Below are 72,089 nucleotides of genomic sequence, written 5' to 3'. Positions count from 1 at the left end.
AAAAATCACTACAACTCCCAAACCGCTTAGCTATCATAGTGTATAGAATGTGCTACATAATTATGAATATAAGCTACTCCTTCAACGGATAGACATATTGTGGTTATATGTTGAAGGCTACTAAATGACACTTAACAATTCTACTTAATGTGTTTTGGTGAGTTATCATCAAGACTACAACATATTTCTAACAAAATAGATATAGTTTTTAAAGCGGACAAACATGACCAAAGTTGAACAGATGACTAGATGATTTTAAAATATAAGTTCGAGTAAGTTATTTTCAGTACCTTGGAGGATAAGGTAGGAAATACAAAAATCTTAACATGTATAAATATCAAATTATTTGTACTTACATATGTAAAGTATATATGTATGTATGTCTGTATGTATATATATATAGGGTTGCTGTAACACCCCCAAATCCGGGGTCAAGGGATTTGGTCGTCACAATGAAACCTCAATCCAAATTAACCTGTTAAATCAAAATGCAAATGCCAGTGGAAGATATTTATCATATATGACCCCAAACTAATCCAAGATCTTTTAAGGTTACAGTTCTAGAAACAAGATATCCAAATTCCACAAATAAATTTTTCACTTTCTTTTGAAACTCTTTTCAACAATTCTCAATCTCAAAGCTAAACCCCCTAGTATAACTTCGAAAAGAAGTATACTAGGCCCAATTAAAATATACAACTATAATATAATATAATAAAAACAACTTTACACAATAAAACTTACACTAGTTCGCAAACCCTAGACCAACCATCTTCCAAAAGCTTCTTCTTTGTTTCCTCAAATTACGCAGCTAAACAGCGCAAGTTAATCCTCACTGGAGGTTAAATTTGAAAACAGGCAAGTATGAGCGAAAGAAATGCTCAGCAAGATCATTATAGCGAATATAGAGTCGTTTTGATATAAAACCGACATCTGCATTAGAGCAGAACATTTAAAATTATAATTGCTGAATCATAAAATTTTAGTTGAGGAATCCCAGAATTGATTCCTTAATTGTATTCAAAACCGTTTTGATATTTTTGAGCGAAATGCTTCAGCAATACTTTGAATCTTGACGAGAATCAAACTCGTAAAACAGTGTTTACGGAAATATCGTAAACAATAATAACAAGAAACAATGATTATGGATTGAATCATAAACTTTACTCAAAACCGAACTCTTGAAATTAATACTTATTTTGCTGTCATATCAAATTAGATATCAATACGAATTTGATGCTCACAACATCCCATACTGAAGTTAACACCAATCATCTATACTAATACCACCTTTGATATTTAACAACAACGTAAGTATCAGCATAAATCAGAATCTAAATCAAAACTCCATTTTACCATTATTCCAAAACAGAAACAGTTGATAAATCATTTATTCTATGATTATCAAAACAATAAAGAAATTTAAGATATCAATTTAGATTGGAACCAATTATATTTCATGCTGTTTCCGATGATCAGTCGCGAAACAACACCGGTATCCCGCAGCCATACCGTAAGTATAGGTACTACCCGTATCCCGCAGCCATACGGTACCTATAGGGCACCAGAAAAGGCATAACAAGCCTTGAAAGATATTACAGCTGGACCGATATCTCGATCACCTACGCTGTAACCAGTAACTAGTAACCATTCCAATCTTAAAAACCTTTTTATTGAAAAAGGAGCTGAATCAATCGACATCCTAAATAATTTTATTCCCTCATTCACTTGGGCAGGAATACTCGCAGCAAATCATCTTTCCCAAAATCCAAAACATTTATAAATCCAGTAATTTGATAAGTAAAATCACTTAGCTATTCTGAACATAGAATAGTAGAAGAATACTTGCATAAACAGAATCATTTAATTCCGCGATATGTAAAACATTTATTTATTCCGAACTGAGAATAGGGAAAGTAATACTTGCATAAGAAGATTTAAAATAAATATCACTTGAACGATAAGTGATGATAGGGATACTTGTATAATTGATTCGAAATAAACATCACTTGAACGATAAGTGAAGTCAGGGGTACTTGCCTTTTAGATTTAGTAGTTAGTCACACTCGCAAACACGCATCTATTCTGACATTCTGTCTCAAGTCATCACCGTCTTTACTTTCAACACCTTACTGATATGCTGCTCCCGCGATTGCCAGAAGCCAGATATCCAATATTCCATCTCATTCCTTATCCAACGTCTTGTCTTGATCAACTCGAACGATCCGCATCTATAATTAAAAGATATATCTTTAATCATCTAAACGATAATTACTCAATGAACTGCGCTTCAACAGCCTATCGTCTACCCATACGATAGCCCACACATAATTATAACAAACAAACGCAGGACTCTTGACCCACATACACACGTAATTCACATAGCACATAAGCACACAACTCACGTATCACATAATTCATATCACATATGACTCGGTTCGTCAAAAGGTTCGACCCAATACGTTTAAAACTGAAATCGGGTCAAAATACGTCTTTTTGATAAATACCCAACTCCAAATGACTTGCAAATCAAGCGACCTTTCGAAATAAAAGGATTAGGATTTCAAAAGTATTTTTAATGGAAGCGAAATATTTTTCTGAGTCTAGAGGCGTTCGTTTCCTATTAAACGGACGAACGGTTTATTTATTACGAATTTTTGAATATTTTTTCAGAATAAAAACGGGTGTCCGAATCATTTAATAATTAAATAATAGGGCTCGAACACCCGAAAATAATTTTAAAAGAATTATCGAGCCTGGAAAATAATTGAAAATAATATTTTAAAGCTCAAAACTATTTTTTGAAATTTTTAAATCAATTTTAAATAATTAAATTTAATTATTAAATCAATTAAAATTAATTAATAACTAATTAAATTAATTAATCAATTAATATTTAAATTAATTGACTAATTAAATAATTAATTATCAACTAAAATTAATTAATTAAATAATTAAGATTTATTTTTGAATTAAAAATAAATTTTCAGAACTAAAATAATAATTTTTAAAATAGAATTTTTGAATTATTTAAAAAAAAAACTCGAAACATGATTTAAATTAGGGGTTAGGGTTTGGATGGATCAAACCCGGGTCAAATGACCGGGTCGAAGTCGGGTTGGGGGAAAAAATGGGTAGGTAAGCATGACCAAGAAGAGGCCGGAGCTTTCCCAGAATCCGGCGAAGAGTCTGATTCCGGTGGAGCTCCGACGAGGGCTGTTAAGGCTTCGTGTTTATGAATTTTTGCTCCCATTTTGATTACAAGCAACTCTGAATCAATATTTTATCAACCAGAATAACAACCGAACCATCACTTGATCTTTCCGGCAAAATCGCCATTTTTATCGGCTAACGGAGCTTTTTCCGACCAGCTTCGAAAATCATGATTTCTCAACCAAACTCAAGGCTATATACACGAAACTGTAGCTAAAGATACATATAATCTAACAGTGTATCCAAAATCAATCCAGAATCCACAAAAAGCAAAACCCCAAATTTTAATCAAGAACATTCAAAGTATTAAAACCCTAATTTCATAATCTGAAAATCAAACTCAAATTTAACCATGTTATTGAACTCCAAATTCATCATGTAATATACCAAAATGACCCGAAAGTAATTATTTACATGATTCTAGCATCAAATTACATCAACAACATCAAAAACAAAAATTCATATTTTAATCCCTATTTAATTCAAATTAAAATAATTGAATTAGAAAAATACCTTGATTTCTGGGTAAAAACTGATGATTGATTCAGAAAGAATATTTCGAGAGTTTTGTTTTGATATGCTGCAAGGCCGAATCGGAGTTCGATAACGCCTTCGTTCGTACGATTGATTCTCAGGAACGTATCGTTTTCAAGGATTTTTCTCTATATTTACTGTATTTTTACTGGTTGCAAATGAATAAATGAAATAAATGAAATAAGAAATAGGCTATTTATATTTACGGAATATTGGTTCGTTCTGGATCATTTTCGATCGATAAATTAGTTGCTTAGCTGCTAAGTAACTGCAAATTGATCCAAAAATAGATTACTTAGCCTCTAAGTAACTATAAAAACGATACAATTTAATACCAGAATTGGATAATTATCAAAACCGAGCTTTTCATAAAATACCATATACGAAAATAATGTAAAATATCCCGTCTCTCGAGAATACGGGTTTTGTTGATTTATCAAAATGGTTATCGTACCGAAAATCTTGCGCCGGGCCGCGCACGGGTCAAACTGTAATCCGGATCAAAAAAGTCAAAACACGGAAAATGTCCGGAATTACCAAATTTGGTTAGGAATGAGTTTTCGGAAGAGTTTCGGGTTGTAAAAACGCAAAAACGGTTGAAGTTGGACGATTCCCGGCTTTATAAAATTAGTTTTATAATTACTCAGAAAATAATTATTAAATCTATAAATCATTATAACATCATATAATAGCCCAAAAATTACCAGAAAAATATCACAATTATCTATATTTTATTCTGGACATATAAAAATTAGAATACTCAAAGAATATCATATATAAACACCCAAACATCAATTCCAATTATCATATAATTCACTAAAATTCACATAAAGTCATATAAACAATTCCAAATAATAGTAATACTAAGATTTGAAAATATAGGATATTAGAATCTACCCCCCTTATAAGGATTCCGTCCTCGGAATCAGCAGAAGAAAGCACTACGGGCCTTCTAACCAACTTCCCAATCTTGCATAAGTAACTTTTCTCAAAATTTCCATTAACATTGCAATTCCTTATACCACGCAGTCATCATGAAAGCTTCACTCTGCACCTTGTTCCATCCACTTCCTTTGACCAACTCTTCAATAGAATCACTTTTACTGATCGCGAGAAAGAAGAATAAAGAAAAAGATAGAGAGAAGAAAAGAAAGAGAGATAGAGAGAGAAATAAAGAAATAGATTGACTTCGTTGTACGCCATTGATATTTTAATCGCATTGCAATCCACTGTCGTCCTTGGTAACTCCATCACACCGCCTTACTTTAATTTGACCAAGATAACTCAGCTTAACTTGATTGGCATACCTTTGAATAATTCAGATGATAAAATCATGGAATTCCAAAAAGAAATGAATCCCATATCATAACAGGACCAAAATCTGAATTTGTGAAAAAGTATTGTGGAAATAAAAGAATAACTGAGAGATCAATATGATCAAATGAACTTGGTATTGCGTGTCCAAATTAAGACACTGCTAAAGGTTGTTAACCTTCATGTATTCACAACACACACAAGTGATGGCATCCCATCCAACTCCTATCACACAGACATGTATACCTTGCGTCCCCTATAGTTAGGGTTGTTCATCTCAGTCAAAATAAAAGAATATGAAAGGAATTTAAAATCAAATGAATAAAACTGAAAAGATTTCAAAGCTGATATTTCTGGAGAAAAATGAAATCCAGAAAATAAGATTCTAGAACAAAATGATTAAACGAGTGTTAGGAAATATATCCTCTAACAGATACCTCTTTTGAGAGAGGTCAAAAGAAATTATAGAAAGAGAAGGTATTTCCAAGGTCTTAATACTTATCTTCAATTTGAACTCTTTTGTTGACTCGTCACCCACTTCTAGACACTTCTTTACATTCCAAGGATATCGATAATCTCCATCGTCGTCGAATCGTAGTCTCGGAAGATTCCACAATAGATGTTTGTGGCTTCCCGGAGTTCCATCCAGCCCAACACAATCATCTCAAATGAATGCGTCAATCTTAACTTACTCGTTGGTACTATATCCAATAGCCCAACAGGAACTCGATATGAGCTCAAGCGACCTCACATAGCTATAAACACTCCTACTCACTCTCGTTTCTAGTTTACTATAACCTTAGCTTTGATACCAACCTGTAACGCCCCAAATCCGGGGTCAAGGGATTTCGTCATCACAATGAAACCTCAATCCAAATTAACTTGTTAAATCAAAATGCAAATGCCAGCGGAAGATATTTATCATATATGACCCCAAACTAATTCAAGATCTTTTAAGGTTACAGTTCTAAAAACAAGATAGCCAAATTCCACAAATAAATTTTTCACTTTCTTTTGAAACTCTTTTCAACAATTCTCAATCTCAGAGCTAAACCCCCTAGTATAACTTCGAAAAGAAGTATACTAGGCCCAATTAAGATATACAACTATAATATAATATAATAAAAACAACTTTACACAATAAAACTTACACGACTTCGCAAACCCTGGACCAACCACCTTCCAAAAGCTTCTTCTTTGTTTCCTCAAATTACGCAGCTAAACAGCGCAAGTTAATCCTCACTGGAGGTTAAATTTGAAAACAGACAAGTATAAGCGAAAGAAATGCTCAGCAAGATCATTATAGCGAATATAGGGTCGTTTTGATATAAAACCGACATCTGCATTAGAGCAGAACATTTAAAATTATAATTGCTGAATCATAAAATTTTAGTTGAGGAATCTCAGAATTGATTCCTTAATTGTATTCAAAACTGTTTTGATATTTTTGAGCGAAATGCTTCAGCAATACTTTGAATCTTGACGAGAATCAAACTCGTAAAACAGTATTTACGGAAATATCGTAAACAATAATAACAAGAAACAATGATTATGGATTAAATCATAAACTTTACTCAAAACCGAACTCTTAAAATTAATACTTATTTTGTTATCATATCAAATTAGATATCAATACGAACTTTGATGCTCACAACATCCCATACTGAAGTCAACATCAATCATCTATATTAATACCACCTTTGACATTTAACAACAACGTAAGTATCAGCATAAATCAGAATCTGAATCAAAACTGCATTTTACCATTATTCCAAAACAGAAACAGTTGATAAATCATTTCTTCTATGATTATCAAAACAATAAAGAAATTTTAGATATCAATTTAGATTGGAACCAATTATATTTCATGTTGTTTCCGATGATCAGTCGTGAAACAACACCGGTATCCCGCAGCCATACCGTAAGTATAGGTACTACCCGTATCCCGCAGCCATATGGTACCTATAGGGCGCCAGAAAAGGCATAACAAGCCTTGAAAGATATTACAGCTGGACCGATATCTCGATCACCTACGCTATAACCAGTAATCAGTAACCATTCCAATCTTAAAAACCTTTTTATTGAAAAAGGAGCCGAATCAATCGACATCCTAAATAATTTTATTCCCCCATTCACTTAGGCAGGAATACTCGCAACAAATCATCTTTCCCAAAATCCAAAACATTTATAAATCCAGTAATTTGATAAGTAAAATCACTTAGCTATTCTGAACATAGAATAGTAGAAGAATACTTGCATAAACAGAATCATTTAATTCCGCGATATGTAAAACATTTATTTATTCCGAACTGAGAATAGGGAAAGTAATACTTGCATAAGAAGATTTAAAATAAATATCACTTGAACGATAAGTGATGATATGGATACTTGTATAATTGATTCGAAATAAACATCACTTGAACGATAAGTGAAGTCAGGGGTACTTGCCTTTTAGATTTAGTAGTTAGTCACACTCGCAAACACGCATCTATTCTGACATTCTGTCTCAAGTCATCACCGTCTTTACTTTCAACACCTTACTGATATGCTGCTCCCGCGATTGCCAGAAGCCAGATATCCAATATTCCATCTCATTCCTTATCCAACGTCTTGTCTTGATCAACTCGAATGATCCGCATCTATAATTAAAAGATATAGCTTTAATCGTCTAAATGATAATTACTCAATGAACTCCGCTTCAACAGCCTATCGTCTACCCATACGATAGCCCACACATAATTATAACAAACAAACGCAGGACTCTTGACCCATATACACACGTAATTTACATAGCACATAAGCACAAAACTCACGTATCACATAATTCATATCACATATGACACGGTTCGTCAAAAGGTTCGACCCAATACGTTTAAAACTGAAATCGGGTCAAAATACGTCTTTTTGGTAAATACGCGACTCAGACCGACTTACAAATCAAGCGACCTTTCGAAACAAAAGAATTTGTGTTTCAAAAGTATTTTAAATGGAAGCGAAATATTTTTCTGAGTCTAGAGGCGTTCGTTTCGTATTAAACGGACGAACGGTTTATTTATTACGAATTTTTGAACATTTTTTTCGGAATTAAAACGGGACTTCGAATCATTTATAATTAAATAATAGGGCTCGAACACCCGAAAATAATTTTATAAGAATTATCGAGCCTGGAAAAAAATTGAAAATAATATTTTAAAGCTCAAAACTATTTTTTGAAATTTTTAAATCTATTTTAAATAATTAAATCTAATTATTAAATCAATTAAAATTAATTAATAACTAATTAAATTAATTAATCAATTAATATTTAAATGGATTGACTAATTAAATAATTAATTATCAACTAAAATTAATTAATTAAATAATTAAGATTTATTTTTGAATTAAAAATAAATTTTCAGAATTAAAATAATGGTTTTCAAAATAAAAATGAATTTTTAGAAATTAAAAATAGAATTTTTGAATTATTTAAAAAAAAACTAGAAACAGGATTTAAATTAGGGGTTAGGGTTTGGATGGATCAAACCCGGGTCAAATGATCGGGTCGAAGTCGGGTTGGGGGGAAAAAACGGGTCGGTAAGCATGACCAAGAAGAGGCCGGAGCTTTCCCAGAATCCGGCGAAGAGTCTGATTCCGGTGGAGCTCCGACGAGGCTTCGTGTTTATGAATTTTTGCTCCCATTTCGATTACAAGCAGCTCCGAATCAATATTTTATCAACCAGAATAACAACCGAACCATCACTTGATCTTTCTGGAAAAATCGCCATTTTTGCTGGCTAACCGAGCTTTTTCCGGCCAGCTTCGAAAATCATGATTTCTCAACCAAACTCAAGGCTATATACACGAAACTGTAGCTAAAGATACATATAATCTAACAGCGTATCAAAATCAATCCAGAATCCACAAAAAGCAAAACCCCAAATTTTAATCAAGAACATTCAAAGTATTAAAACCCTTAATTTAATATTCCGAAAATCAAACTCAAATTTAACCATGTTATGGAACTCCAAATTCATCATATAATATACCAAAATGACCAGGAAGAAATTATCTACATGATTCTAGCATCAAATTACATCAACAACATCAAGAACAAAAATTCATATTTTAATCCCTATTTAATTCGAATTAAAATAATTAAATTAGAAAAATACCTTGATTTCTGGGTAAAAACTGATGATTGATTCAGAAAGAAGATTTCAAGAGCTTCGTTTTGATATGCTGCACTCTCGAATCAGAGTTCGATAACGCCTTCGTTCGTACGATTGATTCTCAGGAACGTATCGTTTTTTAGGGTTTTTCTCTGTATTTACTGTATTTTTACTGGTTGCAAATGAATAAATGAAATAAATGAAATAAGAAATAGGCTATTTATATCTACGGAATATTGGTTCGTTCTGGATCATTTTGGATCGATAAATTAGTTGCTTAGCCGCTAAGTAACTGCAAAACGATCCAAAAATAGATTACTTAGCCACAAAGTAACTATAAAAACGACACAATTTAATACCAGAATTGGATAATTATCAAAACCGAGCTTTTCATAAAATACCATATACGAAAATAATGTAAAATATCCTGTCTCTCGAGAATACGGGTTTTGTTGATTTATCAAAATGGTTATCGTACCGAAAATCTTGCGCCAGGCCGCGCACGGGTCAAACCGTAATCCGGATCGAAAAAGTCAAAACACGGAAAATATCTGGAATTACCAGATTAGGTTAGGAAGGAGTTTTCGGAAGAGTTTCGGGTTGTAAAAACGCAAAAACGGTTGAAGTTGGACGATTCCCGGCTTTATAAAATTAGTTTTATAATTACTTAGAAAATAATTATTAAATCTATAAATCATTATAACATCATATAATAGCCCAAAAATTACCAGAAAAATATCATAATTATCTATATTTTATTCTGGACATATAAAAATTAGAATACTCAAAGAATATCATATATAAACACCCAAACATCAATTCCAATTATCATATAATTCACTAAAATTCACATTAAGTCATATAAACAATTCCAAATAATAATAATAATAATAATAAGATTTGAAAATATAGGATATTACAGTTGCGCTCAACTTAGAACCAACTCATAAAATAGAACCTTAGAACCATTACAAAATAAGGCAAATTCTGGTGCAGAACTCTAAATTTTAAATTAACTATCATGATCTAAACTTATATACATATTTTTTGCTTCATTGTGTATGCTCAAATTGTAATTAAGATATATTTTGTTCTTCTCAATACAAACTATGATATGTGGGGAATTGACAAGATGCTTTATATTCTCCAAAACAACTATAAGCAAGTACATTGTCACCTTCAAAATTCTACATCAATCCCGAATATAAAGCAGTGTATGATCTACATTAAAGGTTAGTAATTTACCAAAATGCATGTTAAGAGGTTTGCTTAACCGAGTTTCGTTTCGTTCCATCATCAATTACTTTAAACACCCACTTCAAACTTACGATATATTGTCAATAAAGTGTGTTCTCCTATCAAATATGTATGTGTTAGTGTTAGCTCATGCATCCGCACTAGCCTATGGGCTTTTATGCTCATACATCATGATATTTCATTACATATGTAGGCTAAATGAAATAAATATCCCGAATAATGCAACTTCGCCCCCAAGTTTCGCGGCCAAGAAAATGTCAGTCTATAATCTAAAACAAATTACGGATCTCAGAAGCTCGAAGTTTAAAGAGGTGATATTTCATGTATTCATTTGTGATGTCGAGGAAAAATCTAAGTGGTGGTTTTACATCTGCGAAACTTGTCTAAATAAAGTCAATGTGATCGACAATACCTATAAATGCGATTGTGGCAAAATCGGCTCATATCCAGATGAGAGTTATTATGTCCAATGAATCAAAAATTCTACAATTATAATTTTTGCAGACTTAAGGTCCCGATCTACGTAATCGATCCAAGAGAAATAATCCAAGTATTTATGTTCGATTGCGAAGTGAGAATGTTAATATTAACAAATAAAATAGACTCATTGGTCAACATATACAGGCCATGATTAACATTAAAAGTAAAAGTAGCTATAAAATACTGAAAATATTATATGTCAATTTTAAGATTAGAATTTATTCTAAAAAATAATAACACCCAATACAGGATTTGGCGCTCACTATATCTTTGACTGAAAAGAACTTAATCCATGACAATACCGTCTACTTTGCTTCTGATGTGATCGAGGAAGATCCAATGCCATCACAAAATCCGAGATCACGTCACATGGTGTTGATTCTGTAGCGGTAAGCAAATAATTTTTAATTTTAATAAGTGATTGTTATATTTGTTCACCCCTAAATATAACTTCCACACCAATGAGATTTCGCATATTTTATATTGTTTTTTTAAATGGATGTCTGACTCTTCTAAGAATGACACGGGTGACGTTGCGGAGACAATACCTGATACAAGTAAACGCATCCACATGTGCGATAATGGAGTTAATAAGAAGAATAAATCTTAAATGGTGTAGGGCATACAATTTTTAATTCGTGTGAACATTGATGTTAAGTTTAAAACAATTTATACAACCTAAGTTATATTGTTGTTATGGTACAATTACATTTATCCTTTCGATTATTATTTTATTCTTTGGCTGCCATCACTATCATTACATTACCATATATATATAATTAAAGTTCTATGGAGACAACCTTTTTGTTGGAGACCTTGGAGATCACTTATGTTCTGCAAGTAAATCTTGCATAAAAATATTGCAAAACATATTATTTTACGAATTATGTTCTACAAAGATTATTATTTTGTTCAAAATCTTGAATATGATATATGTACTGCATGTAAAACATTACAAAATATTTTATTCAACGAAATATGTTTAGTTTGCAGAACATTTGTTCAGTTTGCAGAACATAAACATTTTACATATTAAACTTAAAGAATATTCGACAATATTAAAGAATTTGTAATATTCGTAGAACATACTTCATAAAATAATATAGTTTATAGTGTTTTGATTGCAGAACATAGGTGGTCTTCGGGATTTTCGATCAAATAGTGGTCTCCATAGAATTTTTACTCTCTCTCTCTCTCTCTCTCTATATATATATATATATATATAATTCATGAAGGGCCTTTTATATAGAGGTCCATAGAGAACCATTATTTAAAAAAAAATTAATACATAATTTATTCCATTTGTCATCATATATAGTTACAAATTTTAATTGCCAAATTAAAAACGAAATTGCACAATTATTTTTATAATATAAAAAATCAATGAAATTTAATGAAATAGTTTAAAGCAATTCTGTAGTAGAATCACAGTAAAATCACATTTATCCAAAATTATTCCATATTATAATCTAATTTTAATTTATATTTTTCAGATTTCAATCGTTAAACTCTTTATTATATTTAAATATATTTATTATTCGACATTAGCAACGAATTTGATTATAAAAAATATTTAGATTCTAATTTTTATTCTAAAATTGGTTTATATTAGATAGCCTATATATATATATACTATTATATTAAAGACGAAATAATGAAAGTTTGGTTGGTTGTCGGTTTTGTCACCGTAATTATAGTAATATTTAAAATAAAACACACGCATAAATAGATTAATATTTACAATAGAATTATTCAAATAAAAATAAAATTATAATAAGTCTTATGGTCTTGGTTTAAATAAAAAAACCTATACTATTCATCTTGGTTGGGCTAAATAGAATTATATCCAATCTTAAATAAAATATTAAAACAAGTTTAGCTGATATAATGTCATCAGGTTAAAAAAATTATATATATTATTCATTCGGTTTAAAACAAAATTATATTCACCCCATGCTACAGTAAAATTAAAAAAAAAACTAAATATAATTATCTGGATTTGGGTTGATATAACGGGACTGAGGATAAAATAAAATTTGTTACCTCATGCTAAAAATAAATAATAAATTCTACCAATCTGGCTAAAAAAATTATTGAACCGTGCTAAAAATTAAAATTTGAAACGTAATGCATTTGTCTATATAATATCATCACAGTAAAATAAATTATATAATATATTCGATTTATAATAAAATAATAATCACCCAGAGTAGAAGTAAAATTGAAAACAAACTAAAATATATTAGCTGATGGGTTTGAGACTAAAATAAAATAGTATTTATTATTGATCTATGTTAAAATTAAAATTAAATTTAAATTAAGATAATTTTTATATTATTGATATGTGTTAAAGTAAAATTAAAGTCTGACTAATTCTTGTGTACGTATAATGTAGGTTTAGAAGAGTGATAACTAGATCCAACCCTACTAAATGTAATATTAAAAATTTGGTAGTAGATCTGTGTGTACAAAAATAGATCAAAAATAAATCTGAATATAATTAGTTAGATTTGGTCGGTATACCAAACTAAAAATAATTCGCATACTACTGATGTGATCTAAAACTTACCTTTTAATTAAAAGATAATTATCTTTCATCAACACACCTATAAATATCAATAAAACTATATATTTTAATTAATGATATTTATTTTTAAACTAAAATATCTGTTATTCCCTAACAATCTATCAACAGAATTACAGAAGGGGGGTTGAATGGAATTCTGGTTATTTTTTTGAAACTTTAAGAACTTCTTAAAAAAATATTAAATTGTGTTTGAATATGCTTGAGTGCGGATAAACAATTATAGTATATAAGAACACAAAGTAAATAAACAGGTGTTTAAAAACTTTCTGGTTTCCACGAGAGATATATATTGAGAAGATTACTCTGTGATGCCAATAACACACAACTGCTTACAAGTGTTTTCAAACTTAGAACTCTAGAAAATCAAGATACAACTTTCTTGTTCTGTTATTATAAATCAAAAAATAATAATTAATTCTTAAATACTTGCTACTCTTGGTTTATATATCACTAAAATACATGTGAAATAAGACAAAATGTAAACCTATCAGCTAGGTCCAATCACATGTTTCTTCATTTCTCTAGCCAAAGCAATCCAGTTAGATACAATATCTTTGAACGTCCCTGTTTTGCATGGAAATGAAAATGCTTCATTTTCTTCTAAAACCTGAATCCAGGATGCCATATTTCTTTTGCATACAATCAACTCACGTGATTGTCAAGTCCATTTCAACTGCTATTTTGATTGATCATTCGTTGAGGCTTCATAGGAGTTATCCGTTGAAACTTCATCTATTATCAGTTGAGACTTGACAGGATTATCCGTTGAAACTTGACTAGCTCATCCGTTGAAGCTTTGTAGATTAGCAGTTGAAGTTGTTTCCATAGTAGTTGACACTCTTTCACTTATACAAAATTACAAGGAATTTTATATTTATAATTAACCCTCCTATTTTGTATATCTTGCTAGTAGTCAACATGACTTATAAATAATTAAAACTCCCAAATCCCCCAGCTAATCTAGTATATAGAATGTGTTACAAACTTTTCCAAATAAGCTACTCTTTCAACGGATACATAATATGGTCATCTGTTGAAAGCTACAAAATCATTTAACTTATCTACTTAGAGTGTTTTGGTAAGTTATCATCAAGCCTACAACATATTTCTAACAATTTCCCCCAATTTATGTCTAATAGAATTATAGGAATAAATTCAGGTTAACATGATGATAACAAAATACCCTATGAAAACTAATACATTAAAAAGTAGATAAACTGCAAAATGCTTCTATTGAAAAATTGAACTAAGAAAGTAAGAAATATTTACATTTCATTTTTAAGGTGCTCCTCTAGACTGAGCTGATCATTTTTTTTTCTTGAATCCCTCGTCCACTTTCCCAACTTCTCATTGTTCTCCTCAATCTGGTGTTGGAATTGTATATAAAATTCAGCTTCATGTTCATTGTTGATATCCAACATCTCCTGCATTTATTTGAGAGTATCATTCCTTGATATTTACAGCTGATCTTCACGCCTGGAAAATCTTCTGACAAATTTTTTATCTCTAAACTCCATCATCCAGTAGGGTCTCAAATGCACTCTATGTTGGAACAATAGAATCTTGGCCCTGCTTTTTATGATATATCTAAAAGAGTACGAATAGAATATTAACCTTAATCGCTATGGCGCAAGCGATTCAAGTCCATATCTTCTACTGTATTCCCTGATTCTCCTTGGACGAAGTGTGGGCTTCAATCTCCTAAGGTGTGCATCTCCTTAAAGCTCCTTGAGAAAAACAGCCGCCTCTCTCAAACCCTAAGATCTGATTTCGTTTTTGTGTGTCTTGCCCTAGCTTTGGGAGAATGAGAATATTTATAGGCTATAGTAGGTATCATGGACCATTATGTCGGGTCTTACAATGACAATCTAGGCCAAGCCTCATTAAATATTAATTTAATCCACTAAAGAATTAATATTTGCACTACCTTTCCAAATTCCGTAAATTAATCATTCAATTCGAATCCCATATTAATTGCTTATTAAATTCCCCATGTATAAGATATCGCATGTCCATTAATTAAATTAATTTATGACAATTAATTTAATCAATATCTTTTATCCTTGATCATCCACTAAACCTTATAATTATGCAAGAAAAAATCTGCCTGCAGGAATAAAGCATAATTATCTTTATGAGCTTTCAAGAGGACATCAACACCCGAATATATTTTTTGGACACGGTTTCCTTTTATAGCTAATATCCCACTCTGTATATAATGTCATTGCCTAATATATAAATTCGCAATTTAAAATAAATTACTTAATGTATGAATCAAGGCATGTGAATCAAATACAAGTGTCAATCACTATATCCGGATTAAGAACCTAAGCAATAATAATATCATAGAATCTTAGTTCTTCTTTATTGTCAGAATAAAGGAAACAATTATTCTACTATTTTGATCTCATTCAATATACACAAAGTATACAAGTATTATTCAATAGTCAAGATATACTATTTCTAAATAATACTTCAGCCGTTCCAGTGGTTTGTCTAACATCACTTAGACTGTGAACCTTTATTCTATTATATGAGGAGTTTGACAATCTAATCTTTTGCTATCATATTTGATACTAGATTGTCTATAATATATAATATAAAGACAATGTGAAAACATGCATTCAAGATTCTCAAATGATTATTATAATAGTATATACTTCAAACGAATAGTTTAGTATAAAACCTAACAATCTCCCACTTATACTCAAGCTTTCATGGTTGAGTCTACAATGCATTTCTGCTTCACACTCCTCCATATTACGGCTCCACATCCAAAAGTAAAAACATATCCCAAGGTGGACTTTCTCTTTTCCTTATCTGTCTAGAAATCTGAATCGGTATATCCCAGAGGCAAAAAATCTGAGGACTTGTAAACTAACATATACTCCTTAGTCCTACGCAGGTACTTGCGTATTGTTTTTACTGCACTCCAATGTTCTTATCCTGGGTTTGATTGGTATCGGCTAACCATTCCCATGGAAAAACATATATCAGTCCTCGTACATAACATAACATACATTAGGCTTCCACATGCTGAAGCATAAGGAACTGCCTTCATGTTCTCTATCTCCTTAGGTGTCGAAGGGCACTGACTCTTTGATAGAGAAACTCCATGTCTGAAAGGTAAATTACCCTTCTAAGAGTCCTGCATGTTAAAATGAGCTAATACGTCATCTATTTAGGGATCCTGAGATAAGGCAACATCCTTTTCTTGCGATCCCTTATAACTTTGATCCCAAGGATGTATGCTCCTTCACCTAAGTCCTTCATTTCAAATTGTTTGAACAACTGTTCATACAAAAACACGCAAGCATACACGGTCACAAGTAGTATAAGATTAAGTTTAGTTCGTTCCCACAGAGATTGGTTTAATTCAGAATGTGCACTTATGCAACAATGTATGATTATTATTCACTGCTAAGATAAGTATAAAATTGAGTTTAATTATCTAAAGTAATTATGCTATAATGAATTAAATAAGAGATTAAAAATCAGGTTACTTATATAAAATAAAACACGGGATTTTAACTTCATTAAATACTTCGTTCAAAGTTTATGCTTTTAATCATAGTATGTAACGGTTATGATAACTAATCAGACAACACGAAACTAGTACACGCTATCTTTCAATATACGTGTACCCTACTACTCAACATTGACAATTAAGATAGAAGTGGGGCAGACACCAATTATGTTTAGACCCTATATGTCTATAAGATTTGAAAACATAATGGTTTAAGAGCAAGTTATCTTTTGAGATCACATAGGGCAGCGTATGATGGTTAAAATTACACTACGAATCATTCATGTTATAACAACCATAAACCTATGCTAGCATGGAAAATTCTAAACCCCTATATCCACTTTCGCATTCAATAAAAAGTAACAGATAACTTAGATGTTAGCTACGCATCCAAGAAGATTAAGCACAACCATACTAGGAAATCAATAATTTATCACACACTGAAAACTTTAGGCAATCAACTACTAAACTCTATAAATAAATCCATTAGAATCCCACGATAACGATTAGTTCATAATCGAACGGCTCGTCATTATGGGTTCCAATAAAAACATGATAGTAAAAAGGTTCTAAATACTACAACAGAATATTAAAGTATTAAGGTTTAGAAAACAAATCCGAAACAAGCATCCAAAGTATCGCCTAATTAGAAGAATACAAAAGAACGGTATAGAACTAAATCTTCTTCTTCTTAGTCGTCTTGTGTGCTTTAGTTTTCCAGAGTTCTCCCCTTGTTCCTTGTTCTTGGCTGCTTAGAATATCCAAAACGTACTAGAAACAGGATTCTGCCTTCCTGACCTAGCGCGGGTGCGCCTGTATGGAGCACGGGCGCCCTCTGCTATTGGAAACTAGGGCGTGGGCACGCTTGGCTTCTGGAAAATTTCTGCAGATTCTTGTTTTTCGCTCTGATCTTCTCGCAAGTGCTCACACTTCAATTCCTGATCTCTTATCAACATAAAAGTAAATTGAAGTCCATTATTGCCTCCAACTAAAGGCCTGCACATACTCAACAGAAAATGCATTAAAAATACCACATACTTGAGGTCAAATCACCAACTTAAGCTGATATGAAGCGTTCTAAATGGATATAAAATCCACTTATCACACCCCCAAACTTAAATCGATACTTGTCCTCAAGCATAAACAGACTCGATAACTAATACTATTAATGCATGAATGCAACTAAATGAATGAATGCAAATATATGACAATGCAAAGATCCCCTCGGAATAACCATAATCAAGTCAATAAGCCAATATCTCTAAGAATGCAATAACTCTAAACAGAGCTTGACTAAATCCAGTGCACTAACTTACAAGCATAGAAGCGTGAGTGTGCTTTGCTTATCAGATATACTCACAACACTAGATCAAAACCATATCTTATTCTTCGCCAAAATAATCACAAGTTTATAAGTAGAATGAACGCTAAACACATCATGACTCCTAAAACACCTCCATCATCATTGGAGTTAGACAAGGATTCATGCTACAATACTGAACACATCAACACAAATGCTTATTTGACCGTGCAATGGATGAGGTCCCGAAAGACTTATGCAATAATACCCATGTAGCGAGCGTTAGGTTAGCGGATCCCAGACTGAACAAGCCTTAGGTCACTAGGCACAAAGTCCCCTAGAACTTAATTGCTCGAGTATTAAAGAGCTCACCCGCTGCATAATCATATACTACACAATTTTTTTCTCTTTTTTTCTCTTTTCTTTTTTTTCCTTTTTTTTTCTTCTTTTTTATTTTTCTTCTCTGGAATGAGTGTGTTTCGCTCCATCTCATCCAACCCTAGACTACTCATAAATATGAGCGGCTACTAGTCTTTTGACGCCTAACTTTTATTAACAACTAGCAATGAAATCCCTGGTTTCCCCCAATTTATATTTTAGTGCTCCTTCGTCATCAAGGGAATAGCAAACATTTTAAATGTAAACAAGTGATTAAATTTCAACAACCAAACAAGTATGGCCCTGATCTAGCCCAAAAGCACCAGATGAGATTTGTGAAAAAACTTTGCTTCTGGACATGCAAGACAATTCTTAAGAACTTAATCATCCCTCTATTAATCATCACTACACCCAAATCAACACCGACCTACCAACCAAAAATAGCTCATTCTACGGGATCATGCTATATGCTATGTAAATGCAACTAAATGGACTCACATAATAAGCATGAACAATTATGCAAACAATTATGGCCTATATGAACAATTATGCAAAATTATGAATGAACTACCACCACACATGTAATATGATTCCCATATGAACACGACTCTACTACTACTAATCCTTAAATTACCACCCCCAAACTTAAATATTCAATGACCTCATTGAAGGCAATAATAAGGATAGCAAGAGCATACCTGGCTGTCGGCAGGATCACCCTCTTCGGGTGGAGAATCAGGAACATTACTCACAAGATCGTTTACAATATCTGCAAACCATAGTTTTTCTTCTTATACCCCAAAAAGTTGATCATCAAGGAAAGTTTCATTGATTAACGTGTTGTCTTGTGAAGCTTTACCTTGATCTTCCAAACGTGATAGATGATCCGCTACCGGGTTTTCTGTACCTTTCCTGTCTTTGATTTCCAACTCGAATTCCTGAAGTAAGAGAATCCATCGAATCAATCGAGATTCTGAATCTTTCTTCGAGACCAGATATCTAATGGCAGCATGATCAGTGTAAACCATCACTTTTGTCCCAAGCAAGTAAGATCTAAATTTCCCGAACCCATAGACAATTGCCAAAAGCTCCTTCTCCATAGTAGTGTAATTCAGCTGAGCACCTAAGGGTTTTACTAGCATAGTAAACCACATGGAAAATGTTCTTCTTCCTCTGACCAAGAATAGCTCCAACTGCAAAGTCTCTAGCATCACACATCATCTCGAAGGGCTCATCCCAATCAGGTGCAGTAATAACAGGTGTTGTAGTCAAAATATTTTTCAAACTCTCGAAAGCAACTAAACATTCTTCATCAAATTTGAAGTGAACATCCTTCTCCAACAAATTGCACAAGGGTTTAAAGATTTTGGAGAAGTCTTTAATGAATCTCCAATAAAAACCCGCATGGCTAAGAAAACTGCTGATTCCTTTAACTGATATTGGTGGAGGAAGATTTTCAATAACCCTCACCTTCGCCTTATCCACTTCAAGCCCTTTGCTAGATACCTTATGCCCAAGAATGATACCCTGTTGTACCATGAAGTGATATTTTTCCCAGTTAAGCACTGGATTAGTCTCAATACACCTTTTCAACACCAAACCCAGATTATGCAAACACCCATCAAAAGAAGACCCGAAAACAGTAAAGTCATCCATGAACACCTCCACATTAATACCAATCATGTCAGAGAATATGGCCATCATGCATCCCTGAAAAGTAGCAGGTGCTCCACAGAGCCCGAAAGAAACTCGACGAAAAGCTAAAATGCCAAAAGGACAAGTAAAAATGGTCTTCTCCTGATCTTTTGGAGCAATGCAAATGTAATTATAGCATGAGTACGCATCTAGAAGGCAATATTACTCATGACCAGCCAACTTGTCAAGCATTTGATCGATGAATGGAAGCGGAAAATGATCCTTCCTGGTGGCTTTGTTCAGCTTCCGATAATCCATGCATACTCTCCATCCTGTGACTGTCTGAGTAGGGATGAGCTCATTCTTCTCATTAGCCACAACTGTAATGCCTCCTTTCTTGGGCACACACTGCACCGGGCTCACCCACGAACTGTCTGAAATAGGATAAATGATCTCCACGTCCAGCCATTTAAGAATTTCTTTCTTCACCACCTCTTTCATAATAGGATTGAGTCTTCTCTGATGTTCAACGGTAGGTTTACTTCTTTCATCAAACAGAATTTTATGCATATAATAAGAAGGGCTGATTCCCTTGATATCTGTTATAGTCCACCCGACTGCTGATTTAAACTCTCTCAGAATTCGCAAGAGCTTGTCTTCATCACTACCTGAAAGGTCAGATGCAATAATAACAGGTAAAGTAGATGCATCACCTAAAAAAGCATACCTCAAGTGATCAGGCAGTGGTTTGAGCTCAAGTGTGGGAGCTTCTACAATAGATGGTTTAAGACGCTCCTGAGAATTTTTCAGCTCTGCTAATCCAAGAGACTCGAATGGAAAATCCAACTTCCTCTTCCACGGAGATGCATTCAAAAACTGAAGTTGCTCTGCCCCTTCTTCGTCTTTACTATCAGATTCCCCTGTTAAGGCTTTCTCTAAGGTATTTGACCTTAGCAATTGATCAAGCTCTGAATTCACTACAGAGTCGACCAGATCTACTTTATAGCACTCCTCTTCATCTGTGGGGAATTTCATTGCTTTGAAGACATTAAAAGTGACATCCTGATCTTGAACCCTCATTGTAAGTTCTCCCTTTTGCACATTGATCAAAGTTCGGCCTGTAGCTAAGAATGGTCTTCCTAAGATAATAGGAATCTTCTTATCCTCCTCAAAGACTAGGATGATAAAATTAGCGGAGAAGATGAGTTTATCCTCCTTAACCAAGACATCCTCCACTAATACCTCGCGAATAAGTGATGAACCGATCAGCCAGTTGTAAGGACATGTTTGTAGGTTTTGGATCAGGAAGAACAAGTTTCCTGAAGACAGATAATGACATCAGATTGAAGCTAGCTCCCAAGTCGCACAAACATTTGTCGAAAGATAACTCTCCAATGGTGCATGGTATCGTGAAGCTTCCTGAATCTTTAAGTTTAGGAGGCAGTTTCTATTACAACACCGTATTGCACTCTTCCGTTAGAGCAATGGTTTCCAACTCCTCAAGCTTCAACATCCGAGATTGAATACCCTTCATGAACTTAGCATAACTCGGCATCTGGTTTAGAGCTTCCGCAAAAGGTTTGTTAATATGTAATTTCTTGAAAACCTCCAGAAACTTGGCAAATTACTTATCGAACTTCTGCTTCTGAAGTCTCTTAGGATATGGAGGAAGCGGATAGACCTGTTTATCTCCTGTATTCTGCTCAGGAATAGTGTGTTCAACAGAATTTTTCTTCGTTTCCGCTTCGCTATCCTTCTGATCAGCTGTATCATCAACATTTACAATTTCTGGTACAGGGGCAGGCACGGGCGCGCCAGTATGGAGGACGGGCATGCTTGGCTTCTACCGAAAATTTTCAGATTCTGATTTTTGATGGTTAGCGACCTTTTTAGACCTCAAAAAACTATTCTTTAACTTCCCTCTTGCCTGGGTTAGCTTCCGTATCACTAGGAAGAGTTCATTGTGGCCGATTCAGCAGCGCATTGGCAATTTGTCCTATTTGATTCTCCAAAGTTTTGATCGAAACCGCATGGCTTTTAAACATTAGCCTCAATTCCTCCAATTCAGATTTTTCAGTAGCAGATTAACCAGCACCTCCATGAGATTGTTGTTGCATTACCAGTGGTTGAAATTATTACCTTGGTGCATACTGTTGTTTGAAAACTAGGAGGGTTGAATGGCTTGGTTCCAAACTGCTGATAAGGCTATTGTGGATGTTGCATACCCCTCTGATTATTGCTCCAACTGAAATTAGGATGGTTTCGGTTGTTAGGATGATAAGAGGCAGGAACTGGTAGCTGAGGTCTCTAAAAATTGCTCACAAACTGTACCGACTCACTAGATATAGCACATTGCTCCGTCGCATATGCCACTGCACAAAGCTCAAAAACACGTGTTTTCTGATGAACTCCATAGTTAGCTAGAGAATCCACTTTCATAGTCAACTCCTTTAGCTGAGCCGCTATAGTCGTAGTTGTATCCACCTCCAGAATTCCTGCTACCTTGCCTTGTGGCAGTCTCTGAGTTGGGTTTTGATATTCATTAGCAGCCATCATTTCAATTAGCTCTTAAGCTTCCTCATAGCTCTTAGCCCATAAGGATCCACCTGATGCTGCATCTAGAATGGGTCTCGACTATGCTCCCAACCCGTTATAGAAACAATTTTTTACCATCCAGTCAGGCATTCCGTGATGAGGACACCTTCTAAGCATCTCCTTGTAGCGCTCCAAAGCTTCACATAAAGATTCTCCCGACTCCTGTGCAAATTGAGTAAGAGCATTCCTGATTGCAGCTGTTTTAAGAATTTAGTAAGAAATTTCTGAGCAAGATCCTCCCATGTCGCAATAGATACTGGTGGTAGAGAGTACAAACAGCTCTTAGCTTTATCCCTCAGAGAAAAGGGGAAAAGTCTCAGTTTCACAGCATCTTCCGAAACACCGTTGAACTTGAAGGTGTCGCAAATCTCGATGAAATCCCTAATGTGCATATTGGGATCTTTCGTTGGAGCACCCCAAACTGGACTGAATTTTGTACCATTTGAATCGTGTCAGGCTTGATTTTAAAGGTATTAGCTGCAATGGCTGGTCTGACAATAATAGACTGAATGTTATTGAATTTCGGTTGAGAATAATCATTCAATGTTTTCATTTCTGTTGTTGGTTCTCCCATTGGAATGATCACTTATGTTTCTACTTCTTTTAGTGTGTCCTTACTAGATTGAGAACGTGTTCCATACACGCTCGATCGAATACCTGAAATACATAAGCAAAGTAAAATTGGTAAGAGAAATAATCCGAGTCAGTGAACTTTAACGACCACTGATGACAAACACATAAACTAAATTTAACACCGATCCCCGGGCAGCGGCGCCAAAAACTTGTTCGCACAAAAACACGCAAACGTACGCGGTCACAAGTAGTATAAGATTAAGTTTAGTTTTTTCCCACAGAGATTGGTTTAATTCAAAATGTGCACTTATGCAACAATATATGATTATTATTCACTGCTAAGACAAGTATCAAATTGAGTTTGATTATCTAAAGTAATTATGCTATAATGAATTAACTAAGAGATTTAAAATCAGGCTACTTATATGAAATAAAACATGGGATTCTAACTTCATTAAATACTGCGTTCAGAGTTTATGCCTTTAATCATAATATGTGATGGTTATGATAACTAATGCGATAACACGAAATTAATACTCGCTATTTTTCAATATACGTGTACCCTACTACTCATCATCCATAATTAAGATAGAAGCAGGGCAGACACCAATTATATTTAGACCCTATATGTCTATAAGATTTGAAAACATAACGGTTTAAGAGCAAGTTATCTATTGAGATCACATAGGGCAGCGTAAAATGGTTAAAATTACACTACAAATCATGCATGTTAAAACAACCATAAACCTATGCTAGCACGGCAAGTTCTAAACCCCTATATCCATTTTTGCATTCAATAGAAATTAACAAACAACTTAGATGTTAGCTACGCATCCAAGAAGATTAAGCACAACCATACTAGGAAATCAATAATTCATCACACACTGAAAACTTTAGGCAAACAACTACTAAACTCCATAAATAAATCCGTTAGAATCCCACGATAATGATTAGTTCATAATCGAACTGGCTCGTCATCATGGGTTCCAATGAAAACATGATAGTAAAAAGGTTCTTAATACTACAAGATAATATTGAAGTATTAAGGTTTAGAAAACAAATCTGAAACAAGCATCCAAAGTATCGCCTATTTAGAAGAATATAAAAGAACGATGTAGAACTAAATTTTCTTCTTCTTAGCCGTCTTGTGTGCTTTAGTTTTCCAGAGTTCTCCCCTTGTTCCTTGTTCTTTAATTCATCTCCTTTTCTTTATTTATATGCTCCAGGTTGACTTGGGCGCTAAGAATATCCAAAACGTACTAGAAACAAGATTCTGCCTTCCCGACCTAGCGAGAGCGCGATTGTATGGAGCGCGGGCGCGCTCTGCTACTGGAAACTAGGGTGCACCTAAGTCAAGGGCGGACGCGCTTGGCTTCTGAAAAATTTCTACAGATTCTTGTTTCTTGCTCTGATCTTCTCGCAAGCGCTCGTACTTCAATTCCTGATCTCTTATCAACATAAAGGCATATAAAAGTCCATTCATGCCTCCAACCAAAGCCCTGCACATACTCAACATAAAATGCATTAAAAGCACCACATACTTGAGGTTAAATCACCAATTTAAGCCGATATGAAGTGTTCTAAATGGATATAAAATCCACTTATCAACAACTTTGCCTTTTTTGAAGACAACATCTTAACATTGTTTCCAATGAGTAAAATGTCATCAATATATAGCACTAGAAAAGCCACTGTATTTCCCTCGCATCTTTTATACACGCATGCTTCGCTTGGACTTTGATCAAATCCATACGACGGGACTTCCTGATGAAAATGAATGTTTCAATACCTAGAAGCTTGTTTAAGTCCATAAATAGACCTCTTAAGCTTACATACAAGATGTTCTTGGCCTTCCTTAATGAATCCCTCTAGTTGCTGCATATAGATGGTTAATTCAAGACTTCCATTAAGGGAAACTGTCTTGACATCCATTTGCCAATTTCATAATAGAAATGAGCTGTTATAGATAAAAGAATACGGATTGATTTAAGCACGACCATTGGCGAAAAGGTTTCCTCATAATCGATACCTTCTTTCTGAGTATAACTTTTCACAACAAGTCTTGCTTTCCAGGCTTTCACCTTTTTATCTGATCCCCTATTTTTCTTGTAGATCCACTTACATCCAGTAGGTTTTATACCTTTGGGTGGTTCCACGAGCTCCCAGACCTGATTAGAATACATTAATTTCATCTCAGATTCCATTATCTTTTGCCAAAGATCTGCATCTTTGTCTTGTAGTGCATCTTCGTATGTCCGGGGATCATCATCATGTTCACCAGAGAGCAAGTCCGAAGACTCTCCCAAAACATGAATCTATCAGGATGTTGAACAACCCTCCCACTACGACGAGGTGCTGGTGCGGTATTAGTGATAGGTTGTGCATTTTGTTGTGGTTGTTCTACTTGTACTATAGGTTTCTGGGTATTATCTGTCCCTCCCACTAGTGAAATGAATATGTCCTAAGTCCAATCATGTATGAGGATTTAGGAATAAATTTTATGTAATCTGTTTTGATTTCATTGATATTAATAAAAGACTTGTTTTGTTTTTATTACGGGCTTTATCTATTTAAGTGTTTAAATAAGATATACCATAGTTTAGAGTAAAGCTTTTTATGGATTATGATGAGATCATAATAGTGAGACCTAAAAGATGATAACTCTAAACTTAAATAGTTCCTGGTCGTAGGATTACTAACTGGTAATTAATAATCCGCAGAGATCGGTACATACAATGCTTGCTTCATTATGAAGGATGTCTGTTCTCATAGACATTTGTGTGGTGACACTATAGCTAGTATGTAGGTGCTTATTATAGAATAAGTTCACTAAACATGACTCGCCTAGCCGAACAACTGATGGAGTTCACTCACGTGTCAGCAGTTGTTCATATAGTGATAGTTGTACAAGTATCCTTAGACTTGAGGTCATCATAGTCATCTTGTGTACACTGGACTATGCTTTGGTTTAGTTCTTAGTCTCCAGGGACAATTATTAGGGCTCTACTGGGTATAGGAATTTGTACACGAAGATAGTGTATGATCAATAAAGGATCTGCCCCTTCCAGTGAAGGAAGCGAATGTTCAAGGCTGATCCACTTATGCTAGTTCAGGAATCTCTGGCCAGAGTGAATGAAATTAGAAAGGAGTTTCTAATTTGCATAGAACTACGCATAGTAAATGGTAAGCAAGTGATTAAATTAGATAGGCTTGACACGAGATCCATGCCTTGTATTTAATCGGGACATTGTAGGGTAGAAGGAGTTTATTGTACGGTAACTATTCACTGAATAGGTTCTTGGTATTCTAAGTAGTGAATTCATATTATTCGGATAGTCGCGATATACTGAGAAGTATCCCTCACGATGTAGAATAAATGTGATTAATTAATTAATCATATTTAATAAATTAGAGAATTTATATAAATAATGATAAAATAGTTTTATTATTATTTATTTCTACTACCGGCTTAATATTGAACCTACAGGATCACACCATAAAAAGAGAATGATTTAATGGTGGAGGAATTAATTAATAATGGCTGATAATTATTTATTTATGAAATAAATAATTAATTGGCAAATTTAATAATTGATTAAATGAGATTTAATTGATTATAAATTAATTAAGAAAAGTTCTTAATATTATTAATTAAGGATTTAATTTTTGGAAATTAAATCAAGAGAGAGAATTATTTCTAAAGTGTTTAGAAAAAGGATTAATAATTAAAAGGTGTTTTAATTATTAATGAGAATAATAAATGGGATAATAATAATAATATTTATGGGAAAATTTCAGCTGAAAATTTTGCCTATAAATATACTATTATAGACCCTATTTTTATTCGAACCCCAAAAACCCAAAAAGTTTGGAAAACCCAATTCTCTCCACCTCCTTCCTCCTTCTTAACATCGTTTTTTTGGTGGATACCGGTGGAGTGCTTCACACTTGAGGAGCAACTGCTAAGGATCTCTGATCATTGTCTCCGAATTATTTTAAAGGTTAGATTCGATCCCTATATTTTTACCACGATTTATATGCTTTTATTTGGATTTTATATGTGCGAAAGTGTTTTGCCATGCCCCACTGCGTTTAAAAATCCATCAACTAGTTCCTCTAAAATGACACTACTCATGAGTTTGTGATTCATTATATAGTCTTACTCTAAGAATCTAGCATTGGTGCTAACAATGACATCTCGATTCTTCGGACAATAAAATAAATAACCTTTCGTTCCCATGGGGTATCCTACAAACAACCTTACATCTGCACGAGAGTCTAACTTAGTCGCATTCTTGTTCAGTACATATGTTGGACAAACCCATATCCGAATATGTCTTAGACTCGGTTTGTCCCCAGTCCACAATTCTAAGGGGTTTTAGGAACCTATTTAGAAGGTACTAGGTTCAGAAGATAAGCTGATGTTTCTAAGGCATGTCCCCAAAATAACTTGGGTAAATTCGAATAACTCATCATCGATCTAACACTCTCTAAAAGAGTTTGGTTCCTTCTCTCCGCTACACCGTTTTGTTGGGGTGTGTCTGGTGCAGTTAACTGGATTCTATCCCATTTTCTGATAAATATTGCCAAATTCTCCAAGCAAGTATTCGCCACCACGATCTGATCGTAGTGACTTGATACTTTTATTAAGTCGCTTATCTGTTTTAGCTTTGTACTCTTTGAACTTCTCAAAGCACTAAAACTTACGGCACAACAAATAAACGTACCCATGTCTAGAATAATCGTCAATGAATGTTACGAAATACTCATAACCACCTCTCGCTTGGATATTCATGGGTCCACATAAATCAGTGTGAACCAATTCTAACACTTCTTTGGCTCTATTCCCCTTTGCCTTGAAAGGCCTATTAGTCATTTTACCTTCCAAGCAGGATTTACAAACTGGAAATGGATCCACTCCTAATGAGCTTAAAGGCCCGTCTACTACCAGTCTTTGAATCCTTCTCACGTTAATATGACCCAATCTCAAGTGCCAAAGTTATGTTTGGTTCAAACTAGAAGGTTCCTTTCTTTTAGTAGAGGTAGAAGACGTGTTGTTCAATTCCCTATATTGTAGTTATAGTGCAGGTTCACTAGGATTAATTATATACAAATTGTCTTACAATGTACCAGAAGATATAATTCGTTTATTCATCATAATAGAAATATTACGATCCAAACAAACATTATAACCATCCATAGCAAGCTTAGAAACCGAAATTAGATTCCTTCTAAAAAGAAGGTACATAAAGACAATTGTTCAAAACCAAAATCCTATCAGAACCAAAAGATAAATGAATAACTCCTACTGCAACTACTGCTACTTTCGTAGCATCTCCCATGAACACGTATATCTCACCATCTCTAAGCATTCTAGATAGCTGAAACCCCTTCATAGAATTATAAACATGATCAGTGGCTCATGTATCTACACACCAAGTGCTCGTAGATATAGCTGCTATATATGTATCTGTAACTAGAGAAGGAGACATACCAGTATTGTTTGTCTTCTTAGGAAGAGGAAAATCTTATTTCCAGTGACCTGACTGCTTACACCTGAAGCACTTTCCCTTAGGCTTTTTTACACCACCTTGAACTCGCACTACCTCATAGCTTTCTGTGTCTGAGCCTTTTTTTTCTTCTTCATACCTTTCAGCTTAGAGGAAGAACCTTTCTCAACCACATTCACTTGAACACTCTGCCGAAATAATCCTTCAGCTGCCTGAAGTTCTGTCATAAGTTCCGCAAGACTATACAACCTCTTGTTCATGTTGTAATTCAAGTGAAACTGCTCAAAACTCTTAGACAAGCTCATAAGGATAACGTCAATCTGGGTTTCCCCGTCAAGTTCAGCACCAAAGATCTATATCTCATTCAGATGTGACATCATCTTGAGAACATGATCCCTTACAGGCGTTCCTTCAGCCATCTGAGTGTTCATTAAAGCCTTCATGGCTACTTGCCTAGCAGCCCTATTCTGATCTCCAAAAAGTTCCTTGAGATTAAAGAGCATATCCGTAGCAGTGGTCATAGACGGATGTTGATGCTGCAAAACACCCGACATTACTGCCAGAATGTAACATCGCGACATTTCATCAGCCTTAATCCACCACTTATAATACTCTTTCTCAACTTCAGGAGCATCAATAGTAGGCTGATTTGGCCTGGATTCATAAGTACAAAACTTGTACTCTCAGCAGTCAACATAATGTCCAAATTTCATTTCCATTCAATATAGTTAGGTCCGGTAAGTTTGTTATCCTTAAGTATGGTGAACAATGGATTAAAGCCCATTGTATCCTGAGAATCATGCATAAAAAAACATCACATAACACATAAATAAAGGGTGCATTAAATATTAAGACCTATGTTCCTCTAACAATTATTAAAAATAATGCACTAACATTTAAACACCATAAGTTTCTGGTACGCCACGATGTGTGATATGATACCACCTAAATTTGTTTAAATGTTACTTCGGTCCTACTACTAAACAATACACCACGTTGGGGTGGCCTATATTATTTTTCATAGCTAAGTGTATACCATCATTAAATCTTAAATTAATCATAATTATACCAGATGCCACCATTTGATATCTTAAATATGGTTAATTCGCAGGTCTCGAAGAATTCACAACTACCCAACTCCTAGCCAGAATGCGCTATATTTAATATCAAAAGGGTATGCTATAATCATTCGAAATCTATGAAACTTGGTATGCCACGATGGGTGGCATGTATACCTTCCAATATTCGTTATTAATTTAAGAAGTTTGTTGTAGCAATTTCTTTAACATTCTAGACACCATAAATTACATGCCACGATGGGTGACGTATATATATTTATATTTGTCTTTATGTTAAATTACACACAAACAATAATGGAGACCATGGGATTTAATTTCATATTAATTCCCTCTCCCACTTAGTATTTACTTTGAGGATTTTAATCTAGATGCATCCTCCTATGTTATTTCTTCGAATTCCACATGTATTTTGTCAACAACAAATAATACATAACATAGTAGCATACTCTCATGATTAAAGCATTAATTAAAATATTCATATCTCCATGTCATTCTAGCATGCTAAGGGTTAGTATCACATGGCATAACAACACATACAAGAAACACACGGTAGCAATAATCAAGATAAGAAGAAATTATGTAAAACATAATAAAACACATCCACTATTATGGCCCCTGAAAAGTAGCTTCGAATTCATCTTCAAAAAATTCTCGAAATCTTCGAGAGCCCGGTTGAAGGCTAAACATCTTCAAAACTACTTGAAAACTGGGGCAATAGATCTTTAGATGTATCACAACATGTTCGTCTCGTTCTTCCATTTCCGAAAGGTATTGTAAGCCCAAATCGGACATTGTATGCAAAATTTGCAGCCAAAACAGCGAAGCTCCCCGAAAATAGAATGCATTAGAGGAAAATCTATGTTTCTCGCAGCTTCGTTGATCAAATAGTTCTATACAACTTAATACAGTAGAACAAGCATATTCTATTACATCAGTTCATAACCTAAAATAATTACAAATTGAGATTACAAGATTACAAAGCCAGAATAGGAAAAATAAAACTATCACGATCAACCCTCGTGATTTACAACAAAACCACAATTAACCACGTGGAATCTTAATCATAACAAAATAACTGCGATTAAACCACGTGGGATCCAAATACATAATTAAAACATGGTCATAATAGTGAATAAGAACCTGCATCACAGAATCAATACAAGCATACCACTATGTACATGAATATATTATTATGACATGGACTTCATATCATAAAACGCTTAACCTGGAACCAGGCTCTTGATACCAATTGTTGGAAAAATAGAATCTTAGCCCTGCGTTTTATGATATATCTAAAAGAGCATGAACAAAATATTAATCTTAATCGCTACGGCGCAAGTGATTCAAGTCCACGTCTTCTACTGTATTCCCTGATTCTCCTTGGACGAAGTGTGGTCTTCGATCTCCCAAGGTGTGCCTCTCCTTAAAGCTCCAAAAATCCAAACCCTAGCTGGCTCCTTGAGAAAAACGGTTGCCTCTCTCAAACCCTATGATCTGATTTCGTTTTTGTGTGTCTTGCCCTAGCTTTGAGAGAATGAGAATATTTATAGGTTACAGTGTGGATCATGGACCATTAGGTCGGGCCTTATAATGACATTCTGAGCTAAGCCCAATGTCATTAAATATTAATTCAATCCACTAAAGAATTAATATTTGCACTACCTTTCCAAATTCCGTAAATTAATCATTTAATTTGGCTCCTATAATTGCCTATTAAATTCCTCATGTTTAAGATATCGCATGTCCATTAATTAAATTAATTTTATGATAATTAATTTAATCAATATCTTTTATCCTTGATCATCCACTCAACCTTATAATTATGCAAGAAAATATCTGCCTGCGGGACTAAAGCATAATTATCTTTATGAGCTTTCAAGAGGACATCATCACCCGAATATATTTCTCGGACACATTTTCCTTTTATAGTTAATATCCCACTCTGTATATAATGTCATTGCCCAATACATAAATTCGCAATTTAAAATAAATAACTTAATATATGAATGAAGGCATGTGCATTAAATACAAGTGCCAATCACTATATCCGGATTAAGAATCTAAGCAATAATAATATCATAGAATCTTAGTTCTTCTTTATTTTCAGAATAAAAGAAACAAATATTCTACTATTTTGATCCCGTTCAATATACACAAAATATACAAGTATTATTCAATAGTCAAGGTATACTATTTCTAATTAATACTTCAGCCGTTCCAGTGGTTTGTCTAACACCACTTATATTGTGAACCTTTATTATATTATATAAGGAGGTTGACAATCTAATCTTCTCCTATCCCATTTGATACTATGTGAAAATATGCATTCAAGATTCTCAAATTATTATAATAGTATATACTTCAAACCAATAGTTCAGTATAAACCCTAACAATCTATCACCAGTGTATGGGATAGTCAAGACTCTAGGTAGTGAATTTGGATCTCTCCAGTTTTGTCTGATTTGGCTGATCTTACCGAGTACTTCTGATTTGGCCACTTTAGTGAATCCAAAATCTTTCTTCATAGCATAGAACACCTTCACTAGGAGATTGTAGCCTTTATTGAGAATCCCAAAGAGAGGCCATGTAATCTATTTACCACCCTTGTATCTAAAGACCAATATTTTTGGTAGCTTGTATGAAGCATCAATCCTCCTTATTTCTTCTAGCTCATTCAGATAAGGATTGATATCTGTGAATTCTTTGATGTCACATATGAAGAGTTGATCCTCTTTGTTAACTGTAGGCTTTGGCTTGGAGATGGCTTTGAGTTGAGGTGGGTTAGACTTGATTCCTATGTGTTTCTTTCTTGGAGTCTTTTTTTTTACTAGTAGTGGTAGATTTAGATCAGGCATAGGTAAATTGTTCCAATCTATGGGTTCATCCTTAGGTATAATTGGTTCACCATGGAAATTGATACCTGGATTAACCTTGAATTCAGTTGGCTCCACAGTGGGCACAGTTGGTTGACTTGAGGTTATAGATTGTATTGGCTCAGATTCCATTTCTTCATCTTCATTGATCTTCCTCTTGGCTCCAACCTTCAAGTACCCTTTTCCTGACTTCTTTGGTACTTGATTTTTTTCAAATAAAAATTTATCAGTTCCAGTTGAAGTTACAGGCATCTCCAATTTTCTTTTAACTCTTTTAATGGTCTGCTTCTTTTTTCTTTATGAGCTCCTAGCCTTCGATTTTCCTCATCTTTAGCTTCCCCAAATTGAGGGTGGCCAGTCATGATACATAGCATCTTTCCATATCTATAAATTCTTGATATTATTGACCTTAAGATGGCATCCTTGGTTGTTTTGAAGCTTGCAATAGATGTACCCATCAGCTTTTCTACATCAGGCCTAGGTGGAGAGTAATCAACCAACATTGGGTGCTTTGTTGACATTGCGACACTTGCTTGTTTAGGCTTTAACACCACAAAGTTCTTGAATTCATTTTTCATTGAAGGTTAACCCTTTTTACCCTTTTCCTAGCTTCATCTCTTCCAAAGTAATTGGCTTCAACTGTGTAAAATGCTTTACAGATTTTTCTTGAATAGCAGTTGAACCAAATACTTTTGCAATCTTTTCATCAATCTATTTTTGCTTTTCTTTCATCTTGAGCTCAGCTACTGCAAGATTTATGAGATCAGTGATGTCCAAGGTTGGTGGCTTTGAGATAGTAATAGCTGGAACTATTACTTTACTGACTTTTATGTGCACATCCTTCTCCCTCCTTTCGTTAGCATCAAGTAAAACAGGGTTTGAAATTTGAGCAGCCACCAACTGTTGAAGGAGTTGAGTCTGTTTGTCTTAACCTTCCGATCTATGCCACAGAGTTTTCAACTTTAGATAGTCTGTGAGTGAGGGTCTCAACCTTGCTTGCCAAATCACTTTATTTCCTCCATTTGAATTGTATTTCCCTCATAGTTTGCTTTTGGAAGTTTTTCTTTTATCTTTTTCATATAGACTTTTCTTCACTTCTTCATATCATCCACGTCTTCTTCATATCATCCACATCTTGATTTTTCATATCATCCACATATTTCTCACGGTATCATGTATATTTAAAATTATTGTCAATTTACATTATTAAAAAAATTCAATAAATAAATCTTAGAACCTAAAATTTTCACTTTAAATTAAATTTAAAAATTATATAATATTATAAACAATTATCGCTTCGCTTAGGCTAGTATATATATTATGGGGTGAGTTCTATGGAGTCCACCTTTTTATCGGAGTCCTCGGAGTCCATCTACGTTCTGCAAATAAAATATATTGTAAAACGTGTTATTTTGCAAAACATGTTACACAAATAGCATAACTTCAACAAAATCATGCAAATCTCATATATTTACGGTACAATATGTATGTTCTGCAATATGTTCTGCAACATGAACATTTATGTTCTGCAAATTAAACATGTTTTGTAGAATATATATTTTTACAATGTTCTGCTTGTAAAATGTATGCAATCTACAAGATTTTTGATAGAATAGTGATGTTTGTCGAAAAATAATATGTTTTGCAATATTTTAAGTTATATTTTACTTGCAGAACATATATGGACTCCGATGACTCCAATTAAAGGTGGACTCCATAGAACTTTACTCTATATATTAAAGTTGATTATTATTTTAAAATTAGTGAGAATAGCCGAGGACATGTATCATGGGAGACAGCGTGATATAAAAACCTAAAATCCGAAGCCTAATTTATAAAACCCCCTCACCCTCGAGCCTTTTATAATTGTGCGTAGTAGCGAAGCTAAGCAAGAAAAGAACACCAAGAGGAGTCAAAAGCCCCCCATCATGCAGATCTTCGTGAAAACCCTAACCGGAAAGACTATTACTCTTGAAGTCGAGAGTAGTGATACTATTGATAATGTCAAAGCTAAGATTCAGGTCTCTCTTTTTTATACTCTTTTAATATTTTATTATTTACTGTCTGTTAAATTCGTTACTCCTTTTTTTTGTTCAAATTGATTGGTATATATGTATATTGATGATTAATTTAATAGGGTTTTGGACGTTTTATTTTTTGTGTTGTGTTAAGGCTGTTGTTTTTAGTTATTGTAATTAGGGTTTTGTTGGGGTTGTTATTTTTCAAGTTTTGGTAATTTTGTTGATTTTGGTTGTTTGCGATTATCGTGATTATTGTGAAACTGTTGGTTTTTAAGATTTGTGCGTGCTCTCTGTTGATTAATGTTGCGGGGGACTTGAGTATTGTTTTGGTGATATAGGTTTTGAGATTTGGGGATTTTTGACATTTCTCGGGTATATATAAGTTATGGTTGTTGGGTACTGGATTGATTGCTGGAAGTTTTGTTGTTTATATTTTAGGCTGCTCGAGTGTTGTCAATTGAGTTTTTTGTGCTTCCAATGTTATTTATGTTCAAAATTTCTTTATTCCTTATTGTGAAGCAAGTAATGTGCTGGGAAGATGGAGTGTTGTCTGTATTATTCACATGGGTTGTTATAATTGAGAACATTTTTTTCGTAGAGCAGGTTTATTTAGGCTTGTTACTTAAATTATGGTGTGAGACTATGAGATATTTGTGACGGATATGAAGACAGGGTTAGTTTCGTAACGAGCCAGAGAATTCCTTTTTTTATATTATGATGTTTAAATTGAGAACGTATTAGTTTAGTGAGGTTGGGTTGGGCTTTAATCTATAGCCAGTCGCTTAAAACTGACAAGTCTAAAATAGAAACAAACACAAGGAAAAGTAGTTGTCATTAATGACTCTATACAAGCACAAGTAGGTTTCACTTACTATTAATCCACATTTTTTTTTTCTGTTCTGAAATTTTAAATGATCAGTGAACCAAGTCCAGGCAGGCACACAATCTACAAGATTAATACTAGTTTGAATCTTGATTGATGGCTCTTAGCTTTCTTATCAAGGCCCCTTCTGAGCAAAGTAATGTGGACATATAGTTGGTGTCATGGAAGTTCCTTATGTCAGGTTATAGTCTACCCCTTCCCATGGTAGTTTCACCATTTGCCAAATTTTGACAACTTCATTATGCCGAGTTATTTTTGTGATACAGTGCGTAGGTTCAACAAATGCGGTAGACCGTGATTATTAGGAATATATTTGCAATTTGGATCTCAACGTCATAATTATTTTGTAGTTTATGGTGTAGAGTAGGCTGACTATCGAAGGCACTCTTGTTATACATATTTTATCTTATCTAAACTTGGAAGAACTTGTACTATCAAGTTTTTGGGTTTTAGCTGTTTTTTAAAGATTTCAATGTAATTATTTGAGAGGAATTTCCCAATACATGCAAAGACGGCAGTGCGTAATGATAATGGGTTCAAATAACAAAGCTTTTCGGGGGGGGGGGGTATGTATCGATAATGGGTCCAAATGTGCACAATGTAGTTTGGTATCGCTTCTCTGTTAGTACATCATCCAGCCCAAGTGGATAAGAGGCTTGCGTAAAGAAAGATATTTTATCCAACTACTTGAGGAATTTGTTTGCCTATCTAGGGTCGTCGATTGACATTTTCCCCACAGTCCTTGGGTGTGTCTTGAACTTCTTTATTTGAAATCGAAGTAACTTATGTTTTTGAAGGTTTCAGTTCACACATATATCTATATATTTAGATATTTCCAAATATTTGCCAGCATATATGTCGTTGCTTTTATTCTAGAAGCTAGTCTAAATGTATTTCAAATCTTTAAATATACTGTTGCTTAATTTAATTATATGTTGTTATTAATGTCTATTGAGTTGTATTATTTTTTACTGTAATGTTAGAACTCATACTTTTGTGGCTACCAGGACAAGGAAGGTATTCCTCCAGATCAGCAGAGGTTGATATTTGCTGGTAAGCAATTAGAAGATGGAAGAACTCTCGCAGATTACAACATTCAAAAAGAGTCAACCCTCCACTTGGTTCTAAGGCTTCGAGGAGGAACGATGATTAAAGTGAAAACTCTTACTGGAAAGGAAATTGAAATTGATATTGAACCAACTGATACCATTGACCGGATTAAGGAACGGGTTGAGGAGAAGGAAGGAATTCCTCCTGTGCAGCAAAGGTTGTATGTTGTTTTACTATGTTGATTTATTTTAAATACCAACACATATATCTTGTTTTAACAAGATCATAACCTATATTACAGGACTTGAGAAAATTTCGTTTCTACTCCCTTTTTGCAGGCTTATCTATGCTGGCAAGCAGCTTGCAGATGACAAAACAGCCAAAGATTATAATATTGAGGGTGGCTCTGTACTTCATTTGGTTCTTGCACTAAGGGGTGGTAGTTTTTAAATAATATTTTTTAAATTAGTGAAAACCTGTTGTGGAGCTTTTTACGTACTGAAGAAAGCAGAAATTGCATTTGTTTTGCTACAGATGTTCTCATCATTTGCCCCAGTATTGTGTTTTCAATTTTTAAAATTTTATACATTAACTGCTATGGATTGTGATTCTCTGTGTTTAGCTTTTACTCGAGTTTTATATTAATTTTCTTTGTGGTTCCTGGTTGTCATTTTGTTGTATTCAGCTTCATCATTCTTATGGATGAGTAAAGGCTGAGGCAGATTGATGGGTGCTGTTGTAGATTTAAGTTATTTTAGTTCTGGACAATGATTTACATTTTAGCCTGTAGCTTGGGTTTGTTGGAGTAGGTTGCTCTTTGTATCAAGTTACTATATAGGTGCTTGATGTTTGTGTGATAATATTCAACATAGGAGTAGGGGAAGTTTACCTACTTAAATTTGAAATTTAGCACATAAATCAATACCAGGGGTTGCTTTAGATGTTAATTTTCAGATTTGACTGCTCAAGGTAAATTTGTTTTTAGATACAGAACAGTATAACTGCTTAAGGTTATTTTGTTTTTAGATACAGACAGTATTAAAACTACGTCTTCTAAGTTATAAGTATATTCATACATTACTCTAGTTAGGACAGGTGTAAATCTCATGTATGCAAGACACAAGTGTTTGGTCACCCTTTGGGTGCCTGAGGTATATAACGTGTGGCATCTTCTGTGTTTTACATGGTAGTAATTCTTGAAGCATCTTATATTGTTCTCTTCTGAGTTTGTTAAGTTGGGTTAAGATTTTAGTAATAAAGTGTAAATTTGCTTTGGGTTCCTACTTGTGTTGCTTTTGGCCTTTGAAACAGTTTAAAATGATGTTTAGTTTGCCATCAAGACCAAAGACCTGTAGTTGTAAGCTTGTAAGTATACAAGGTCGGCACCCAAATGTAGATTTTTTTTTTTGTTGAGAGCTGTACTTGAGTCTTAGGCTATGTTTGGGAGTGCTGTTGAAAACTGTTGTGCTGTGAGAAAAAGTGCTGGTGAAAAAAGTGCTGGTGGATAAAGTGTTGTCGTTTGGTAATTTTTTTTAATTTATGCATATTTTGAGATATAATATATAAAAATAATATTTTTGAGAAGTTTTGATAGTGAAATTAATAGCTAATTCCTGCAAAATCTGAAAACAGTTTTTTCCAAAAGTATAGGGGGACATGTTTTGCCAACAGTAGCTTTTAAACCAAAAATGTTTTTCCACACAGCAGCTTTTAGAATTTATCAAACACTTTTCTGACAGTTTTTCAGCAAAAAGCTGCTATTTAGCTGGTTTAGTAACTCCTGGTAAGTTGTTTCTTTGTGACATTTAACAGAATTGTAAAGTGATGGATGCACTCACCGCCAAACTGGGTAGTGTAGCATGTTTGTAAGCGTGGGGGATTCATTTCAGTCCAAGCTGAAGAGGTGGAAGTTATGGTTAGTCAAATATACCTGCCAAATATAATCTACCATTTTGCAGAGTCATATTATATATTGACCACCTCTGTTGTTTATAAGGGTCCACACTCTAAACTGTGCAGGCGCATCTAACAATTCCCATCTTCCCCACTTGGAAAAATGCACGCATAATAGCATGCCGTTAACAATTTGAATTTCGCTTCCCCTAGTGTTATTTTTCTGTAGATGTTGTTGTGGTGTATGAACACAAAGATAAACTACATCCTGTATACAAAAATGCGTCTAAGAAACCTGTGGCATGTTAAACACTTAAAATGAAACACTCCCGTTATATTGTGAAAATCAGACAATAAAATTCATATGATAAATCAGAAATTTATCATGACATGATAAACAGTTGTAAGACCCTTACCAATACCAGTTCATGGGTGTGAAATCATATAGAAACCGTCTGCCACGGCCTCTTACTTTGTGCTGAGAAATAATTTACTGGGCGTGCAAAACTAGAATTTTGTTCTCAAGTTGAAAGTTTTGAAAAGAGATCTTGTCACCAACTGACCGACTTGGACATCTGAACCATATGTTCCCAGATTGAATAGAGTTGTGGCATGAAAAATTTTAAAATAAGTAATTCGTGATTTATGAATTAAATAAGTTATTTATAAGTGGTAAATAGATGAATATTTTTAAGTTTTATAAGTGTTTCAATAATTTTACTATAAGTCAATTTTCTTTTTTACTTAAATAAATAATTTTTAAATATAATTATCTTAATTCATGAATTTTAAGTTACATTGACATTTAAAAATTGAACTTAATAAAAAATTAAAAATAAGTTAGGTAAAAATAAACCGTTATTAATATTTAACTTATCAATTTACGTTGTAAATTTGACTTATGTTATAAATTCGACTTAACTGATTAACAAACAATGCATAGGCTTTTAAATCATAAGATGACTCACCGGTATCTGTCAAGCAGCCCCATAATTGTTTATATGCAAGAATCACATCATTTTTCTCTTTAAAAAGCTGTAATTGTAATTTTTTTTATCATGATTGAAATACATTGGAAGTTGGAACGTGCATTCACGTCATGCATATATTATATCTTGACCTGTGAACACAGTGCGAAATGATACGAATAATTAGTATATGGATTCAAAAATTTGGTACACGAACACGAAAGTAGACGAACACGAAAAAATCTTAATATACTTAGTAACGGATTTGGGTTTTCGATATAAATACACGACACGGAACAATAAATACACGAAATAAATAAATAATTATATATTTATATTTATATTTATTTATGTATAGCACGTACCAAATATGAATTATCTATTCTAAATAACATATATAAAAAAAACGAGGAAGACCAAATCTTTACTTTATGTTTTTAGTTTCATTTGATGTTGAGCAATTTGTAGTTTGTTATACTTGCATGAACATTTTAACTTGTTTTATGCAATTGTATTTGGAACTTTGTTGTTCACTTTCCAAAATTATTTAATTATCTATTGTATTTTTTAACAATTAAATTTTTCTATATATAATTCATGTATTATAATGTACTAAATCGGGTACATACTAATATATTAGTTTCGGGTTAATATCACTAATTTGGTACACGAATACAAATTTGGGTCAAGTTCAAATTTAAAGTTTAATATACTAAAAAGACGAAAGTACATGCAACAGTTTATATCCGACATGAAACGTTGCCGGGTCTAATCATATCATGTAAAACAAAAAATCCCTGACAGAAAAAAGAGAGGATACAGATTTAGTCATTTAAAGTTGGTGGACAGTCCTTGAAAATATACTACTAATATATAAATTCAGAGGTCATAAATTTCAAAATTAGGTACTAGTAAATGGAAAATGAGTTTTAATGTTAGTTTCCCTAACTGCTGACTTACTAAAGGATGAATCAATTTTATAATAAGCTTAGATTCCTAATCATACACTTAAACCTTACTAATACAGTGAAACTACAAAAACTGAAGTAGTACTGTTTTGGACTCACTGCTTAATTGAAATGCAAATCCTAGTCAATGCCTAAAATATACTCCAGTACACACTTTGTAAAGGCACTTTGTATTGGCGGGTGACCTAATTATTTCACTAGACTAGACTCACGAGTCACTATGTCGGCCTTGTAATTGAAAAAAAAGAATGATAAGTAATTTTACAGCCATGACCCCTGCGTTTTGACCAGAGTTGTGAACGAGTCGAACCATATTTGAGTTATTCGAAATCGGCTCATTAAATATTCAAATTCGATTTGATATTAATCGAGACGAGTTCTAGATTTACAAATTCTTTATTGAATTGAGTTCGAGGTTTTAATCATTCGGCTCGTAAGGTTCGTATACTTTTTTGAGCCTTTATAATTTTTAATTTTTTAAATATATATATTGAATCGAACTAGAGTTGAGCCGATCAAATTTTAAATTTTTGAGCCGAACTCAATTCTATCAAACTTTTTACGAGCCGAGTTTCAAATTGAAATTAAAAACTTGGTAGAACTCGAACTCAAACCCAAAATTTTTTAATTAAATTTTAGCATCCCAACCGTATTTGACACGGCTCAATTACTTCCCTAATTTTGACAAATTTATGAGATCTGCACTTAAATATACTATATTTCCATTTATTTAGCTCCCTCGTTATTTGTTAATTTAAACTTTAGTTTTGCTTCTCGGGACCTTCTACTTTTTTTCATCATGTGGGGTTATCAATATCTCTACGTGTGATTCGTTAAGACATAAAAATTCCTCTATGTCTTTTCTTTCTAGGAAGCCGAAAGGCTCTTTCTCGCCAGAAAAGAAGAGGGCACCGTAACTTCGGGAGAAGGGGTGCCTCCTCACAAAGGGGGTCGCGGTGACCAGGCCCGGGAAGAAAAAAAGAAGGATACTGTAGTAGTTTAGTCTTACATAGAAATTATAAGAATAAAAAAGGGGGAGGTATGAGGATCAACGGTAGCGAGAGAGAGGATTACTTTTTCCTTGAATAGTACTTTCCAAAAATGAATGTAGTGGGTTGATGAGTCATAAAAAAGATGTTTAGCATGTAATTAGTTAGAACTGGAATCATTGATTTAATTTACTGTTTAACTAAAAACATGTATAATCAAATGAGTTTGATAAGATAAATCAATTAGTTAAAGATTTATTTATTGTCATGCCATTGACTTATTGTTTTCCTTTTATTTACTGTTTAACTAAAAATATGTATAATCGAATGAGTGTGATAATATAAATCAATTGATTAAAGATTTATTTATTGTCGTGCCAGATTTTGAACTCGATTCTTGTTCATCTTCGAAGTTAAGTTTTGTTTGTTTTAGAACAAATACTTAATTTATAAGGTATATATCTAACAGTTACCGAAATATCGACAAAAATTAAAATATTTTAACAAAATAATTAGCGGCTCTAGAATATTGAGATTTTAGAGGGAAATTTCTAGCTAAGCAAGAACTTACACTCCAATTTTTCCTTGTAAATTTTGAATATACCAAAATTACGGAATGATAACCGCGCTGCAACAATATTATCACTTCACTTCACATAAGAGATGTTTATATTTTTAACTTTAAAATAATTAAAATTTATTTTATACACTGTAATATATACAGCGCACATAGTTTTTTTTAAAGTTAAAGATTATATACTAAAATTATGTATTTTAACACTTTAATGTCAAGAAATTACTTGTAATTTGATTTCTTTTGATAAATATCTTCCAAAATACGCACATAACAATGACCAATGTCAGGTGATAAATATAATCATTAATAATTCAAAAGTTATTAGACAAAAAAGTATCATAAATTAATATCGAAAAATATTTTACAAACATGTGAAGTAGATAGAAATGTATATTTAATCAAATATATCATTTTAAACATTACATATTTCATAAAAAAATTAATTATCAGAATAGAGGGTTTATTGAATTTTAATATGGTTACAACTCGGGACCATTTTTTTTTATATCAATTTTGGAGAGGTTATCAGGGTAGTGTTAAGTTATAATGAAACTAACTTTTCTTTCGAGACCTTTGAGACCATTTATATCCTACAAGTAAAATATTATATAAAAACATCGAAATACATATTATTTGCAAATCATACTCTATACAAATCATTCATTTTATTCAAAATCTTGAATATCTTATATGTGCTATACATATAATATTATAAATTATTTTATTATACGAAATATATTTTGTTTGCAGAACATTTATTCAACTTGTCAAGTATACATATTCTAATAATTAAACTTAAAAGATCTTCAATAAATTTAATTAATTATTGATACTCGTAGAAAATAATAAATTTTATAATATTTTGATTACAGAATATTTGTGAGGCCTATATGAAACAATGGTTTTCTTCTACGAAACAATGGTTTTCTTGAAATTTTCCTCTGTGACTGTAGTAATTTACAGTGGTTCTCCCGTGTATGTTCTATTCTATGTCGATAGTCTATCGAGTTTTCACGTTCACATTCCGACAAAAAAAAAAGTTTTCATGTTTACACATTAATAACATATTTTTGTTTCCATCTTTTCAAAGAATACCTCTTTTTTTTTTGCTAAAGAGAATCACTCTTAATAACAAGAGAAAAAAAATAATTTTGACAATTTGTTTGAAATGCGCCCTAAAAATACGATCCATACTTAATAATTTGGTCTTTAATACAATACGTAACATCGGATTGAGTGTTCAGCTACAATGTGAAAGTAAAATGATCTCGGAGGAATATATAGGTGCATTTCTAGATAGGACCTCGTTATTCGGGTGCATGAATAAAATGCGAGACTCATTTTCTGCAGGGTTTAGTATAATTCACCTGTAATTCTTACCTATATGATGACGCATTCATTATGGATAACAAATACTACTGTACCCTGTAAATTAGTCATGCAATTGAATTATTAATATAGTTAATACTATTTCTAGATTAAATTAGATATTATGTTATTGAAACTACATGAATATGAAGAATAAAATATTAGGGTTGGTTTGCGATAGTCAACTTAATAGACTTTGGAGAGTGCTACTGTCTGCTGTATATAAAGGGAGTGAAGGAGAGAGGGGTGTTAAGTTATCATATGTGGTGTACTTGATTCTTTTGCGCTTTGTACTTGTGATGTCCTCTGTATAAAACAAGTTTGTGGAATATTATTTCTGCAGGGAGATATCAATCCACCAAACGTACCCGGTATTGTGCAGAGAGATAGATTAATATAAAATCTAGCTGATAAAATTGTAGCATAGAGAGAAATCGAGGAGGAAATGGGTGGAGGGAGAGCGCCTTGCTGTGACAAGAACAAAGTGAAGAGAGGTCCATGGAGTCCTGCAGAAGATATGAAGCTCGCTGCTTTTATTCTTCACAATGGACACGGAAACTGGCGCTCTCTCCCTAAACAAGCTGGTAATTTGTCTCTGTTTTGCATATGTGTCATGTGTGGTGTGGATGTAAAACTTGCTCATTTTGTACTGTTTTCCCCGTTTTCTGCCTGAGTTACTAGAGTTTATGTATATACTATGCTTGTTATATATATTTTTAACTACCATCTCCGGCAGGGTAAAAAACATTTATAAATAAATATTTCATCATAATCCCCCACTCTATACTAATTAATCACATATAATTTTTTTTTTGGCAAATTCTCGATAACATCCTTCTATTTATTTTCTTTTTTTAGATGATATTTTTTTCTAATACTTGGCTTATATTTAATATTCTTATATTTTAATTTCATGTATAACAAGTCATTTCGTTATAAGTTGAATAAATGTTAAAATTTAAGTAAATGACTTCATTGCTCACTAAAACTTCATTTTTTTTTTTCATTTTCAACACTATTACAATATTACAATTAAAAGTATAAGTATCATCATCTGAACTTCGGAAACTATGAGAAGAATTTTCTTCTAAATATCACTGCATAATTAACTCTTTCAACAAATGATATTGTTATTTTAACTTTTACATATGATAATTAAACTGTAATTTATGTACTCCATTGACAAGGATATTAAAAACTATTTGACCAAAGCACTTGGAAGTACACAAAAGTTTCCTTGTTTTGACTTGTCTAAACCACTCAAGATTCAACAAGTCATAATCACTCAATAATAGCCATTAACTCTATTATTATTTTCAATTATATTAATGACAAGTATTTGAGATTATACACCATAGATGATGCATTTGATCATGTGTACGTTACAGGGCTGCTGCGATGTGGAAAGAGTTGCAGATTGAGATGGATAAATTACTTAAGCCCCAGTGTGAAGCGAGGCAATTTTACTCCAGAAGAAGAGGAAGCCATTATAAAGCTACACGACTCTTATGGAAACAGGTCAACACTTCACATTACATGTATAGTAGTTTTCTTACATAATAAATTATAAAATTAATTCAATTAATTATGGTTGCATTTACAGGTGGTCAAAGATTGCTGCTGAGTTGCCAGGACGAACTGATAACGAGATTAAAAATGTGTGGAACACGCATTTGAAGAAAAGATTATCAGGGAAAAATTCTAAATGTCACAACAGTAGTAATAAGATTCCATTTAAGAATGATGAATATTCATCAGTAGTTATTTCATCATCTTCCTTAACTTCGTCTAGTGCTACTTCGAATACATGTGCTCAAGTTCGATGCCCCGAAGACAGTCGACTGCCTACTACAAGCGATGGTCGTGATCATCGATATCCTGTTGCCACAATGCCAGATCATTTCACTGAACTACCAGCACTAATTTGTCCGGATGAGGCTAAAAAGGAAACATCCAGATCAAGTTCATTTTCTTCCAATGCATCGGATTTTTCGAGCTCTAATACTCAAGTGTGCAATCATGTTGCATATCCAGATAAAGAAATGGAGTCACTGTTTAGCTATTCTGAGGAAGCCCCTGATAGCTACTTGAAAGAATCAAATAAAATCAATGTTTTTGATACTGAGTTTGATATCTGGACTGTGTTGGAAGACTTTGAAAAGTTTGAATCACAACAAGAGCAGCAGCAGAAGCTTGTGCCCTCCCATTTGCAAGGCTCCAGTTTTGGAGATGAGAATTATTTAATAAACCATGACATAGAATTAGCTGAAAAAAGTGAGTGGTATAAATATTTGGAAAATAATGAGATTGGACTTGTGGGAATTATAGGAGAAGAAGACCAGAATAATGTTACACTAAATAAAAAAGCTGAAAAAGGGTTCAATGAGAAGATGATGAGTGTGGAATCAGAAATTGATCCGGGCTTGCTGAATTTTCATTATTGGCCATCTTCACCGATACCTCACAATTTTTAAAACTGAAGGTGATCCTTTAATGAGTACTTCTAGATATCATTTGTTCCAAAACTCGGAAGGATGGTGATTAGGGAAAGATTATTATGCTTGGAGACAGACAGTAATTAGCTTGCATATAGCTCAACGTTTCACACAATACTCAGTTTGAAAGAGCAGATTTAATTTCTCTGGACATGTTCCTTGGGAAGGTTTTACTCATCTCACTATTTACAAATGTCACTAATTCACTGTGTATTGTAATTGTAGCACATCTGGTGATATTCAATACTATATTTATACATAAAATTATATTTTGTAATTCCCGTGATATTTAATTAATATGGTTTAATTAATCGTGATAACGAGATTAAAAATGTTTGGAAAACACATTTGAAGAAAAGATTTTTAGAAAAAATTTCATAAGGTCACAACAATAATAACAAATCATAGAAGGATGAATATTCATCATCTTCCTTGTCTTCGTCTAGTACTGTTACATGGAATGCATGTGGTGAAGTTCCATGCCGGGAAGACAAATGGACTACTTACAAGTGATCCTGTTGACACAATTCCAGAGATTTTACCACCACAAATTTGTTCGGATAATGCTAAAAAGGAGACATCTGGTTCAAGTTCATTTTTTAACAATGCAGTGGATATTTCAAGCTCTACTGCTCAAGTCTACAATGAAGCCCCTAATAATCACTTGGGAGATTCGAATAAAATCGATGTTTTCCATACTGAGTTTGATATTTGGACTTTGTTGGAAGAGTTCGACAAGTTTGAATCACAACAAGAGGAGCAGCAGCAGCTTGTGCCCTCCCATATGAAAGGCTCAGGTTTTGCAGATAAGAAATACATAATAAATGGTAACATAGAAGAGTTAGCTGAAAAAAGTGACTGGTATAAATACTTAGAAAATAATAATGAGAATGGACTAGTGAGAGTGAAGGGAGAAGAAGAGCAGAACATTTCAGAAAATAGAAGGGTTCACTGAGGAGATGAGCTTGCAGCCAGATATTTATTATGGCATCGTTGATTTTCAATAGGGTCCCTGACAATCATGTGTCAGGGAACTGTTAACCAACATATTGTTTGATCCAACGGACAGGATTTAAAAAAAAAATTCGTCCTTCCGTGCTTTTTTTCCGCGGAAAGCTGCCCTTCCGCGCTTATTTTACGCGGTCCCTCTTTCCCTTCCACGGATAATAATAGCGGAAGGACTATACTCGCAGTTTATAACCCTAAAACGATCACACTTTCCTTTTTGTGCAACATCTGTCAAATTGGAGAGGAAATTTGGGGGAATTCTTGGTTTTGTTCATCATTACTCACTAATTACATTTGGTAAGATCAAAATCTTGCTTTTTTTCTTGTTGTAGTTATGGATAAGATGTTTGCTAGGTTTGAAGGTAGAAAAACTTTGAAAAAAGTGATAATGTTGTAAATAGTGAGGTTATTGATATTAGTGGTAGTTGCTTACGTAATAATAATGTAAATTATGTTAACCTTGTTGATGATTGTGATGAAGATTTTTATGTTAGTGAAAATAGATTTGAAAATGAAGATTTGCATGAAAATAGTGAGTTTATGCATGATAGTAGTGAGAGTAGGGATAAGAGTGTTGTTGGGGAAGACGATATTGTAATTCCTTTCTTGAGTCAAAATTTCCCTAATTTGGTAGCCGCCGAAAATGTAATTAGGGTCTACTGAGACGCCCTCAATCTCGGGGTTAGGAAATGAGGACCCAAATAAGCATAAACCCCGATTAGTTACTAACAAGATCAAACAGGATAAAGTATGAGACAATATTACAACTACCAACCATAGAATATAATTTAAAACCCAAAATATAACCAAATTTACATAGTCTATTCCGACTTGGAACCTACAGATAACCCATTGTATCTTAACAAACTTTCGGCTAAGCGCTTGCTCATTCAAAACCTGTACTACCTGCTCTGGCAACCGGAAGCCCTCAACACGATAGGGACCACCAGGTACGCTCTTACGAGCAGTGCGCCTAAGCCTGACCATCTTCTTGCTTAACTGTCATGGTTAGATTAAAACAAAACATATGAGTATAAAACTTAGCAAGTAACTATGAAACAGTTCTACGATACAAAATCCACAATATACCATTTCTGAACTCAGGGCATTCTACTTTATTATTTCTAGGTGGCAGATTTCTATCTTTTGGGCTATAAAAGGGTTACGAAGAAAAGCTTTGGGCTTTCAAGGAACAAGGCTCAAGATAGGGTGAAAGCCGACATTCATCACAAATCATTAATAGGATCACAAATGATCTTTCAAATGGAAAGCGATAATCTTTTCATCCTTGGGAATCAATTATATGATTGATAATATCAACAAAATCAAAAATCAGGGTTCACAAGCTATAAGCTTCACAATAACACAATCAACTCTTTTCAAAACAATATAAGCCTTTTCATTTTCAAAGAATCAATTACTGAATAAGAAATTTAATTCCTTTTTAAATAGTCATGGAACCCTTGATTGGATTACTTTAACTTACAATTCATAATAATACGGGTGATCAGCCCGTACCGACCTCCATCCGGTCTTTAAGGTACCAATGGCATAATTTCAGCCTTAAACTGGACTAGCCCCGCTGACCTCTTAACATGACTGGACTAGTCCCACTAGTCTCTTATGTCTCAATCCAATCAATCAGGAATTCGTTTGGAAAACCTTGTGTTGGAAAAAGAAAGGTTTACTAAATCCATTTTATCATTACCAAGAATATGAAATCATTCAGACTCTTTCAAGTCGAAACTCATTCTTAAGTTCAATTTGAAGAATTAAAAGGAAGTGAATAAACCAAAGGTAAGCAATGTTCAATGCTAAAGATCTTGATCAAATGTTAACAAGGTACGCAAGTTAGGGAATCAAAACCGTTTCAAGGATCAATAGGGTATAATGTAAACAAAGGAGTAAAGGATTATTACACAAGGGGTTTGTAAAGGTTCTTATAGGGTTTGCAACAGTCCATGGTATTTACAAGTAATCAGGATAAGAAAAGGTTACCAAAGGGTTTGAACAATAGTCTTATCAATAACAAGTTCACAAGAACAAAAATAGGGTATCTCAAGAATCAATAACAAGGGTGAATTACTATAAAAGTTCAATACTCTACATGGCATGAACAATATCCTCTTTATAACCATTTACACAAGTAAGTAGAGTTACTTTCCTGAGTTTGCTTTCCTGTTTCACAAAGGTTGAACTACTGCCACCTAGTATACTTTTCCCTTTCCTAGCCTGAATGCCCTCACGCTCCGAATCTACAATCAAAAACCAAAACCTTAATTAGATTTCCATTTGACGTTCCCAGAATGCTTAACATTTCCCTTATTCGCAATATCCTAAGAGTATATATATATACTCAATTATAATCACATAACACGTCTATACCATAACTCGTATACTTTAACCATAAAGACTTCGAATCACGCATTACGATGCAAATACGACATATATCATTTAATCCTTGCATTTTCAACTCTATACTTGAGTTATCATAGCAATTATATACCCTTGTAACTAGACGACTCAATCCTTCCTTTTTCAACACTTAATTCGAACCAAAACAATCAAATAAATCAAATATCTCTTAGAAATTACACATGCATTCACTTAGCAACAAATCAATCTCTTTTATGTCTATATTCCATTCATCCCTTACAACCAAACACAACCAAGAATCAAGCATTAACATGCAAGCACTAAAATTGCATAAAAACTTGGGATCAAGTCACCACTATTCCTTTAATTTATCTTTTAGCCTAAACGCTTACATGCAAAACTCTATCTTGACATGCATCCAAATTCTCATGTCGATTCTCGCTAATAACTAATGCAATTAGCACATAAACTCACAAAATCCACTTAATCTCTTTTAACCATAGGATCCATTCGGATTTTTCAAAAGAAACACACATGCATAGATAAATTTTGACATGCACCTACTAGAACCAAATTGAAATTACACCTATAGTTCGTTTAAACGCATAAATCAACTTTAATCCCTTAAGATCAATCAAGAACACCCGAAATTTCCAACAATCAAGACATGCATGCATCATTTGGAGTTCTTAAACCACAACTCAATCTACTTATTCAAGAATCTCTATAATCAATCAACAATAAATCATTTACATCATCAAAATCAACTTAATAAACAAGAATCACTCGGTTTTCACGCAAAACAACACATGCAACTCTTAATTAATCCTTTAAATCATCAGCTAATAAAATCTCTCAATTACTACTAAGAATATACATTAACAAGTCATTTTTATCAAAGAACAATCAAATTTATCTTCTCAAAATCAAGGACCCATTCGGGTTTTTATGAAATCACCACATGCAATCTTTGAAAATAGGTTTTTATGATTAGTAAAGTTCAGTTTACATATCATGACTCACCACCGGTTCACCGGAGTTCATCACTGGTGGTGGTGGTTCCACGGTGGTGCCCCCATTTGGGGGTTTCCAACCTTGAACCTCCAATTTCTCTCCAAAAATCACAGCAACAAATACATGCAAGATATAATCATCATAAATCACATCATCTCGAGTTTATTAAGACAAGAACTCGGCAAAAGCTAAACCCAAACACACACACATACTCGCATGTAAGTACAAACACACACATGCAAGTGAATCAAAGCTCATATATTGTTAGATATATTTGATATGTCATGTCTAATCTGATTTGTGTTTAGTTTTCACAACTTAATAACAGGACATATCAGGACTTACTGAAATCATAACTTACTGAAGTCAGAACTTAATATCAGAACTTAAGGCTGTCAGAAGATATATATCAGGACTTAAGTGCGAGAAGACTTCAGATAAGGAATACGGCTAATTTACAGGATAAGATCTAGACTAAAGCAATAGAAGATATGCATGAAGAGTTAGCGGACTAAAAGACTTGTAGAAGATATCTAATTGATATATTTTAGGAGACAAAATTATATTCCGTATCAATTAGAATATATCTTGTAACTGTGTACTATATAAACACAGCTTAGGGTTTACACTATATGTGTTATCATTATTGGGAAGATTATACATTGTATCCTAGCAGCTCTTAGTGATATTGTTCATCACTGAGAGAGAACAACAGTTCTATTGTAACATAGTTTATTTGAATATACTTGATCTTTGTTACATACTTGTGTAGAAAACGGTTTGATTGTATAAACACTATATTCAACCCCTTTCTATAGTGTCGTGTGACCTAACAAGTGGTATCAGAGTTTTTCTGTTAACACACATACAATAAAGATCCAAACAATCATGTCTGAAGAAACACAAACCCCAACTAAGCCCACCAAAACTCAAAAAACTCAAAACACTCAAACCCACAATCGATATGAGACTATTAGGGTTCCCATACTGAGACCTTCTGAGTATCCCATATGGAAAGTGAAGATGGCTATGTTTCTAGAAGCTACAGATCCAGAATACCTTGACAGAATTAATGAAGGACCATATAAGCCTACCAAGCTCTCTGTTGCAGTTGCTGATCAACCAGCAAAGACCATACCAAAGGAGAGAGGTGAATACACACTTGAAGATATCTCATCTATTGCCTAGGACGCAAGAGTAAGGCACTTACTGCATAGTAGTAATTGATAATGTCATGTCAAATAGAGTAATTGGATGCATGACTACAAAGGAGATATGGAATGCTTTGGAGACAAGATATCAGGGAACTGATGCAATCAAAAAGAACAGGAGGACAATACTCACTCAAGAGTATGAGCACTTTGACTCAAAAGCTGATGAGTCATTAACTGATTTATATGACAGGTTTGTCAAACTCTTGAATGATCTGTCACTAGTGGACAAGGAATATGATCTTGAAGATTCAAATCTAAAATTCCTTTTAGCTCTTCCTGAAAATTAGGATTTGAAGTCTATTATGACGACTTTGAATTTTTTGACGTAATTAAGTCAATAAAGTATGCTTTATGTGATATGATTATAATTATGTGACTAAGTGCTGATTAATTGTCTTTTCTGTATATTAGAATATAGGAGCGTAAGTAAAAACGTTCCAATTTAAAGAGTCAGCTTAGGAATTAAGCTGTGTTGTCGGGCCGTCAGGTAGAACGGAACCCGTCCTAATATGGATATAAAGAATATAAAATGTGAATTATGTGTGATTAAGTGAAATGAATGTTTAAATAAAGTATTTCATCCTAAGTGACGTGTCGGTCGATAATGTTAATGATAAGCGTAATCGAAACGCTGAGCGTCGGGCCGTCAGGCTGAACGTGACCCTGTACGCGTAAAAAGGATAAAAGATTAAAAAAGGGGCAAATTCTCTGATCAGACCTGAGTTGTTATGTGATCGTATATGTGTGATTGCTTGTCTGTGTGCATGACTATGTGCTCTGTGACATTTTTATGAATTTAAGGGAATTGTTTGATTTAAATAAAGGTTTATTTAACCTTCGTGCATTTTTATAAAATCATCTGAGTAAGATAACTGCATGAGATTTGTTCTATTATCTTCGTAATAATCCTGTAGACTTTTTAAAAATGATGAATGGGTTTATTTGGTGGTCTTTGCATTTTAAATTGGTTTTTATGTGGAAAAATGTTATTTTTAGCACGAACTTGCGAAAATCATATAAAATCAACCGTCCGCTCAAAAATCTATTATGAGAAATGGTTGAACAGCTAATTTTGAGATCTACGTATTAAAATTATCACTTGCAATAATTTTCGACTTTCCGAGAGAGATATATTTTATAATTGATTTTTATTACATTTGTGTAAAAAGAAAGCATCAATTAGGCGTAAAAGGGATTTAGTAGATTACTAAAATGCCCTTGCCTTCGATAGTTTATATACCATCCCCCCCCCTTTTCTTTTATTTCCCGTGCACTCCACTCACCCCTTCTCTTTTCTTTTTCACTCTCTTCCTCTCGGCTACTCTCTCTCTCTCTCTCTCTCTCTCTCTCTCTCTCTCTCTGCTCTCTCCATCTCTCTTCTCTCTCTCTTGCATGCAACACTAAAACCTCACTTAAACTCAAAGATATTGCTCTCTTTAGTCTCTATTTTCGGTATACATCTCAATTTCCATTTGCATGTGAGTATTTGTGTATCTCTCTTCTCTCTCTCTTGCATGCAACACTAAAACCTCACTTAAACTCAAAGATATTGCTCTCTTTAGTCTCTATTTTCGGTATACATCTCAATTTCCATTTGCATGTGAGTATTTGTGTAAGTGTTTGGTGATCATCTTTATGGTAGTGTTCAAGGAAATTGATTTCTTGATACAAAACTATAAGAGTGAATTCAAGAGGATTATGTGGTTTAAAACTCAAGAGGAGACCCGTTTCGGGCTATCTTAAGTTCGACCACCACCGACTATGATACAAGGAGAGCCGGTGGAGTTTTTATGATATGTTAATTTGATTTTTAAGCTTTGCATGTTTTGGTTTCTTGAAGGTTTGAAAAAGGGTTTTGTATTTTTAGAAACTCAAGTATGTGATTGATAAATGGATTGCATTGATTGTTTTAAAAAGAAATTGGATGTGTGTAAATGATTTGTTGCTTAGAAAATCAAAAAAAATTAAGGTTTGCATGTTGGGTTATAATTCGGCTTTGTGTTAATTAGAAAGGAAATTGGATTTGATGACTTGATCTTAGTAAAAGCTAAGCCTAATTAGTGAAAAATGTGATTGCATGTTAGTTTTAAAGAAGAACAAGTTATGCATGTCAATGTTTAGTTCTTGAGTTGTGAATCATGATTTAGCCGAATGAAAATGAGATTAGAAGAGATTAATTTGATGATTAAGAGAATGCATGTTGATTGAATGAATTGATTAAAGTTGGAGTCACTAGGTGATGCTTGGTTTTGATGTTTAATGAATTGAATGACTAAGTAAAGGTTTAAAACAAGTTGGGAATGTAATTTAAGACTTTGCATGTCAAAGATTGATCCTTGCATGTATGATTATTGAAAAACCCGAATGGGTCTTATGCTTAAAAAGAGAATTAAGTTGATTTTTGCTAAATATCTTAGTGGCTAGTGAGAAATTGATTGCATGGTAATGATTAGATGGTGTTTGTGTTCGAATTTTGATAATTAAAAGAAGGTGTTGATTTTCGATCCTATTATGATTATGATTCGGATTTTTGATTAAAAAAGATGAAGTTTAATTGCGTAAATGACTCCTGTGATTTATATTATTTGTGTTTGATTATATGAGATTGAAATTGAGTATACTTGGTTGTGTTTTATGTGTATGGCCGAATGGTATATAAGTAGAAAAGCGACTGATTTGATTCCAATACCTTGCTAAGTGATTGCATGTGAAATCCTAGGAGATATGTGATTCATTTGTGTGATTGGTTGTGTTATGGTTCGAATTAAGGAATAAAATGAAAAGGGAATTAAATGGTTTGTTATTAAAGAACTATAAGTGACAGTTATGGTTGCAAAAGGTTTAGTTGTGAATAAATCATGTACTCGTAAGAGTTATATTAGTGTGATTTGAGAAATAGTTAAGGTTAAGCAAGTACGCGTCGATTGTTGAGTATATAAAGATATAGAGGTTACGATAAAGGAATGTGTTATGTGCTATGTGCTTATGTGTATAAGCTATACTCGTATATTTGAGTCAAAAATATAATCGAGCTATTGTATTGAGTGATCGTTCCGGGAACGAGAGTTAAGAAACTGATTAAGGTTTTAGTTTTTATTGTAGATTCGGAGCGTGAGGGCATTCAGGCTAGGAAAGGAAAGGGTATATTAGGTGGCAGTAGTTCAACCTTCAGGAAAGCAAATTCAGGCAAGTAACTCTCATTACTTGTGAAAATGATTATAGAGAGGTTGATGTTCATACCATGTAGAGTATGAAGTGTTAATTAATGAACCCTGTTAATGACTTGAGATATCCTGTTTTGATTCTGATATACTGTTATTGATAAACTTATTGATTCAACCCTTTGATAACCTATCCTTTCCGTTCAAGTTATTTATTAAGCCATGAATTGTATTGAACCCTATAATTATCCTTGCAAAACCTGTTTAATGATACTTTATTTCCTGATCACCCTATCGGTCCCTAAACAGATGTTGATCCCTCTAACTTAAGTACCTTGTTTTCCTTGATACCGAATCCTTAAGAATTGTTCCTTGCTTATCTTTGAATCATTCCCTGAACTTTGTTTTCTTAAAATTTGACTTAAGAATGAGTTTCGACTCGAAAGAGTCTGAATGATTTCATATTCTTGGTAATGATAAAATGGATTTAAGAAAACCTATTTGTTTTTCCAACTCAAGGTTTTCCAAACGAATTCCTGATGGATTGGATTGGGACGTAAGAGGCTAGTGGGACTAGTCTAGTCATGGTAAGAGGCTAGCGGGGCTAGTCCAACTTAAGGCTGAAATTATGCCGATTGGTACCTTAAAGACCGGATGGAGGTCGGTACGGGCTGATCACCCGTATTATAATGAAATGGAAAGATAAAGTGATCCAATCAAGGGTTCTAAATGATTATTTAAAAGGGAACTGAAACTTTATGTTCAGTAAATTGATTCTTGAAAATGAAAATGGTTTATATTGTTTTGAAAAGAGTTGATTATGTTAATGTGAAGCTTAAAGCTCGAGAACCCTGATTCTTAAATCTGTTGATCATATGATTGATTCCATATAATGAAATACTGTTAATTTCCTCTTTTTGAAAGATCTATTCTAATCCTTTAATAATTTGTGATGAATGTCGGCTTTCATCCTACGTTGAGCCTTGTTCCTTAAAAGCTCCATATTGTTCCTTCAAAACCTTTCCTTAACCCAAAAGCTGGAAATCTGCCACCTAGAACAAATAAAGTAGAATGCCCTAAGTTTGGTAAAGTATATTGTGGATTTGATATCGTAGAACTGCTTTATAGTTACTTGCTGAGTTTTATACTCATATGTTTTGTTTTATTCTAACCATGGCAGTTAAGCAAGAAGATGGTCAGGCTTAGGCGCACTGCTCGTAAGAACGTACCTAGTGGGCCCTATCGTGTTGAGGGCTTCCGGTTGCCAGAGCAGGTAGTGGTATTTTTGAGTGAGCACGCGCCTAGAAGGAAATCTGTAAATATACAATGGGTTATCTGTCGGTTCCCAGCCGGAATCGATATTGTTTATCTAATAATTATTAGATTAAAGGTGTGTGAGTCCTCATTTCCTAACCCCGAGATTGAGGGCGTCACATCTACTACCATAAGAGACAACTATTGTAATAACCCCAAAATTTTCAACTTTTTATAACCCTTGTGAATAGTGTTTTAGCTGAATGAGAAAACTTTTCATGCCACACTATGTAGGGGTTCTGTTATGGATATTCTGGGATATTATTAGTACTCTATGTGGTATATAAGTGTATGTAAAGATCGTCGGAATCCAATTCCCGAACATTTGGATTTTTCCCGGAAATCCACTAGATACGGAGAGAATTGAGTATAAGGTAACATGATAAAAAAGGATTTAAATTAAAGGATTATGATAGAGGATCATAAAAAGAAATATAATGTATTGAGAAAGGTTAAGGGAACCTAAGTAATAAGATCCCGGGTATGATCCTTCAAACGATAAACGAGAACGAAAGTTAAGCGAACCGTATAACAGATCAACGATCATTAGGCAAACGATTAGGAAGTTAATCAAAGGGATTAGTGGGGATGATGTCATCCAACCAATAGAAAGAGGACAAGGAGGGGAGGATGACATCATGAGGATGACACAAGCATGACATGGGAGGGAAGGAGGTGTGGTTGAATGAGAACCACACAAATTCAAGGGCAACAAGGTAATTGACTAAATCAAACACAAAAACAAAGCAACCAAGCCAAGTAAATTCATTCTTCATCAAAAATCAAAAAGAACCAAGGCTTGTTCTTGAAGAGCTCTCGGCTTTTTACTATTCAAAAGGCAAGGAAATTCAAAAATCAAAGATCCAAGCTTCCTAAATTGGTGAGTTAATTCCCTAATCATCTTCATGCTTAGTTAGGGCTATATCATGAGTTTAAGCCATCAATTCCTTCTCCATCTTCTTCATTTAATCAAAGAAGAAGACTATGAATAGTGTTTTCAAGTTTTTAACTTGAAGTTTTTCTTGTTTTCCTTGAAGATCCAAGCATTCCTAAGACTTCTCAAAGCTTCTTAAGGCTTCCTAGCTCCTCCCACCACTTCAAGGAAGGTATATCATCTCCAAATCATAGATTCCTATGTATTATAAGATGATTTTGATTAGTAGAGTGATTTTGTAGCTTGATGTTGTGATTTAGAGTTTGGGATTTGAAATGGTAGTGAAATGGAATGGTAAATGTTGTTGTTTTGATTAAAAGAACTTAAGTATGATTAAAGTTAAGCTTAGGCATAAGTATGAATGTTAAAATTGAATTGGTTGGGGTTGTTATGATGTGATAAGGATGGATGTTGGTTGTATGTTGGATTTGAGGTTGAATTGGGTTGGTTTTGAATGGTTTTAAATTGGGAAATCGCGTAAACATAGCCGTCGTAACGTCCGATTTTCTTTAGACTGTTTTTGTGCATAACATTAGCACCAAAGAACCCCATGCTAGATTATGACCACTGCCATGTTTAGATAGCTCATGTAACGAGCTTCGTTTTGATATGTAGTTCGTTCGATTCCGATGCACAGTTTAGGAGAAACGACCGTTTCAAGTAACGGCGTTTCGCGAACGAAACTTTTCCCCTCGCCTTACTTTGAAACATAGGTTAAAGACCGAAAAGGGTTAATTAATGTATGAAACATTTATGGTAAGTGTGTTAGGCAGTTGGTAAGACACTCGTGAAGGAATCGCCTTAAAACTCGTAAAGGTTAAATTATTAAAAATGGTGGAGCCGAGGGTACCCGGGTGACTTAAGCAAATCAGTAAGCGCAAAACAAGCGTTAGAGTCTAAGTTAGTTAAAGTATAGATTTACAAGTGACTTTGGTTTAATTCCAACTTACTTGTTGTTTATAGGTTACCAGACTCATCCCGAGCCTTTTATCACCCCAAGTCGCTCAGGCAAGTTTTCTACCCGTTATACTGTTGTTGTGATGTATATATGTATATGCATTATCTTGTGATAAGTGCATGATTGTAATTAGCAAATGTTGTTATATATTGAAGCATGCTGCTATGGTATATATATATGCATGCCTGTTTCGCATTCTTTCCATATATATATCTGTTGATTCAGTTGATAATACCTATGCTAGAGGATAGCGGTAATTTGCATATACCCTTAGTACAGGGACCCAAAGGTGAAAATATTTTCTAAAACCGGGAGTCGAGGATCCCGAGTAGATTTTGTATATATGGATATAAATATATATATATATATATATATTTATACTTATATATATATATATGGTCATAGTTTTCAAAACTATTAATCGAATAAGGTTTATTCGATAACTTTAACTTTATTTTATTATTGAATATTATTTCAAATATTATTCGAAGGCGTATGACTCCTTTATATTAAATGAATATTATTTTGAATATTCATTCGAGGACTTATGACTCCTTTTATTTTATTATCTGAATATTATTTGAATATTCATTCGAGGGCTTATGACTCAGTTTATATTGTTTAATGAATATTTTTGAATATTCATTTGAGGATCTATGACTCCGATTATTTGCTGAGATTTGTTCTTTATTTTATTAAAGAATAAGGTGTAAATAATCAAACTTATTTTCGATTATTCAAATAAAGATAGTACTTTCATATAAGTATATCTTTGGTTATTTAATACTCGTTTCAAGTATAAGTTTTAATACTTTTACTTCAATTATTTTTATAAAGAGTATTCTTTATGGGAATATTATTTAAATAATAATATTCAGTCATTTTCTAAATATTATGGGGACTGATTTACTTCATTAAATCAGCTTTACTCCAAACACTCTATAAAGTGTTTTCGAGTCTTCAAAATGATTTTTAAAAGATAGAGCGGATCCCAAAACTCATTTTTATATTTAAGATCTTCCTTTTAAGGGGATTTAAATACTCGCTCAAAACCTGAGGGATCCGGCTCTGTGGTGTGTTTTATATTCGCAACAAGGTTGTTGTTTTGTTAAATGAATTGATTACTTACCCAACACTCGGGAAGTAAAATTCTTGGAACAAGTTAATCCATTAACAGGCATCGCCTGGGAAATATCGGTGAGTTTTCCTTTCCAACTAGATACGACTTCTTGGTGGAGCCGTATCAACAAGTTCTACTTGGGGAAAGGGGGAACGAGCTTTACGTTTCAGAGTCATGGATTTCATCTGAACTAGGAGTGGCGTAAGTGGTCGAGTGGCGCCGGCCCAGCCTTATTATATTGGCCCAAATGGCCTGGAAGTTCCGCTAAGGCGGTCCATTCCTTAGGAGTTCAGTGTTCGGTTGACAAGTAAATCCGACAGGTTCTCCTCTACATGTAGAAAATGGTGGGGTTGTACTACTACGACTGATCATCGTAAGTGGTCTTCCTGGCGCGGCAAACTCCCGTAATGAGTTCATCATCCATTTGGATAATTCTGCAACACTACCCGTAGCATTTCGATCGAAAGGCTACTAATGGGTGGTTGCCGAAGCATTGACAGGGTCAAACATTTTTATTGGTGTATCCATTGAATGAAGTATCTCGTAACTTCATTTCTTTTCAAAATATTTCAAAGATCAAATATTTTCAAGTTTTATTTGTGGTCTCATCTATGGGATGACCTCGTGAATCTTATTATACTTCGAACAGTAGTAGTTCAAGTAGATTTCTAAAAAAAAAATGGTATAAGTATAGTGAAGTAATTGGTAACTTCATCTTCTTTTAAAACTTATATCCAGTAAGTAATTACCTTACTCATGATAAAGAATTCTAGTAAGTATCCATTTAGACACTTGTATTATTGTTATCACTATATATTATCTTGCGAGCTGTAAGGCTCACTCTTGCTTTATTTCTTCATCACACAACAACAGTTAGGAAAGATGGCCAGACTCCAGCAGACCCAGCGCAAGCGCGTGGGAAGCGTCCCGCATCTTCCCGATGATGTTGTGGCTGCTATAGCTGCAGAGGTAGATCCATTGGTAGATCAGGCATTCTATTTTGAGAATCAAATTATGTATAATTATAACTTGTGGCAGATAATGACAATTAACTGTAAATTTATCAAGTAATCATTTTGGGTTGTAATAACTTTTAAATTATGGATTCAAAGACTTGTACTTATTTAAATTTCATCTCTGAGACTATAACGGGTTGTGGTGTGTGTTAGTGTGGGGTCACAGCATAAGGTTATTATTATTAATTAAGTGAAGTGATATTGTGGAAAGAAAGACCGTGACGACCCGGATCCCCGACCCCGGATCTGGGGGTGTTACAGAAATGGTATCAGAGCTAAGCGTTATAAACCTCAGAGATGATGCGACGATACAATAATAAACTCACAAAGATAATAAGAACTCTTGCCAAGTTCATGGTCGGACTACTTAAAGTAGTGCTGACAGGTAAAACCCTTACGGGAACCCTTATAAGTATCATGATAGTAACTTAGTTCGTTTAATGTGTAGGCGCCTGAGATAGAGGACCCTGAGATGTTCGAGCGTGAGCATGATGAGGCATTACTAGATGTTGAGGATCAGGAGGAGCCTAAGATGGAGGAGGACCCCTCAGAGGAGTCAGAGACGGAGGTCATTGCTATTTCAGATGAGGAGGACCCCTCAGAGGAGTCAGAGATAGAGGTTATTGCTATTCCAGATGAGGAGGACCCGGATGAGGTCCCAGTAGCTGATGAGCGTGTTGGACCTATGGTAGTGTATGCTGGTACCCCATTACCCACACTTTCGGTGGTCAGAGCCCCTACCCCTCCACCACTATCCTGGATTCCCGATGTTGACAGCTCAGAGACCCATACTTCCGAGCCTAGGCAGACCGAGGAGGCACCCTCAGCGGCTCCGGATTCACCACCTCTTGACCCTGCCCACAGGCAGTCTTCGTTAGCTCATGGATATGTTCAGGATGTTCTGAGGACCCGAGTGGCTGTTGCCGAGGGCCGACTGGATGAGGCCAGGAGGGAGTTGGATGCAGAGAGGGCGGGTAGGCGTACCCGAGCTTATGAGACTAGGGCTTCTATACCCCGATCCTTGAGGAGGGAGCTTACGGGGATAGAGCTCACGTCCCGAGCGAGACTCAGATCTCTCCAGGGGGACAGGCATGGTAGGATCTCCAGGCGGCAGGCCGACTATATCTTCCGTCGTGCGATGGAAAGGGTATGAGAGCTGACCCGCTCCGGTGTGTGATTCAGGATTGATGATGGAATAGTCTAGTTGTCTAGTTAGCCGAGGCCTTAGTAAAAGCCAATTTTCCGGGATAGTTGACTTGTATATAGCATCCCTTTTTCTGACTAGACAGATAGACTCTTGTGTATCACTTTTGGGACAGATGACTGTAGCACTGTTGTACTTTTGACCAGATCAAACTATGTATTTCTTGCATTATGTATATATTTGTTTCCTTTGGTTCAGTTCATTAGTGACGGGATCACTGTTTTTATCATTATTATTACTGCACTTCGTATTAGAACTTTCTTAAAATAATAGAATTGCGATATACGTTCTCCCCATTATAAGAGCTGTGCAAGGCACAATATTGTATATGATTGTGACCTAACATTGAATTTTCCCAATAATTTTTTTTATTATTATCAGAATCATGCCGCCAAGAAAGATTGGAACTAGGGCGAACCCTGGATCTGAGGACCAGGGAAGCCATAACCAGGATGATAGGAACCCGGAACACAGTGAAGAGGAAGACGAGGATTATGTGGAACAGGATGACTCCCTGTATGAAGAGGAAGAGGAAACATATGATGTTGAGGGATTTGAGATAGAGGCTGAAGAAGGAGAAACCGAGGTTGAGCAACCAGTACCAAACCCAGGCATGGATCCCATGGGCTAGTTCATGCAACTCCTAAGGCAGAACTTGGAACGTCAACCCAACCCACCCCCTCAAGGAAATAACAATACTGTGGCGAACTCTTTCAGGGCTTTTAAGTCCCTTAAGCCCCCTGAGTTCCACGGATCAGCCGACCCAGTTGAGGCAAGGGCATGGTTAAAGGAAATGGAGAAATCCTTTGAGATTTTGAGTATCGATGAGGCACAGAAAACTGTATTTGCTACCTACCTTCTGAAAGGAGAAGCTAACTACTGGTGGGAGGCCAAGAAAAACATGGAGACAGATGCTATTATAACCTGGGAGAGATTTAGTCAGTTGTTTCTGGGAAAGTATTTCCCGAGGTTTATGGAAAACCAGATGGAGCTCAAGTTCTTGGAGCTAAAGCAGAATAACTTGTCTGTAGCAGAGTACGAAGCGAAATTTACTGAGTTATCAAGGTTTGTGGCGGAGTTTGTGAGCACCGAGGAAAAGAAAGCTAGGAGGTTTCAGCAGGGACTGAAACCGTGGATTCAGAATAGGGTGGCAATCCTTGAGCTTACGGATTATGCCACTCTGGTGCAAAAGGCAAGATTGTAGAAGCCGGAAGTGAACAGATGCAGAAGGAAAGAGAGAAGAAGGGAATAAAGAGGAAAAGTATGAGCATGGGTGGGGGTTCAGCAGGAAGGAGCTTCCCAACTAGATTTAATCGAGGAGCAGTGTCCCTACCGGGAAAGAACACTGGGTTTAAGCGGCCAATGACCATGAATGTGAGCCAGAGTGGCCAGAAGTCAAGAATGTCTTATTCCAACCAGTCTCGACCCCCATTGCCAACCTGTAACACTTGTGGAAGAATGCATTCTGGGGAATGTAAGGGAAAGCCAGTAACCTGCTTTAAGTGTGGGCAAGTGGGCCACTATTCTCACAAATGCCCTTCGTCAGCCCCTGCCGTCATTCCAACCACCAATTGTCATCTGTGTGGACGCTCGGGTCATTGGAAGAGGGAATGCCCAATGAACAAACCAGCAGCTTCGGGAGCAAGCAGGGCTGCTTCCAATAAGCCACCTACTGCAAGGACTTTCAACATGACAGTCCAGGATGCTATGAAAGATTCAGATGTGATAGCAGGTACCCTTTCTCTAAATTCAGTTAGTGCAAACATTTTATTTGATTCGGGAGCAACTAAATCTTTTATATCAAGGGACTTTGCGCGTAAATTAAGACTTAAAGCTGAACCCTTGATAGAACCCTTACAAGTAGAAATAGCCAACCATGAAATTATTCCTGTTAACCAGATTCACCCCGCCTGTGAGATAGGCATAGGGGAGCAATCTTTTAGTGTGGATCTGATTCCTTTTAAATTAGGGGAGTTTGATGTAATTTTGGGAATGGACTGGCTATCTAGCAATGATGCTCAGATAGACTGTAAAGGGAAGAAAGTTAAGCTAAATATCCCAGGGAAGAGAGAAGTTATATTTAGAGGAAAGAGGCAAACGCAGAAATTTTTGACTATGGCCCAGGCCAGAAGGATGCTACGAAAAGGAAATGAGGCCTACCTAGCCTATGTGGTGGACACGCAGAAGGAGGTGCCCACTTACAAGAAATTCCAGTAGTCAACGAATTTGAAGATGTATTCCCACAAGACCTTCCGGGATTACCACCCGATAAAGTGATTGAATTTGCTATTGAGTTGGCCCCAGGGACGGCGCCAGTTTCAAAAGCACCTTACCGGTTAGCCCCGTTAGAAATGAAGGAATTAGCTATCCAATTGCAGGAACTCTTGGATAAGGGTATGATAAGACCCAGTGTGTCTCCATGGGGAGCACCAGTTTTATTTGTTAAGAAGAAAGATGGGAGCATGAGGCTGTGCATAGACTATCGAGAGTTGAATAAGCTAACCATAAAGAACAGGTACCCATTACCTAGAATAGACGATCTGTTCGACCAGCTAAAGGATGCTGTTTATTTTTCCAAGATCGACTTGAGAACTGGATATCACCAACTAAAGATTAAACCCGAAGATATTTCCAAGACAGCGTTCCGTACCAGGTATGGGCATTATGAGTTCTTGGTAATGTCCTTTGGATTAACCAACGCCCCAGCGGCTTTCATGGATTTAATGAATAGAGTATTTAAGAAGTACTTGGACAAATGTGTGATAGTTTTTATCGATGATATTTTGATCTACTCAAGGACTGAGACAGAACATGCAGAGCATTTGAGGATAGCTCTAGGAATACTAAGAGAGGAACAATTATATGCCAAATTCTCGAAGTGTGAATTCTGGCGGAATGAAGTACAGTTTTTAGGACATGTGATCAATAAGGAAGGAGTATTGGTCGACCCCTCCAAGATAGAGGCGGTCTCAAATTGGGAAAGGCCAACCACACCCACAGAGGTAAGGAGTTTTATAGGATTGGCCGGCTACTATCGTAGATTTGTATAGGACTTTGCGAAGATCGCAGCCCCTTTGACCCGACTTACTCGTAAGACAGAGAAGTTTGAATGGACGGAGAAATGCGAGAACAGTTTTCAGGAATTAAAGAAAAGGTTGATAACGGCTCCGGTGTTGGCATTGCCGGACGGAAAAGGAGATTTTGTGATATATAGTGACGCGTCGCACAAAGGACTAGGGTGTGTGCTTATGCAGCACGGTAAAGTGATTGCGTATGCGTCGAGACAACTGAAGGAATACGAGATTAGATATCCTACTCATGACCTTGAGCTCGCAGCAATAGTATTTGCCTTAAAAATTTGGAGGCACTACTTGTATGGAGAGAAGTGCGAGATTTTCACAGACCATAAGAGCCTCAAGTACATATTTACGCAGAAAGAGCTCAACATGCGCCAGAGGAGATGGTTAGAACTAATCAAGGACTATGATTGTGAGATTCTCTATCATCCAGGGAAAGCCAATGTGGTGGCTGATGCCCTTAGTAGAAAGGAAAGACTCAGAATGATAACGACTTCAGAAGAATTGATAAGGGATTTTGAGAGAATGGAAATAGAAGTAAAGGTAACCGGAACCGGAACTGAAAAACTTTTTGAGATCTCAATGCAGCCAGAGTTATTGGAAAAGATCAGATTGTGCCAGGAGAAAATGATGAATGAAGGCAGAGAGTCAATGACTGGAGAGGAGATCCATACCGAGAAAGATGATAAAGGGATAATGAGGTACTCCTACCGGATTTGGGTTCCGAATGTTCAAGAGCTTAAAGATGAGATATTGGATGAAAGCCATAGTTCAAGGTATTCCATTCACCCGGGAAGTACCAAGATGTATAGGGATTTGAAGGAATATTACTGGTGGCCCAACATGAAGAGGGACGTAGCAGAATGGGTAAACAAATGTTTGACTTGCCAAAGGGTAAAGGCAGAGCACCAGAGACCCAGTGGACTCTTACGACCCCTGGAGATTCCCGAATGGAAATGGGAACAGATAGCGATGGATTTTGTTGTAGGATTGCCAAGGACGAAAGCCAATCACGACGCCATATGGGTAATTATAGACCGACTGACAAAGTCAGCTCATTTCATTCCTATCAATGAGAGATACACAGTCGATAGACTGGTGGACATTTACCTTAAGGAAATAGTGACGCGACATGGAGTCCCAGCATCCATTGTCTCAGACCGAGACCCCAGGTTCAACTCCAGATTTTGGAGGAGCTTTCAGGAATGTGCGGGGACCAAGTTAAATATGAGTACCGCGTACCATCCCCAGACGGATGGGCAGAGTGAACGGACCATCCAGACACTAGAAGATATGTTGAGAGTCTGTGCAATAGACCTTAAAGGAAGTTGGGATGATCACTTGCCGTTGATCGAGTTTTCTTATAACAATAGCTTTCATGCTAGCATCGGAATGCCGCCTTATGAGGCCCTGTACGGAAGAAGGTGTCGATCTCCCTTATACTGGGATGAAGTAGGAGAGCGGAAGATGCTCGGACCCGAAGTGGTCCAAAGGACCAAAGATATAGTGGATCTTATCAGAGGGCGACTTGTAGCAGCCCAAGACAGACAGAAGAAATATGCAGACCTAGCCCGAAAGGACAAGGAATATGAAGTAGGGGACTTAGTACTGCTGAAAGTATCCCCTTGGAAGGGATTAATGAGGTTCGGAAAGAAAGGAAAACTAAGCCCAAGATACATTGGACCTTTTGAGATATTAAGACGGATTGGAAAGTTAGCTTACGAGCTAGCCCTACCCCCTAATTTGCAACAAGTTCATAATGTGTTCCATGTGTCAATGCTAAGGAGGTATCATCGGGATGCCAGACACATAGTGGAGTACGAGCAGCGGGATATGCAGCCAGATCTAACTTACGTGGAGAAGCCAGTAAGGATTATAGATAAGAAGGAGCAGGTGCTTCGGAACAAAGTGATCAAGCTAGTCAGAGTACTATGGCAGAATCATAACGTGGAAGAATCAACTTGGGAACTAGAGAGCACAATGCTAGAAAAGTACCCCCATTTGTTTTCTGTTTGATTCCGGGACGGAATCCTTTTAAGGAGGGGAGACTGTAATAACCCCTAAATTTTCAACTTTTTGTAACCCTTGTGAATAGTGTTTTAGCTGAATGAGAAAACTTTTCATGCCACACTATGTAGGGGTTCTGTTATGGATATTCTGGGATATTATTAGTACTCTATGTGGTATATAAGTGTATGTAAAGATCGTCAGAATCCAATTCCCGAACACTTGGATTTTTCCCGGAAATCCACTAGATACGGAGAGAATTGAGTATAAGGTAACAGGATAAAAAAGGATTTAAATTAAAGGATTATGATAGAGGATCATAAAAAGAAATATAATGTATTGAGAAAGGTTAAGGGAACCTAAGTAATAAGATCCCGGGTATGATCCTTCAAACGATAAACGAGAACGAAAGTTATGCGAACCGTATAACAGATCAGCGGTCATTAGGCAAACGATTAGGAAGTTAATCAAAGGGATTAGTGGGGATGATGTCATCCAACCAATAGAAAGAGGACAAGGAGGGGAGGATGACATCATGAGGATGACACAAGCATGACATGGGAGGGAAGGAGGTGTGGTTGAATGAGAACCACACAAATTCAAGGGCAACAAGGTAATTGACTAAATCAAACACAAAAACAAAGCAACCAAGCCAAGTAAATTCATTCTTCATCAAAAATCAAAAAGAACCAAGGCTTGTTCTTGAAGAGCTCTCGGCTTTTTACTATTCAAAAGGCAAGGAAATTCAAAATCAAAGATCCAAGCTTCCTAAATTGGTGAGTTAATTCCCTAATCATCTTCATGCTTAGTTAGGGCTATATCATGAGTTTAAGCCATCAATTCCTTCTCCATCTTCTTCATTAATCAAAGAAGAAGACTATGAATAGTGTTTTCAAGTTTTTAACTTGAAGTTTTTCTTGTTTTCCTTGAAGATCCAAGCATTCCTAAGACTTCTCAAAGCTTCTTAAGGCTTCCTAGCTCCTCCCACCACTTCAAGGAAGGTATATCATCTCCAAACCCTAGATTCCTATGTATTATAAGATGATTTTGATTAGTAGGGTGATTTTGTAGCTTGATGTTGTGATTTAGAGTTTGGGATTTGAAATGGTAGTGAAATGGAATGGTAAATGTTGTTGATTTGATTAAAAGAACTTAAGTATGATTAAAGTTAAGCTTAGGCATAAGTATGAATGTTAAAATTGAATTGGTTGGGGTTGTTATGATGTGATAAGGATGGATGTTGGTTGTATGTTGGATTTGAGGTTGAATTGGGTTGGTTTTGAATGGTTTTAAATTGGGAAATCGCGTAAACATAGCCGTCGTAACGTCCGATTTTCTTTAGACTGTTTTTGTGCATAACATTAGGACCCGAGAACCCCCTGCTAGATTATGACCACTGCCATGTTTAGATAGCTCATGTTACGAGCTTCGTTTTGATATGTAGTTCGTTCGATTCTGATGCACGGTTTAGGAGAAACGACTGTTTCAAGTAACGGCGTTTCGCGAACGAAACTTTTCCCCTCGCCTTACTTTGAAACATAGGTTAAAGACCGAAAAGGGTTAATTAATGTATGAAACATTTATGGTAAGTGTGTTAGGCAGTTGGTAAGACACTCGCGAAGGAATCGCCTTAAAACTCGTAAAGATTAAATTATTAAAAATGGTGGAGCCGAGGGTACCCGGGTGACTTAAGCAAATCAGTAAGCGCAAAACAAGCGTTAGAGTCTAAGTTAGTTAAAGTATAGATTTACAAGTGACTTTGGTTTAATTCCAACTTACTTGTTGTTTATAGGTTACCAGACTCGTCCCGAGCCTTTTATCACCCCAAGTCGCTCAGGCAAGTTTTCTACCCGTTATACTGTTGTTGTGATGTATATATGTATATGCATTATCTTGTGATAAGTGCATGATTGTAATTAGCAAATGTTGTTATATATTGAAGCATGCTGCTATGGTATATATATATGCATGCCTGTTTCGCATTCTTTCCATATATATATCTGTTGATTCAGTTGATAATACCTATGCTAGAGGATAACGGTAATTTGCATATACCCTTAGTACAGGGACCCAAAGGTGAAAATATTTTCTAAAACCGGGAGTCGAGGATCCCGAGTAGATTTTGTATATATGGATATAAATATATATATATGTTTATACTTATATATATATATATGGTCATAGTTTTCAAAACTATTAATCGAATAAGGTTTATTCGATAACTTTAACTTTATTTTATTATTGAATATTATTTCGAATATTATTCGAAGGCGTATGACTCCTTTATATTAAATGAATATTATTTTGAATATTCATTCGAGGACTTATGACTCTTTTTATTTTATTATCTGAATATTATTTGAATATTCATTCGAGGGCTTATGACTCAGTTTATATTGTTTAATGAATATTTTTGAATATTCATTTGAGGATCTATGACTCCGATTATTTGCTGAGATTTGTTCTTTATTTTATTAAAGAATAAGGTGTAAATAATCAAACTTATTTTCGATTATTCAAATAAAGATAGTACTTTCATATAAGTATATCTTTGGTTATTTAATACTCGTTTCAAGTATAAGTTTTAATACTTTTACTTCAATTATTTTTATAAAGATTATTCTTTATGGGAATATTATTTAAATAATAATATTCAGTCATTTTCTAAATATTCTGGGGACTGATTTACTTCATTAAATCAGCTTTACTCCAAACACTCTATAAAGTGTTTTCGAGTCTTCAAAATTATTTTTAAAAGAGAGAGCGGATCCCAAAACTCATTTTTATATTTAAGATCTTCCTTTTAAGGGGATTTAAATACTCGCTCAAAACCTGAGGGATCCGGCTCTGTGGTGTGTTTTATATTCGCAACAAGGTTGCTGTTTTGTTAAATGAATTGATTACTTACCCAACACTCGGGAAGTAAAATTCTTGGAACAAGTTAATCCATTAACAGGCATCGCCTGGGAAATATCGGTGAGTTTTCCTTTCCAACTAGATACGACTTCTTGGTGGAGCCGTATCAACAAGTTCTATTTGGGGAAAGGGGGAACGAGCTTTACGTTTCAGAGTCATGGATTTCATCTGAACTAGGAGTGGCGTAAGTGGTCGAGTGGCGCCGGCCCAGCCTTATTATATTGGCCCAAATGGCCTGGAAGTTCCGCTAAGGCGGTCCATTTCTTAGGAGTTCAGTGTTCGGTTGACAAGTAAATCCGACAGGTTCTCCTCTACATGTAGAAAATGGTGGGGTTGTACTACTACGACTGATCATCGCAAGTGGTCTTCCTGGCGCGGCAAACTCCCGTAATGAGTTCATCATCCATTTGGATAATTCTGCAACACTACCCGTAGCATTTCGATCGAAAGGCTACTAATGGGTGGTTGCCAAAGCATTGACAGGGTCAAACATTTTTATTGGTGTATCCATTGAATGAAGTATCTCGTAACTTCATTTCTTTTCAAAATATTTCAAAGATCAAATATTTTCAAGTTTTATTTGTGGTCTCATCTATGGGATTACCTCGTGAATCTTATTATACTTCGAACAGTAGTAGTTCAAGTAGATTTCTAAAAAAAAAAATGGTATAAGTATAGTGAAGTAATTGATAACTTCATCTTCTTTTAAAACTTATATCCAGTAAGTAATTACCTTACTCATGATAAAGAATTCTAGTAAGTATCCATTTAGATACTTGTATTATTGTTATCACTATATATTATCTTGCGAGTTGTAAGGCTCACTCTTGCTTTATTTCTTCATCACACAACAACAGTTAGGAAAGATGGCCAGACTCCAGCAGACCCAGCGCAAGCGCGTGGGAAGCGTCCCGCGTCTTCTCGATGATGTTGTGGCTGCTATAGCTGCAGAGGTAGATCCATTGGTAGATCAGGCATTCTATTTTGAGAATCAAATTATGTATAATTATAACTTGTGGCAGATAATGGCAATTAACTGTAAATTTATCAAGTAATCATTTTGGGTTGTAATAACTTTTAAATTGTGGATTCAAAGACTTGTACTTATTTAAATTTCATCTCTGAGACTATAACGGGTTGTGGTGTGTGTTAGTGTGGGGTCACTAGCATAAGGTTATTATTATTAATTAAGTGAAGTGATATTGTGGAAAGAAAGACCGTGACGACCCGGATCCCCGACCCCGGAATCTGGGGGTGTTACAACTATGACCTTACTGAAATTACTCTTGATGAAATTTATGGTATGCTCAAGACTCATGAACTTGTGATGGATCAAATGAGCAAGAGGCATGGAAGAAAGTCAAGGACGGTTGCTCTTAAAGCTGACGAGGAATCTCCTAAAGTGGTTGTCTTAAAGAGGGGCAAAGGAAAGGCTCTCATCATAAAGTCTGATTCAGAGTCATCATATTCTGATGATGATTCAGAAGCTGAAAGTTTATCTGAAGTTAATGTTGATGAAGAGATGATGCAATTGTGTGCTCTTATGGTGAAGGGCATCACAAAGAGATCCTACAAGAGATTCAGAAAGGGCAAGAAGTTTTCCAGGAAAGGTGGAAGTTCTGATAAGAAAGGGTTCAGAAAGTCTGAATATAAAGGAGGAAAGTCTGACAGAGGTGACAACTCAAATGTCAATTGCTACAATTATAGTGAAAGAGGCCACACATCTCCTGACTACAAGAAAGGAAAATATGATAAAGGAAAGGCACTTGTCACAAAGAAGAAAAGCTGGACAGACACTTCAGATTCTGAAGATGAGGTGAACTATGCCTTGATGGAAAATGCTGATAGCAGTACTAACACTGCTGAATTGAAGGTACCTCAAACAACTTTTGCTTTTCATACTGATGATGTTACTGAGTTGAGATTATACCTTAAAACCATGTTCATTAGTTTTATAGATCAGACTTTAACATGTGAAAGATTAACATCTGAAAGTCTTGCTCTTAAAAATAGAAATGACTATTTAGAAAAGGAGTTAGTTTTTCTTCATCAAACTAAGAAAAAAAGAGATGAGGCTTTGTATGTTAGAGATGAAGTGCTAAAATTGAATGAATCTCTAAAAACTGATTTAGAAAAGGAAAGAGAGATCATCAGGACTTGGACTAACTCTAGCAGAACAACTCAGAATTTACTAAGTAGTGGAAACTGAAAAGAGGGCTTAGGTTATGGAGATGATAAAAGTGAGAAAGGAACAGTGCAAATTGAGCCAATTGTTGTTAAACAGACTGCTAAGCCAAATGTAAATCCTGTTAAATTTGTAGCAAAAACTATTATGCCTGATTCTGAAAAGATGAAAGATTCTAAGACAGAAGTAAAAGAAAAGTCAACTTTTGACAAATTAAAACAGGATTAACCAGCTGAAGTAAACATAGGCTTAATGAGAAAGAAGCAGCTTAAGCATAAGCTGAAAGAGATTAAATTTTAACAAGATAAAGGAAGCTTAGGAAAAATAGGAATGGAAAGGGAGGTGTGAATAAAAGCAACAACTATATGCCT

The 72,089-nt window shown here is 34.8% G+C and overlaps 2 protein-coding genes and 1 non-coding gene across 3 annotated transcripts; all 3 read left to right on the top strand.

The window, feature by feature from the left end:
* Positions 1 to 23,055: 23,055 nt before the first annotated feature.
* Positions 23,056 to 23,162, top strand: LOC141716510 (small nucleolar RNA R71). The gene has a single exon (XR_012573217.1). It is a non-coding gene; the product is annotated as a small nucleolar RNA R71 (small nucleolar RNA).
* Positions 23,163 to 34,829: 11,667 nt separating this feature from the next.
* On the top strand, positions 34,830 to 37,584 carry LOC141713318 (ubiquitin-NEDD8-like protein RUB2). Its single transcript, XM_074516678.1, has 3 exons — positions 34,830 to 35,023; positions 36,914 to 37,173; positions 37,295 to 37,584. The coding sequence occupies exons 1-3, from the start codon at positions 34,931 to 34,933 to the stop codon at positions 37,404 to 37,406; spliced, it is 465 nt and encodes a 154-aa protein (XP_074372779.1). The 5' UTR covers positions 34,830 to 34,930; the 3' UTR covers positions 37,407 to 37,584.
* A 6,317-nt stretch (positions 37,585 to 43,901) lies between these two features.
* LOC141713317 (uncharacterized) lies at positions 43,902 to 46,491 on the top strand. The gene is made up of 3 exons (XM_074516677.1): positions 43,902 to 44,303; positions 45,108 to 45,237; positions 45,323 to 46,491. The coding sequence occupies exons 1-3, from the start codon at positions 44,165 to 44,167 to the stop codon at positions 46,191 to 46,193; spliced, it is 1,140 nt and encodes a 379-aa protein (XP_074372778.1). The 5' UTR covers positions 43,902 to 44,164; the 3' UTR covers positions 46,194 to 46,491.
* The last annotated feature ends 25,598 nt before the right edge of the window (positions 46,492 to 72,089 follow it).

This window comes from Apium graveolens, chromosome 3 (genome assembly GCF_009905375.1).
Source record: "Apium graveolens cultivar Ventura chromosome 3, ASM990537v1, whole genome shotgun sequence".
In the NCBI taxonomy this organism is placed as follows: domain Eukaryota; kingdom Viridiplantae; phylum Streptophyta; class Magnoliopsida; order Apiales; family Apiaceae; genus Apium; species Apium graveolens.
The sequence above is the reverse complement of the archived record's forward strand: the minus strand, read 5'-3'. Positions and strand labels throughout refer to the sequence as shown.

Bases quoted from the DNA above. Each gene is read 5' to 3' on its own strand.
- LOC141713318 (XM_074516678.1), top strand. From the start codon at position 34,931: ATGCAGATCTTCGTGAAAACCCTAACCGGAAAGACTATTACTCTTGAA. The intron at 35,024-36,913 runs GTCTCTCTTTTT...TGTGGCTACCAG, and splicing joins ATGTCAAAGCTAAGATTCAG to GACAAGGAAGGTATTCCTCC. The intron at 37,174-37,294 runs GTTGTATGTTGT...CCCTTTTTGCAG, and splicing joins ATTCCTCCTGTGCAGCAAAG to GCTTATCTATGCTGGCAAGC.
- LOC141713317 (XM_074516677.1), top strand. From the start codon at position 44,165: ATGGGTGGAGGGAGAGCGCCTTGCTGTGACAAGAACAAAGTGAAGAGA. The intron at 44,304-45,107 runs GTAATTTGTCTC...TGTACGTTACAG, and splicing joins CTCTCTCCCTAAACAAGCTG to GGCTGCTGCGATGTGGAAAG. The intron at 45,238-45,322 runs GTCAACACTTCA...TTGCATTTACAG, and splicing joins CACGACTCTTATGGAAACAG to GTGGTCAAAGATTGCTGCTG.